This window comes from Pezoporus flaviventris, unplaced genomic scaffold (genome assembly GCF_033815535.1).
Source record: "Pezoporus flaviventris isolate CSIRO_AGI_PZ_B2104156 unplaced genomic scaffold, CSIRO_AGI_Pfla_v1 ptg000398l, whole genome shotgun sequence".
In the NCBI taxonomy this organism is placed as follows: Eukaryota; Metazoa; Chordata; class Aves; order Psittaciformes; family Psittacidae; genus Pezoporus; species Pezoporus flaviventris.
In genome coordinates, this window is record NW_026892945.1 from 112,609 (window position 1) to 181,446 (window position 68,838).

General features: G+C 59.3%; 4 protein-coding genes across 5 annotated transcripts in view; 1 reads left to right on the top strand and 3 right to left on the bottom strand.

The window, feature by feature from the left end:
- Positions 1-13,829: 13,829 nt before the first annotated feature.
- On the bottom strand, positions 13,830-24,032 carry PPP1R9B (protein phosphatase 1 regulatory subunit 9B). Its single transcript, XM_061443513.1, has 10 exons — positions 22,297-24,032; positions 18,459-18,591; positions 18,216-18,336; positions 17,983-18,087; positions 17,429-17,564; positions 17,147-17,299; positions 16,815-16,868; positions 15,875-16,104; positions 15,210-15,306; positions 13,830-14,038 (listed from the first exon to the last, which is right to left on the bottom strand). Exons 1-10 carry the CDS (start codon positions 23,563-23,565, stop codon positions 13,985-13,987), a joined length of 2,352 nt encoding a protein of 783 aa, XP_061299497.1. The 5' UTR covers positions 23,566-24,032; the 3' UTR covers positions 13,830-13,984.
- Positions 24,033-27,131: 3,099 nt separating this feature from the next.
- On the top strand, positions 27,132-31,054 carry SGCA (sarcoglycan alpha). Its single transcript, XM_061443509.1, has 9 exons — positions 27,132-27,189; positions 27,579-27,785; positions 29,011-29,153; positions 29,230-29,302; positions 29,380-29,578; positions 29,661-29,823; positions 29,898-30,103; positions 30,220-30,246; positions 30,723-31,054. Exons 1-9 carry the CDS (start codon positions 27,132-27,134, stop codon positions 30,904-30,906), a joined length of 1,260 nt encoding a protein of 419 aa, XP_061299493.1. The 3' UTR covers positions 30,907-31,054.
- Positions 31,055-32,677: 1,623 nt separating this feature from the next.
- Positions 32,678-49,280, bottom strand: COL1A1 (collagen type I alpha 1 chain). The gene is given in 52 exon segments (XM_061443496.1): positions 32,678-34,279; positions 34,360-34,602; positions 34,682-34,872; positions 35,422-35,704; positions 35,785-35,892; positions 36,011-36,064; positions 36,169-36,276; positions 36,383-36,436; positions 36,680-36,787; positions 36,874-36,927; positions 37,104-37,211; positions 37,319-37,426; positions 37,565-37,726; positions 37,878-37,931; positions 38,332-38,385; positions 38,474-38,581; positions 38,680-38,733; positions 38,834-38,887; positions 38,984-39,091; positions 39,418-39,525; positions 39,657-39,755; positions 39,856-39,900; positions 40,155-40,208; positions 40,328-40,381; positions 40,464-40,517; positions 40,784-40,837; positions 41,048-41,146; positions 41,234-41,287; positions 41,418-41,516; positions 41,660-41,713; positions 41,956-42,063; positions 42,161-42,214; positions 42,428-42,526; positions 42,603-42,647; positions 42,740-42,838; positions 43,153-43,206; positions 43,367-43,411; positions 43,519-43,572; positions 43,797-43,841; positions 43,941-43,994; positions 44,102-44,155; positions 44,302-44,355; positions 44,465-44,518; positions 44,704-44,757; positions 45,031-45,075; positions 46,323-46,391; positions 46,474-46,505; positions 46,508-46,565; positions 46,657-46,692; positions 46,783-46,817; positions 46,945-47,139; positions 49,094-49,280. Coding segments are annotated over 52 exon segments (4,359 nt in total). The 5' UTR covers positions 49,176-49,280; the 3' UTR covers positions 32,678-34,132.
- Positions 49,281-63,478: 14,198 nt separating this feature from the next.
- Positions 63,479-68,838, bottom strand: part of LOC133263648 (all-trans-retinol 13,14-reductase-like) — a 5,470-nt gene continuing 110 nt past the window's right edge. The window contains exons 1-11 of one of the 2 annotated variants that reach the window (XM_061443498.1): positions 68,131-68,838; positions 67,834-68,016; positions 67,161-67,390; positions 66,554-66,749; positions 65,704-65,901; positions 65,500-65,628; positions 65,257-65,395; positions 64,594-64,703; positions 64,317-64,483; positions 63,752-63,911; positions 63,479-63,667 (exon numbers count right to left, since the gene is read on the bottom strand). The exon at positions 68,131-68,838 is cut by the window's right edge and continues 110 nt beyond it. In XM_061443498.1, coding sequence (XP_061299482.1) covers positions 63,522-63,667; positions 63,752-63,911; positions 64,317-64,483; positions 64,594-64,703; positions 65,257-65,395; positions 65,500-65,628; positions 65,704-65,901; positions 66,554-66,749; positions 67,161-67,390; positions 67,834-68,016; positions 68,131-68,296 — 1,824 coding nt within the window. In that variant the 5' untranslated portion in view covers positions 68,297-68,838 and the 3' untranslated portion in view covers positions 63,479-63,521. The remainder of the gene's footprint in view (positions 63,668-63,751; positions 63,912-64,316; positions 64,484-64,593; positions 64,704-65,256; positions 65,396-65,499; positions 65,629-65,703; positions 65,902-66,553; positions 66,750-67,160; positions 67,391-67,833; positions 68,017-68,130) is intronic. The other variant, XM_061443499.1, reaches the window with a different exon arrangement.

Sequence of the window (68,838 nt, forward strand, 5' to 3'; positions counted from 1 at the left end):
TAAAAGATTTATATTCCGATTTTACGGTTGAGATATTGGCTTGTAGCTTTACCACTACTTTCCTTAAAGAGTATTTGGGGTCTAGCATCAATTTTTGTTCATTTGATTGCCTTAAAGTCCTGCAAATGAGAGGTTGTGATATTGAGTGCGCATTCTGAAGGGGAGAAGTGTATAGTGGAGAAGTGTGTAGGGGAGAAGGGAGTAGGTGTGCTATGTGTGGTGACTTCCACTTGCAGCCTAATTGTTAGTCTATCAAGTCCTTGTTTGCAGTTAAATGCTAGGGTATTTGGTTTGGTCACTGCAAAACTAAGTCTGCAGGTTTCCCTGTAAGAACAGTTAATTAAAATTTTATTTTTATGTGGTCTTATTCGGGATATTGTAAACTCAGGGGTAGAGTTTTTAGGACCCTTAAAGAAAAGTTTAGGATAGGATATGTTCCCATATCTTTGGGCACATATCAGAATTTGAGTGTTATTTTTACCAGATATTGTTGTGGGGTATTTCCCCCAGCAAGGTCTTACAGGTACCTCTTGAGTACAGGATCCAACTGTATGTTGTATACAAATTCCTCCTTCTATCTTTCCCTCAAGGGGAAAGTTCAGATTACATTTTTTAGAGGGTTGATCTTGTGGTATTTTAATGTTAATTTGCCTAGAGGCTCATCTCCATCTGTGGTTCTCTATTACATATCCTACACAAGAGGTTCCACTTAAACTTGAGAAGAAACTTCTTCTCAGTGAGGGTGACGGAACACTGGAACAGGCTGCCCAGGGAGGTTGTGGAGTCTCCTTCCCTGGAGACATTCAAAACCCGCCTGGACACATTCCTGTGTAACATTATCTAGGTGTTCCTGCTCCGGCAGGGGGATTGGACTAGATGATCTTTCGAGGTCCCTTCCAATCTCTAGCATACTGTGATACTGTGATACTGTGATACATAAGATAAAGTGCTCTTCCTGGATATTAAAAGAGTAGAGCACTTTGCACTCATGCAAGGTAAAGATAGGGTACAGTCTGGATTTTGGCTAGGTATCGCATAAAGATTTACCATAATAACTGGCCATTCAATTGATTTTGGTGAGAATCGGCATGCCAGAGTGACAGGTTGAGAACATCTCTTGGTAAATATCGATGTGAGCTGTCGTTTTTTCCCATTCTTCATAAGTGGTCGTTTGACTGTTTATGGTCAGGAGGGTATCTACTATTTTTGTGACCTCACCCTTGTCATCTGTATAATCAGTCCAATGTTTCCATTGTATGCAGTGGTCCAATCTAGTGAGTCATTGTATTCTCTATCAAAGCACTTTTTACATACCCTGGAAGTCTCCGCAGTTCTCCCAGTTACAAAGGTGAATACAGTCACCAGCATACACACACAGGAGTGGTTCCACTAAGCTCTGCTTTCCATGTCACAGTAGACTTTTCTGGAGCAAGGCTTTCTTTATCTTGGAGTAGTGCAGGCAAGTGGTTATCCTGCAGACTTTCACTGCAGTGTATGTTGTCGGTATGGTCTGGTACAGTCCTTCCCACTTTTCACCTGCTGGATACTCTGTGAATGATTTAATGTAAATCCTGGCTTAACATCATGTTAAGACCTCTTGACCGAGTGTCCATTACCTGTTTGTTAACTTTCAATAGTTGTTTACCTAATTCTGTAATGTAATCCCTCACATACCCTTCTGCCACCTGATTTAAATCTTCCCCTTGGTATTGTACAGTATCCTTCATCCATAAAGCATTTCAAAGGAGCTTAGTTTTTCTTTTAGTCACAGTTTAACCCTTATTCGCAACAAGGCTAGAAGTAATGCTTGACTCCAGTTTAAATTAGTTTTTTGACAAATCTTTGCTAATTGTTGTTTAATCAGATGATTCATTTTCTCTACCTGTCCACTAGCCTGTGATCATTAGGGGGTATGTAACTGCCAATCAATTTGTAATATCTGACTGATTGGCTGTGCAAATTGTGCACAAAAATGAGTACCTCTATCTGAAGATATGGTTGCTGGCTCTCCAAATCTGGGGATTATTTCATTAAGGAGCACCTTGGTTCCTTGTTGAGCCTTGTTGCTCCAGGTTGGAAAAGCTTCTGGCCAGCCATAAAAGGTATCTGTTAGTACTAAAAGGTATGTGTACCCCCTTTTATGGGTAATTCAGAGAAATCGATTTGCTACTGTTGTCCAGAGACACTGCCCTTCCCAACTGCCTCTAAATTGGGTTTACTAGTAGTCTGGGTGCTATCACGGAGACAGAGTTTGCGTTGTTTTGTTATTTGTGTTACTGTGATGTACAGGTTACATCCCACTATTTGTCTCCTTAACCTATTATATGAGGCATCTGCTTCCCAGTGTTCTTCTTTTGTTCTTCTTCAACTATTTTCCATAATATTCGCCCTGGCACTACTGTTTGTCCTTCAGGAAGAGCATGCACTTTATCTTGAAGTTGTGCCTTTAAATCCTGAGCTAGTTTTAAATCTTCTTTGAATAAGAAATTTCAGAATTAATACTTACTATCTTTCCATCTGCTATTATGGCCAATAGGTTTACCTTTCCTTCTTCTGCTGCTCTTTTTGCCTCTAAATCTGCCAGTTGGCTCCCTTTCTCCTGATCCGTGTCACCCCTTTGGTGTCCTCTGCGGTGCATCACTGCCACTTGATTTGGCAAACTTATACTTCAAGAAGCCTCAATATCTCCACAGAGTGCTTAATTTGTTTTCCGTGGGATGTCAAAAGCCTGCTCTCTTTCCACACAGCCCCATGGGAGTAAACTACTCCAAACGCATCTTTTGAGTCTGTCCAAATATTAATGTCTCTTCCATTGGCTAATTTTAGTGCTCCTGTTAAAGCAGTAATTTTGTCTTTTTATGCTGATGTTCCTGCTAGGAAGGGTCGGGCTTTCCTGGTTCTCTGAGTACTAGTTACAGCATCTCCTGCTTTCTGAAGTCCCTTTTTAAAAAAGCTGCATCTGCCATTGAACCAGGCTTCTGTCTCTGCAAGGGTTCTTCTTTTAAATCAGGCCGGCTTGAGGAAGTGGCTTCAATAGTTTCTAGGCAATCATGAGTTACCAGTTCCCCGATTGCTGCAGCATTGCTGAGAAAAGAGGCTGGGTTGACAGTATTAGTAGTGACTGTATCTATGTCATCTGGTTCTAGAAATGTCGCTTGGTACTTAAGGAACCGAGAGGGAGACAGCCAGTGCCCCCCTTTTTGTTCCAGTAGTGCAGATATGGGATGTGATACCAGGACAGTCATCTTTTGTCCCATAGTAAATTTTTGAGCTTCCTGGATATTTAGGATTACGGCTGCTACTGCCCGTAAGCATCCAGGCCATCCTTCACTTACTTCATCTAGTTGCTTTGAGAAGTAAGCTAGAGCCCTTTTATAGGGTCCTATATTTTGAGCTAGGACCCCGAGGGTTATGCTTGTCTCTCATGCGAAAATAACCAAAAGGGTTTGGTGACATGCGGCAGTCCGAGGGCTGGGGCCCTCATTAATTCCTTCTTTAGTTCGTTAAATGCCTGTTTCACTTCCCTAGTCCACTGTAATTCCCTCGTTTCTGTTTGCAGCAGTTGGTATAGGGGTTTTACTAATATACCATAATTCTAGATCTAGACACTAACACGTCATCCTGAGAAATGTTCGAAGTTCCTTAGGTGTCTTGGGCTGAGGAGTTTGGCAGATTGTTTCTTTGCTTTCTTGTCCTAATTTCCGCTGCCCCCCTGAGACCCCATACCCCAGGTAAGTGACTTCTTGCTTCATTATTTGTGCTTTCTGCTGATATACCTTTAAGAAAATTTAACAGGCTTACTGTCCATTACTCACAGCTGTTTAAGGTTTCGGTGGCTATCAACAGGTCATCCACATATTGGAGCAAAAGTCTTTCCCCTGCGGGTGCCATCCAGTTCTCAAGGTCTTTTGCCAGTTGGTTTCCAAATAATGTTGGGCTATTTTTGAAGCCTTGGGGTAACACAGTCCAGGTGAGTTGGGATTTCCGACCTGACTCTGGATTTTCCCATTCAAAAGTAAACAATTTTTGGCTCTCTGGCTCCAAGGGCAGGCAGAAGAAGGTATCTTTTAAGTCTAAAACAGGAAACAAAACAGGATTCTCTCTTAGTTTTGTTACCAAAACACTACAGGATAAAGGTCTTCCGTTATTTTATTGATGGCTCTTAGGTCTTGTACTAATGATAACTTTTTCTATCCAGTTTCCGGATTGGCAAAATAGGGGTGTTATACTCAGATTCACATGCTACTAAAAGGCCAAATTTGAGAAGGGAGTCTATTACAGGTTTAATTTCTTTCCTGTCTTCTAGTTTGAGGGGTATTGTTTGATTCTTACCAGTTGTGCTCCGGGCTTCAGCCTTACTTGGATCAGTTTGGCATGCTTTGCCTTACCTGGTATTCTGTCAGCCCACACTCCTGGATAGACTTGATCCAGGATGTCCAAGGGGACCTGCTTTGTTACCTGAGGCTGGATTACAGCTAAACTTAATATTTCAATTAATTGATCATCTCTAACTCCACCCACACCCCCACACCCCCACACCCCCCGCAGTGTTTGTGCAATGATTAATGCCTGAACATCAGTTCTGGCAGATCTAAGTCCTAGCTCCTTTTCAGTATCTGTGAGTGCACTCATGTCATAGATGTTGGGGATGGTGTCCTCATTGTCTGCCAGGCCTGCCATTGCTGCTGGTTGCTTGGGAGCAGCCACCCTACACGATGTTCTCAGACAAGTCAGGAAGCACACTGAGCAAAGCACTCCTATCATAGATGTTGGGGACAGTGTCCTCATTGTTCTCCACTACCACCGCTGGCTCCCTGGGGCAGCCACCCTCCACCATGGACTTGGACAGGTCATAGAGAGCATAGAGCAAGGCAGACAAACCATAGACTGCAGGGATGGTGCCCCCATTGTCTGCATGCCCTCTCACCACTGCTGGCTCTTTGCGGCAGCCACCTTCCAACACGTTCTCAGACGCATCCGGGAGAGCACTGAGCAAGGCACTCCTATCATGGGTGTTGGGGATGGTGTCCTCATTTTTCCCCAGCCCTGCCACTGCTGCTAGCTCCTTGGAGCAGCTGCCCTTCACCACGTTCTCAGACATATCAGGGAGAGCACTGAGCAAGGCACTCATATCATGGGTGTTGGGGATGCTGTTCTGACTGTTCTTCAGCACTGCCACAGCTGCTGTCTCCTGCGGTAGCCACCCTCCACCGTGTTCTCAGTCCTGTCAGGGAGAGCACTGAGCAAGGCAGACAAATCATAGACAGCAGGGATGGTGTACCCATTGTCTGCCAGCCCTGCCACCACTGTTGGCTCCTTGTGGCAGTCGCCCTGCACGGCTTTCTCAGTCCTGTCAGGGAGAGCACTGAGCAAGGCAGACAAATCACAGACCCCAGTGACGGTGTTCTCATTGTCTGCATGCCCTGCCACCACTGTTGGCTCCTTGTGGCAGCTGCCTTCCACCACATTCTCAGACACATCAGGGAGCACATAGAGCAAGGCATTCATATCATGGGTGTTGTGGATGGTGTCACTGTTCCACAGCCCTGACATCACTGCTGGCTTCTTGGAGCAGCTGCCTTCCACCACGTTCTCAGACACATCAGGGAGAGCACTGAGCAAGGCATTCGTATCATGGGTGTTTGGGACGCTGTTCCCATTGTTCCCCAGCCCTGCCACCGCTGCTGGCTCCTTGCGGGAGCCACCTTCCAGCGTGTTCTCAACCAGGTCAGGGAGCACATTGAGTAAGTCAGTGAAATCGTAAACATCAGGGACATTGTCCTCGCTGTTCTCCAGCGCCGCTGCTGCTGCTGGCTCCCTGGGGAGCTGCTGGACTTGGGCAGGCTCAGCAGAGACTGGCAGCCCCGGGACAGAGGGGAGCACACAGGCACGCACAGGAGGCGGCATGGCCGGAGCGCTGAAGCTCACTCTGGGCACCTCTGATGCCATGGACAGCTGGGGAGGGAGCCTCTCTATTGGGAGAAGCAGAGAGGTGCTGGGGGGAGAGCTTGGCAGGCTGGGGTTTACCTGTAGGGCAGGAGCACCAGGAGGAGCGGGAGCTGCTGCTGTACCTGCCACGGCAGTTGGTCAGTGCCGGTTGGGTAGGGGCCAACTGCCCCCTCCCTTGGGTTCTGCCCCAGTTCCACCAGTCCTGTCTGCTTCAGCAGCCTCGTGGGGCTCTGCTTTGTCAGACACAGCAGCTGTTCCTTGCAAGGCTTTCCTGCCTCGCTGTCCTAAACGAGGGTTTCCCACGCCCATGAGGGTTTCCCACCCCAGCTGTGGTTTTTGAGGAGGTGAATTTCAGGTCCAAGGGGAAGAGATGGGGCCGGCACCGCTGGCCCTGGGATGCTGATGTGTGTGTGTGATAAACACATAAATGTTTATGTTTGCTTTCACAAATCATAGGTGTGGTTATGTGCATATAACTGTGCAAGTTTACAGTAACAGAAACCAAACTCGCTAAGGACACAAGACTAGACAATAAGTTAAAAAGGTTCAGCTCTCTTGATCAAAACGGAGTCACATAGCAAAAGAATTTGTAAAGGTAAAAGAAAGGGGGGGAGGGGGGTGAAGCTTGATATAAGGTAAGCTGGTGCCTGGGAAACATAAAGTACTTTTTAGCTTAACTTTGGTTGTAGAAAGAGAACAATGTTTACATTGTAAGTCTGTGGAATGTAGTGGCCCCACTAAACATGAGTTAATTGTTTCACACTAGTCTTCTAAAGTAGTTTTAAAGAGCAATGTTTGTGTTGTAAATCTGTGGTGAGATAACAGGATTTAGTGGCCCCACTAAACATGAATGAGTTATTTCACACCATCCTTCTACTTATCAGTTAGTTTCAAGACAGAGCCTCCCAAGGCTCTGCTAGCTTGAGATACTCCTTGTCTGCCCATCCTGCAATAAATTTTGCAGGCAGGTCACGCTGTTTTAAATCTTTGCTAGTTATCAGAATAATTACAGATATAGCTGGTTGTGATTGCTGGGGGGTCCAACTGTGCCAGAGGTGAAAAGTACACCGTGAGGAATACTGCTTACTGCATCTTGAAGACCCCTACTCACAAGAGGAAGACTGGTTACTTCATGCTCAAGACCCCTGCCCACAATCACCACAGAGCAGTGCGCAGACACAAGAGGAGGAGACTTATGATAATAAATTCTTGAAGCTAGTTATAATATCTCTCGCCCATATGCGGGAATTATGAATATGAATGTAACTAATGTAAGTGAAAGTATATAAACCTGTAACAAATAGTAATCACTCGCACCTCTGGCTATGGTCGTGTGCCCAGCGCTGTTGCTTTTGCTGTATTGAATTTGTCCCTCAGTAAAACCTTGTTATCTCTTTTAGAAGAGTGAGTTCGCATTTCACAGCGGGCATGGGCCATTTGCATGTTGTGGTGGCAGTTTCTCAAGGCAGATGGGACACAGCCAACTGCCTAAGCCAGCGTCTCCCCAGAACCTGGGCCCCAGTGATCCTCACTGCAGGCTGCGGGGTGAGTTCACCTCTGGATATCAGGCCAGTAGGGTCTTCATGAAGGTTTCACACAACCCTGAGATAAAACTGCACAAGTATTGGGAAACAAAGAAAGAAGGAAATAAAGAAAAACAACAAAACAAACCAACAAAATCCCAGACACCAAAATGTAAGACAATGAAGAAATAAACAAAGCTTTTGTGCATCCTTTACAAAAAAATCTGAACTCATTTTAAGTTGGTGGCTAAGAAGGAGAAAAAGAACTGTTACAGCTGAACCCAGGGCAACTGTGCAGCAAGAATCGGCAAGCTTTCCAGGGATTTATTCCCAGCACGCTAAAATCCAGGTTCCGCTCTGAAATACATCCAGAAATACGTGTATTAGGAAAAAAAAAACAAAAACAAACCCCCCGCCTCAGGCCAGATGTGAGCTGGCTTTAAGAATCATGCTAAGTGTGGCTCCACCTCCCCCGAAGGAAGCCCAAGGGCTGAGGCTCTCCTTTCCCCTGCAGCACCCTTGGCTTTCAGCCCCACAGCAGAGCCCTTCTGCAGCCGCTTCTCAGCTCTCGTTGTTCGCTGGCAGCTTCCCGAGGCAGTTGTGCCTCTGCCGGAGCCAGAGCAACGGCCCAGCCCGTGCTGCGCTGTGTGGGGCGCTCCGATGGCACCATCGAGTGAGTGCAGGGCTCGGCAGCGCTGGCAGGAGCAGAGCTGTGGGGCCTGACCCTGCTCCCGGGGCAGACGCGGGTGAGCTCCAGCCCTTGGTGTTTCTGGGCAGGAACCTTCGGCTCCGGCTTCCCCTCGCCAAGACAGCGGGCGGCGCGGGGGGGGGGTGATGTCAGAGGCGGTGCCACGGAGGGGAGGGCGAGATGGAGCCGGGCAGGAGCGGGGCTGTGGCAGGGAGTGAGTGGGAAAGGTCGAGATGGAGCCGGGGGGAACGGGTCGGGAGCAGGGACGCAGCGTCAGGAAACATCACCAAATTCAGGTTCCTCTTCATGCTGCAATAACAACCACCGCATCTTCAGGACCTGCATATGCATCTTGTTTCAGTGCTAAGTAGTGCAGTTAGTAACTACTGCTTGTGTCATAGCTGTAAAAGATCCTTCATGCCTGAAACTTTGAATGGTGGCAGATGTGGACATATATGTAAGAGCTCTGAGTTTTTACAGCCATGTCTGTAACTGTCTTGTCTCAACTCTTCCCAAGATATAATAACCTGATCTAACAAGTCAGTGGTGTAATTTTTCCTCTGTATCATCAGAAAGATGTGTTGTCTGGGGCAATGTTGTAGCTTCAAGTGATGACTAAGAATATTCACCACCTCTTTAGATTAGGTTCATAATTGGGAGGATTTTGACTCCCACAGTTGACAGCAGCTTTTAGTTTTACTGTAAACTGACTTAGTACCTTTCTGGCCTAGTTTTAGTTGTCAGTAAAGTCATTCTTTCAGTTGTCTTCCTATTTTCTCAATAGCCTTAGCTATGTAAGGATCCGTGCCAGCAGCTGTGGCTATCAGCTGCTATGTTTCTAGTGACTTTGCTGCTGCAGACTGTAACCGGGGAAATACTGAAAACCTCTTGATAAACTTAATGGCATGATGTGATGTGGCTTTTTCTTCAGATGGCACCATGTCTTGAACGTCAGCATCTGCTGCCAGTGAATACACCCACTTGCACTGGACATGAGTCACCAATAGCTCCACAGCTGCAGCCCCAAACCAGCATCTGCGTACAGGTATTTGAGAATAAATCTAACAAAAGAGCAGTTTACCTCCTGGCATGCATGTTTCTAACAGGTGACTTAATTAAAAATAGGTTGATCCAGCTTGGGTTTCTCTAATTACATTCTGACAGCTTTAAGGGTTAGTAGGATGCAAACCACCTTCAATAGAAATAAGCATTAAAAGTAAACCACCTAAGCTCAGGAAGGCATCTTGACGAGCATAGGAGATAGCAGTGTGAAAGACAGGAACACATGCACTTGTGCTTGGTAGGGAGATACTCTGTGATTCTTTCATTTATGGTCTTAGTATTACTGAGCATTTTAAGTTTATTATGTATGTCCTCATTACTCCGCTTCCCTCAGTTGATTGTAAGTGCTTAGCACAGATGGGCTGGCAGGACTTGGGCAGTGGGGAGATGCCCAAAATGCCCAAGTGCAACATTAGTCAGTGATCCAAAAGTGCTGGTGGGCTTAACTAGACAAAATCTACCCTCCAGAATGTGCCCTACCCAAGGGTATGGGGACCCAAGTAGGGGCCGTCCTCAACCCCTCTGGTCAGGGAAAAAGGCTGTGAGAAGGAGCGAACTGATACTGCATGTCCACAGTTGTTAAATTATAGACACTGCCACAGATTGGGTGTTGAGGATGGCACAGAAGCATGGAATGGTTTGGGTTAGGAGGAACCTTAAAGCTCCTCCAGCTCCAACCCCTGCCACGGGCAGGGACACCTTCCACTAGAGCAGCTTGCTCCAAGCCCCTGTGTCCAACCTGGCCTTGAACACTGCCAGGGATGGGGCAGCCACAGCTTCTCTGGGCACCCTTTCCCAGTGTCCCACCAACCTCACAGGGAAGAGCTTCTTCCTGAGATCTCATCTCAGTCTCCCCTCTCTGTCAGGTTAAAGCCGTTTCCCCTTGTCCCATCCCCGCACGCCCTTGTTCTCCCCACAAGAAGTGAGGGGAGATCTCAGGATTTAAGGCAGCCACAGCGCTCTGCTGCCGGCTCAGCCAGAACAACTCGCACACCAAGTCCAAAGCAGCCATTCTGGGGAAGTCACTTGAGGTGTTCTTGGCAACTCCTAAAGTACCCCAAGATCACCATTGCCACCCATCTCGTTCCATGCTCCTGTGTCCACAGGCATCGCTGGCACCAAGACACCAGGACAGGAACCACCAGAGGAGCTGCTGTTGCCTCCTCCACTGGTAGCTTGTGTTACATGGGGCAGCTGTCATCTACCAGTGACTCTGGTGATAGGTTCCATGGGGTTCCATGGCCTTACACACGTGAACACAGGGAGTTCCAGAATCAGCCACCCCTGTGGTCCCCATGTCCCCATGTTCACTGTGATGGTTGGGTCCATGGGATGCTCTGGAGGTGCTCCAGGCATTCTCTGGGATTCTCTAGGGGTATCCCTGGGATGCTCTGTGGGTGTTGAGGATGCACTGGAGGTGCTTTAGGGGTCAAAGCAGCCCAAATCCCACCCAAATATGGCAAACTGGGGTTTTATTGGTTTTTTTTTTTTACTCCAATCTTGCCAAGAGCAGGGAGCATTTACTCAGTCCTGACCCTCACTAAATAGAATTTCCCTCCTTCTTATCAAATCTGTATTAAATCTCTGGTAAATCCAGGGAGAGCTGCCTCTCTGCATGCCTTGAATCAGCAATACACCCGCTGCCAGACGGCTATCATTCTGAGCAACCTGTGACAGTGTCTCACCACCCTCACAGGGAAGAACTTCCTCCTAAGGTCTCACCTCATTCACCCCCCTCTGTCAACTTAAAGCCGTTCCCAGTTGTCTGATCACTACATGCCTTTGTAAAGAATTTGCCTCCACCTTTCTTGTAAAAATCAATCAGATACTGGAAGGCAAACTCATTGTCTAAGTCATCATCTAAATTATCATTTACATCATCTTCAAATCATTGGGAATTCACAGTTGAATTAAAATTCAGTTATTGCTAAATCACTATTGCATTCCCATTTGATTTTAATTCAGTCCCTGATTAATTACCATTGGTCATTAATAAGGCCCTTTCAGTTATCCCCACAAGGATGACTTCTCTGAACCATTCCCCTGTGAAGCACAATGAGTCACAGCTCCCAGTCCATTTCCCTTCAGGTGTGCAGCAGCAGATCCAGCAAGTGCCCCCGTTCCCCACTGAGGGCCATGGCAGATGAGGCAGGGGGGCAGAGAGACCCCACAGCTGTCCCAGGGTGGCCTGGGAGGACGTGGGAGCTCCCCAGGAGAGGAGCTCTGTGCTGGAGCCAGCAGAGGTGTGCCTCGGGCAGCCACTGCAGAGTGGAGAGTGAAGGGTCCCCCAGGCCTGGGCAGGGCTGGGTCCAGGGACTGCCACCAGCTGGATGCTGGCACTGCTGGATCCAGCTTCTGATTCATGCTGCCAGCCGGGATTGAGACAATGCATTGCCGGTATCAATTGTGCCATCCCACTTGGCTGCCCTGGTCTGCGGTTCACATTGAAGTTCCAGCATGTCCTGTATGGCAGCGTTCACTGGCACCGTTGCGAAGCTCATCGAGTGCAGGCAAGGCTCAGCAGCAGCTTTACTGTCCTGTGCTGGCCCTTTGGCTGCGGGAGCAGGGACCGGGCACTCTTGCCTTGCCGCTGTGCTGCAGAATGGCCGGGAGAGGGCGCCAGAGAGGTTGCACGGAATTGGGTTTTAGGTGGGAAAGCGAGGAGCGAGAGCGATGGTGGCACCGCTGCGGAGCTCACCGTGCGCAGGATAGGCCCAGCACCAGCTTTCCCTCCTGGCTCTTCGGCTGTGGGAGCAGGGCCGGACGTTCGTGCTGTACTCACTGTGCTCCAGGACGCTCGCGAAGGAAGGAGGGAATTTAGGGCGGACGAGCTGGGGCTGGGGCTGTGCCCTGCCGCTCCCTGGTGGATGGCCCATCCCGGTCTTTGCGCATCCGTGTTCTGCCCCCCCGCCTCCTATTCATTTGCTCTCCTTGGGCGTCCTGATCCCCTCCTCCGCCTGGAGCAGGATCGCCGAAGGGGCCGGGATGGGCTCTGCTCGCGGCCCTGCCCGGCGGTACTGAACGGACAGCGCCGGCGGGTGCCCTGAGCTCGGCACGGGGGAGCGGGCGGGGCGCGCCGTCACTGCCAATGTCCGCAGCCCCTCCAGTCCTTCCCAGTCCGCTCAGTGCCCCCCATGCTTCCCAGTGCCCCCAGCGCCCCGAGTCACCCTCATCCTTCCCATTGTTCCCAGACCCCCCCACTGCTCCCACTCAACCCGTCCTTCCCCGTACTGCCGGTCCTTCCAGCGGTCTCCCAGATCTTCCCAGTGACCTCCCAGTTTTTACCGTGCTCTCCCCACCCCTCCCAGTGCTCCCCATGCACCCAGTCCTTCCCAGTGTCCCACATCCTTTCCGGTGTTCCCAGCGCTCCCAGCCCCCAGGCCCCCCCAATCCCTTCACTTGCCCAGTCTCCCCAGCTCCCCCTGCGGTCTTCGAGTTCTTCCCATTCCCCGCAGTGCCCCCCATCCTCCCCAGTGCTCCAAGTACCCGCAGACCGGTGCCCGGGGCCGTACCAAACGAGGGCCAGTGCCTCCATTGTACAGATATATATATATAGTATATACACGGTACACTGTGAGCTTAAATAACCCAGCACCCCTCCGGGGCTCTTCTCCCTCCTTAAATACTTCCCCCCCCCCCCCCCCCCCCCCAAGCGGCTCCAATCCAGTGGGACCCCCCCTCACCCCCCGCGTGCCTCCCTCCTCCCCTTCCCAGTATAACCAGCTCTGGCTCCCAGTTACCCCCACATCCAGTTACTGTCGGAGACTTGGGGGGGGGGGAGGACAACAGGGAGGGGGTCAAAATAGAAATAAAAAATAAAGGAGTTCCCCCCCGCTGGGCCGAGGGTCCGGGATCCCCCGACCCGGCTGGAGGTGACCGGTGGTGAGGGCATCCCAGCCCCGAGAAATACTGTGATTTATTGGGGGACAGGGGGGTATTTACAGTTGGGGGGGTGAGAGCATCGCCCCCACCCTGGAGGGGGACCCCCGTGTGTGTGGCCCCCCCCGCCCAAGGAAGGCGAAAGCCCTGGGCTTGGGGGGGGGGAAGCGGGTGCTGGGGGGCAGCCCCCCCAGCCATGCCCCCCTACAAGTGGGAGTTTGGGCCCCCCCCATGCCCACTGCAGGGGTTGGCAAAGGCTGAGAGGGTCCCTCCTGTCGGGGGAGGGGGGGGGGGGGCACTTGAAGCCCCCCCTCTGCACCCAAACATGGGGGGGGCATCCCACTGTGGGGCCGGGATCGAGGACACGAGAGGGACCCAAAGGCAACCGCTCCCCCCAAGTGCTTCAGGTGAGTCTCAAGAGGAGCTGGGGATGGGGGGCTTCCAGCATAGCCCCCCTTTGCTCTCCAATATAGCTCACATTTGGGGGGGGACGCATTTCTTCCACCCCCCCACCAGTGTCCAACCAGGTGCCAGCTCTGCGTCGGGGGGGAGGGGGAGGGGCGTCACGTCGAGGGGAGGGGGGGCGCCGGAGGGGGGGCCGTTCCCCCCCCCAATTGGTCCATCACGTTACCACGAGACTCACACTGGACACAGACACTAAGGTGGGGTGTGCCCCCCCCAATTTCCCTTCCCCCCCCCCCCCCGAGGTGCAGCTTGCCCCCCCCCCCCCCATGTCTGTGCCCCCAGGGGGAGGTAGGGGCACCAGGAGGCTTTGGCAGGGTCTCACCTCCTCCCGGGTGGGGAAGAGGTTTTGGGGCTGGGGGGAGGGACAGGCCTTGGGGGGGGAGGGACCCCCCCAGTATCACTGCGGTTTGAGGGTGACTTAAGTCGGGTTGGAATTTTTCAAAGTCTGCAGCTTGGCCTCCAGTTCGGAGATCTGAAAAACAGCAAAGGGACAGGTCTCAGCTGGGGGGGGGGGAGCACGGGAGGGGCACACAGGGACAGGGGACACGGGGACAAACGGGAATACACAGGGACAGGGGACACGGGGACACAGGGACAGGGATGCGAACATGTAGTGGGGGGAACAGGGCTGTGGGGCACAAGGTGAGAGGACATAAGGATGGGGATACAGGGATGGGAAGGGCAGGTCAAAGGGGGCAAAACATGAGGGTGCTGGGGTGGCGGGAGACACAGGGATGGGGGCACCAGGATAGGGGCACAGGGACAAGGGTTGGGGTAGTGGGGGACAGGGATAGGGGACACAGGGCTGGGCCATGGGGGCTGCAGGCAGCAAGGGGTGAGTCTCTGGAGGGTGTCAGGGGGACATTTTGGAGGTGACAGGAGGGGGGTACATGTGGGGGCTCTGGTGGGAACCGGGGGACCTCCCCGTGCTCCTCTGCACCCTGGTGCCCATGAGCCCCCCACCGCAACCCACGGCAGCGCTGCAGGATCCCGGGGGATCCAGTGATCCCTGCCTGCTGCAGGGGAGCAGCTGGCACGGAATCCAGGGCAATCTGTTGTGGGATCCAGCATGACCAGCATGGGATCCAGCTCGCAACAGATGATCCAGTGTGGCCCCATGCCTCATGCCCATCAACAGGAAACCACTGCAGGATCCCACGCAAGCAGCCTGGGATCCAGTGCCAAGAAAATCCCTTTTGATCCATTATGGGATGTCAGACCCTGAGGCAGGATCCACTGAGACCCAAACCCTCAGCAGATCCACTGCAATCCAGTGTGGGATCCAGTGCCAGGAGGAGGATCAGGCGTGCGCCAGCGCCTGAGCAGATCCACTGTGATCCAGAGCACAAATCCGGTGGGATCCCGGTGCCCAAAGCAGATCCACTGCGATCCGGCGTTGGGATCCCGCGGCCGGAGCTCAGTCCGGAGGGGAGCCAGCGCCTCACGCAGCTCCGCTACCACCCGGCGGCGGGATCCAGCAGCTTGGCGCGAGCCGGCGCCCGAGCAGATCTGCTGCAACCCATCCTGGGATCCAGCGGCGACGGGAAGCCATGGGAAGCCATGGGAAGCCATGGGCCGTGGCGGGAGCGGCGTGACGGCGGCAGGGCTCAGGGGCAGCCCGCGTCCCGGCGCCCGGTGCCCACCTTCTCCTGCAGTTTCTCCATCTCCTCCTTGTGCGCCAGCTCTGACTCCTCCAGCACCCGCCGCTGCGCCGTCTCCTTCTTGAGGAACTCGATCTCCCTGCAGGACCAGTGTGTGGGTGCATGTGTCCCCCCATCCCCTCCCAGCACTGGGGACACCCCATGGAGCTGGGGCAGGGTTTGGAGGGAGCGGGAAGGAGTTGGTGCCCAAGAGATGCTTCCACATCAAGGGGAAGGCCCCTGCCCAAGGGAACGTCCCCGCTCGGGGGGGGTTGAAGGGTACCCAGGAGGGATTTGGTGCCACATAGATGGGTTTCTGGCCAGAGGGGGAGGTCCCTGCCCAGGGGGCAGGGGATGTCCAGGAAGAAGCTGGTGCCCTGGCAAAAGTTTCATGCCCAACAGATGGTCTATGCCCAAGGACAATGGGTGCCCATGAAGGGGTCAGCGCCCCACAGGTGGGTCCGTGCCAACAGCATGATCCATGCCCATGGGATGGCTCATACACAATGGTCTGCCCAGGGGCAAGGGGTACCCGGGAAGGGGATGGTGCCACAGGGATCTCAGTGCCCATGGGGATGGATGTGTGCTCTCAGGATGGATCATGCCCATGGGGATGGAGGGGTGCCCAGGGAGACAAATGGGTGCCCAGAGCCTGACGCTGCCCTCACTTTTGCTGGTACTCCTTGATGAGCCTCTTGGCCTTGCTGTACTTGCGCTCCAGGGTCTGGTACTGTGCCTGAGTCTCCTTGAGGTGCTCGTCCACGGCCTGGCAGAGGTTCTGTGCTTCCATCCAGTACCCCTCCAGCTTCTCCATCCGCTCCTTGTTCTCCTCCACACTCTGCTCCAGCTGGGCCTTCTCGGCCCTCCAGCGTGCCTTCTCCTGCTCCAGGCTCTGCAGCTGAGGACAGCAGGGTCAGGACATGGCACAGCCAGGGACAGGCATGACGTGGCATGGAACAGCACGGCAGAGCCAGGGAATGGGCATGACACCGCACACCATGGCATGGTACAACACAGGCGAGGAGCAGGCATGACACGACAGAATCATAGAATCATAGAATGGTTTGGGTTGGAAGGAACCATAAAGCTCATCCAGTTCCAAACCCTGCCATGAGCAGAGACACCCTCCACTAGAGCAGCTTGCTCCAAGCCCCATCCAACTGGGCTTGAACACTGCCAGGGATAGGGCAGTCACAGCTTCTCTGGGCACCCTGTGCCAGTGCTTCAGCACCCTCACAGGGAAGAACTTTCTTATATCCAACCTAAATATCCCCTGTTTCAGTCTGAACCCATCATCCCTTGCCCTATCACTACAGTCCCTGATGAAGCATCCCCCTCTCCAGCATCTTTGCAGATCCCCTTCAGATACTGGAAGGATGATATGAGGTCTAAAATGTGACATGTGACATGACATGACATGACATGACACAGCATGGCACGGCACAGCACAGCATGGCATGGCCAGGAATAGGCACAGCATGGTGAGGGGTCTGGGGGTAGATGTGGGGGAGCTAGGAGTGGATGGGGGAGATAGAGATGGAGGAGCGGGGTCAGAGCAGAATGAGGGGGGGTCCTTCCTGCCCAAGGAGAGCCAGGGCACCCACTCACCTTCCTCTTCAGCTGCTGGATCTCAGCCTCAGTGACGGCGTGTTTGATCTGGAGCTGCGAAAGGAACCGGCCCTTCACACGTCCCCACAGTGGGCACAATGCCCCGGCACCCCCAGCAGCCCCTGGTACCCCTGTACCCCTGGCACTCCCAGCATCCCCCAGTACCAACAGCACCCCCTGGTACCCCTGTACCCCTGGCACTCCCAGCATCCCCCGGTAGCTCCAGCACCCCCTGGTACCTCTGTACCCCTGGGCACCCCCAGCACCCCCTGGCACCCCCTGGTACCCCTGTACCCCCCAGCACCCCCCGGCACACTGCAGCTCCTCTGCACCTCCTTGAACTTGTGCACCAGCTTTTCGGGGTCCATCTCCACAGGCGAGAGCGTGTCCTCATTCTCAGCCAGCTCGAACACCTCAATGGCCATCTCGCCGCTGGGGAACATGGGGCTCATCTCCTCCTCCTCATCCGTTGCGTACTCACCCGTCTGCGGAAGGCATGGGCCAGTGTTTGCTCATGGTGGTGGTCCCCAGCCTGGCACCCTCAGCCTGGGAAACTGAGGCACCGGGTGGGGAACCAGGTCCGTGCCCCCCTGGGTGGGTGCTGTCCCCCTCACCTCCTCGTCATCCTCAGTGTACTGGGTGTAGCGCTGCTCAATCATCTCCCTCTGCCATCGCTCCTGCTCCAGCGTCTGCTGGATCAGCTGCGCCACCTCGCTCTGCTCCCCCGGCTTCTCCCGTCCGATGAGGAACCTGCGCAGAATGTGGGGCTCAATGGAGATGGGGGGCTCAGTGGGGATGGAGGGTTCAGTGAGGGTGGGGGGCTGCCACCATGGGGGTCTGTAGTGGGGGACATGCCAGTGGCGCAGCCTGGAATGTCCCTGAGGGACAGTCAGTGCTCCTTGTGGAGATGCTATGGGTGGATGAGTTGGGGCCTGGGGGAGATCCTAGACTGATGTGAGAAGATTTTGGAGGGCACTAGGGTGGCACAGGGCAGGTAGTAGGCATGGGACTGGAGGGGATGGAGGTTATTTTGGGGCAGGGCAACAACCCAGCCTGGGGTTTGAGGTGCTCTGGGTACAGGCTATGGGGCAGGGTGCTGCAGGGGGCCCAGCATGGGCTGTGGGGGTTTCCTGCCCCCCCCTCCCAGGTCCCCAGTCCCAGGCCCTACCGGACACGGCCCTTGGTGTTCCTGAGGACAGAGGCAGCGAAGCTCTGCGTCACCCCAACCAGGCTGGTGCCATCCACCTCCACGATGAGATCGTTTACCTGAATCCTGGGGACACGGAGATTGTCACAGCAGGCCCAACCCTTGGCCACCTCTGCCTGCTCCCACACCAGCTCCTCCACCACCACCCAAGCCCATAGGGACCTGGGGTGGCTTTGGGCTGGGGAGCCCTTTACCTGCCGTCCCGGTGGGCAGCCCCCCCCTCCGTCACCGTCTTGACGAAGATGCCCAGCTTCTCCAGGCCCATGTCGGCCCCTGCGCCCATGCCGATGATGCTGATCCCCAGCCCTTCTGAGTCTGCAGAGACAGAGCCGTGTCCTGGCAGGGTGGCATCGGCCACCCAGCGCCAATGGAGCCACCCCCAGCCCATCCCCAAGCTGCCGCAGGGCCCTGGGGCGCAGGATGGGATGAGGACCCACCTTTCTCCAGCTCCACAGGGAAGAGGTCAAGTCGCTCCACCCTCTTCTCCAGCTCATACTCAGCTGATGCAGCCATGGGGTCAACATCTTCATTGCGGCGGTCGTAGTCTTCATTGGAGTAAGTGCTGAAGACCTGAGGGGTGCACGGAGCTGTTCAGTGAGGCGGCAGAATGGGATGGGACAACACGGCAGCCATCTACTCATGGCCAAGAGGGCATCCTGGGGCAGGGGAGCCCAGGACAGGGGTATGGGGACGTTACTGAGCCTATGAGACACTGGAGAATCCCTCCCCTCCCCAAGTCATGTCGGGGAGTTAGGGGGGATGGATGGATGGATGGATGGATGGATGGATGGATGGATGGATGGATGGAGGGATGGGTGCATGCATGGATGGATGGACAGATGGAGGGATGCGTGCATGGATGGACAGATGGAGGGATGGGTGCATGGATGGATGGATGGATGGATGGATGGATGGACAGATGGAGGGATGGGTGGATGGATGGATAGATGGATGGATGGACAGATGGAGGGATGGAGAGATGGATGGACAGACGGAGGGATGGATGGATGGATGGATGGATGGATGGATGGATGGATGGATGGATGGATGGAGGGAGGGATGGGTGGATGGATGGATAGATGGATGGATGGACAGATGGAGGGATGGAGAGATGGATGGACAGACGGAGGGATGGATGGATGGATGGATGGATGGATGGATGGATGGATGGACAGAGGGATGGTGTATGGATGGATGGATGGACAGAGGGATGGTGTACGGATGGATGGATGGACAGAGGGATGGTGGATGGATGGATGGATGGATGGATGGATGGATGGATGGATGGATGGATAAATGGATGGATGGAGGGAGGGAGGGAGGGACAGATGGAGAGAGGGATGGATGGATGGATGGATGGATGGATGGATGGATGGATGGATGGATAAATGGATGGAGGGAGGGAGGGATGGACGGATGGAGAGAGGGATGGATGGATGGATGGATGGATGGATGGATGGATAAATGGATAAATGGATGGATGGATGGATAAATGGATAAATGGATGGATGGAGGGAGGGAGGGAGGGAGGGAGGGACAGATGGAGAGAGGGATAGATGGATGGATGGATGGATGGATGGATGGATGGATGGATGGATGGATGGATGGATGGACGGAGGGATGGATGGATGGAGAGATGGATGGACAGACAGAGGGATGGGTGGATGGATGGATGGATGGATGGATGGATGGATGGATGGATGGATTTATGGATGGACGGATGGACAGAGGGATGGGTGCATTGACGGATGGACGGATGGATGGATGGATGGACGGACGGACGGGTGGATGGATGGATGGATGGATGGATGGATGGATGGATGGATGGATGGATAAATGGATGGATAAATGGATGGATAAATGGAGGGAGGGAGGGAGGGAGGGAGGGAGGGAGGGAGGGACAGATGGAGAGAGGGATGGATGGATGGATGGATGGATGGATGGATGGATGGATGGATGGATGGATGGATAAACGGATGGAGGGAGGGAGGGAGGGACAGATGGAGAGAGGGAGGGATGGATGGATGGATGGATGGATGGATGGATGGATGGATGGGATGGATGGATAAATGGATGGATGGATAAATGGATGGATGGATAAATGGATGGATGGATGGAGGGAGGAAGGGAGGGAGGGAGGGAGGGATGGACAGATGGAGAGAGGGATGGATGGATGGATGGATGGATGGATGGATGGATGGACGGGTTGTGCAAGGACTGGCTGCTCTCAGTCACACAGTTTGGGGCAGGCACACTGGGCCTGTTGCCCTCTTCTCCCCTCACCTGTCCCCACCTTCTCATGGCTCCAACTGCCCCATGGGACAGGGAAGGACCCTTTGGGGCAGCTTCATGTCTTCCCTGCCCCTCAGCCTTCCTGGGCACCTCCATGCAAGCCCGGAGCCCAGAAACCCAAACCTACCATCCTGCCCGAAGAGGTGAAACCCACCCTAAGCTGGGGGTTGCCTCATCCCCTGGGTCTCCACCTGGCAGCTCACATGGGGCTTGGGGCAGGCCCTGGTTCATCCCACGCTGGGTGCCCTCATGCTGGGCACTGGGGTGCTCCTGGCTGAGGTCAGACGTGCCACCAGGAGCCAGAGGCAGTGGGATGCCATATCCCTGCACCCCAGGAGGTGCCAGCACCCCTCTCCTGGAGCTGAGCCTGGCAGATGTCCCCGGAGGGGGGAACAGATTAGGGATCACATCACAGACTAAAGGCTTGAAACAAGGGCATTAGGAATAAGTGTCAAGGGACAAAGGTACTGAGACCCACCGGTGGGTAGGACCCACCCAGGTGGCACCCAGGGGTGCCATGGGACATGCCTCTATCCCCCCTCTCTACACATGGTGCTGCAGGGCTCACCCTGAAGTGCCCCCACCCTTGTCACCAGGTCCTGGGGATCTTGGGATGCACCAGGGGCCTGGAGTGGGTTCCAAGGGAGAAGCAGCCAGAGCCAGCAAATGCCCAGGGGAAGAGGCTGGTGGTGACTGCCCCCATCCCATGCTGGTGCTGCGGGGAGCCAGTGCTCCTGGCTCCGACCCCTCCTGTTTGGGTGGCTCAGCATCACCCATGCACTCGGGAGCTCAGACATGCGGGTCTCCTCCCCATCAGTACACATGGGACACCCACCATCACCCTGGGGTCCGAGATGGGTAAAAGCAAGAGGTTAAAGGCTGTGCTGGGGAGAGCAGAGCACCCCAAAAACCCTGTCTGCCCATCCATGGCAGGGGGCATCTTCTCAAGGCCTGCCTGGCTGGTTCCCACAGGAACAATTACCCCCCCGCCCCACAGTGTGCAACCACACAGCACATGGACACCACTGCGTCCTGCCCTGGGCATGGTGGTCCCTGTCCCCCTGTCCCCAGTGGGGCCACCCACCCGCTCTGACTCAGAGCCAGAATATAGGCCGGGCTCTAAAAATAACCCAGCTCCAGCACAAAGCGACCGCAGCTCCTCCGGCCTGGGGGGATTCCAGCAGGAGAGAACATCCCAAATAGCGGCACAGCCTCTTCTCCCCCCCTCCCCAACAGCCCTGCTGCTGGGGGAGCATCCCTGATGGAGCGACCAAACCAAGCTAGGGAAGGATGGGGGGGACGGGAAATGCTGCGTCCCACCCGGCCGTGCTGCCACTTCCCCTTCCTCCACTTCCCGGAACGCTGCTGGGTGCTGGCTGGGCCTATGGTGGGGAAAAGAACCCCCAACCCCTTGCCCCATCCCTGGGACCCCCAGTATGGGGGGAACCCCAGCACCAAGGGACCACTGGGGACCAACAGCAGAGGAGCCAGCACCCGCACCCAGACACATCAGGCATCCCACCCAAAACACGTGGTGGGGCTTGGACATAGCAGTGGGCTGGCTCTGGGTGCTCTGCATCGACCACCCCAGGGGGCCCAGGGCCGCCCCCACCCCTGTCACACCAGCCCCAGGGTGGCCCCTCTATGGCTGGCTGGGGGTCCTCAGGTCACACCAGGGCTCTTGGTTAGGTGGCCGGTTAGCCAGGCCTGGGTGGTGACCTTCCTTCCCCCAGCACCAAGTAGGATGCTGTGCCCCATGGCAGGGGGCTGGGGCACACAGACATCCCCACACCTCCCTATCCCCAGCATCACCTCCCTCAAAGGGATGGGGGTCATACATCCCAGTCTGGAGTACCCTCATCCTAAGGTACCCCCAACCTTGGGTGCTCCTTATCCTTGGGTGCCCCTCACCCTGGGGTACCCTGACCATGGGGTACCCCCTTATCCCCAGCTGCTGCCCCCCTCATCTCCAGGCGGTCTCACCTGGATGGGGGCCGTGCTGAACTGGATCTTGCGGTTGGGGACAGGCTCCTCTTCCTCAGACAGCCCTGGGATCTCCACACAACCCGACTCGGGCTCATAGAGCCCTTCGGCCTCCTCCTCCTCCTCCAGCCCGCTGCCCCCCGAGTCCTCCCCGAGCCCGCTGTAGGCACTTATGTCCACCAGGTCCGCCTCGGAGAAGTCCTCCTTCTTGGCCTCCTCGTAGACATCGCCTTCATCCGCCTGCTCTCCCTTGACACCCTCCTCACCCACGGCCACACCGGAGCCCCTGTCCAGCCGGGATGGGGTGGGCGCCAGGTCCTCGGACCCCTTGGCCAGCTGGGGCACGGGCACCGGCTCCAGCACCATTGGTGCCTCCTCCTCCTCGGCCTCACCGCTCTCCTCCACCTCCACCGGCTTGATCTTGCAGACCTCCTGCACCCGCGGGGTGGGCAGCTCCTTCTCCACTGGCCGGGCACTCTTCCCCACTGCCTTCTCCTCCTCCTGCAGCCGGGTGCGGGGCTGGGCAGCGTGGCCATCACCCACCCGAGCAGCCTCGGCGCCCGGCGGAAAGACCCGGGGCCGCTTGCCCATCACCTTGGCGCCGAGTGGTCCAACCACTCGCCCCTGCGCCTTGTGCAGGTTGTTCCGGAGGTCGGCCTTCTCAAAGACAGCACTGAGCTGGCTGACGGTGGGCGAGACGGCTTCGGTGTCCAGCTTGTCCAGGGACTCGGTGCTGCCATTGAACCGCACCACCACGTCCAGCTTACGGTCCTGGAAACCAGCTCGTTCCTTACGTAGCAAGAGCTTGGTGGTGGTAGCTTTCTCCTGCGGGCTCCTCTCAAAGATCTTGCGGGTCTCCTGCAGCTTGGAGAAGGGTTTGTCGGGTTTGGAGTCGAAGCGGCTGACCCTCTCGGAGACGCTGGTGCCCAGCTTGAGGAGGTTGCCCTGGTCCATGCTCTCGCTGAGGCTGCCAGCCCGGGGCAAGGACAGACAGACCGGCTTCTCCTTGGCCTTGGCCAGGTCGCAGGCGCCCTCGGGGCCAGGCGCTGTCCCCATCTGCAGGAACATGTTCTTGATGCGATGAACGTTGGAGCCATACTTCTTACCCCGGCTTTTCTTGCCATCTTCACCATCGGCCTCCTTTGTGGGCGCCACGGCCTGGATGGTGGCCTCGTAGGCATTCCGGTGCGGGGATGCGCTCCGGAGACCCCCGCCGCCCGGCGCTGCCCCGGACGGGGACCCCCCGCCGCCTGCCTCTGTCCTCAGCATGCCGGCACCGGGGCTGTGCCGCACATCGCCCGCCGCGGCACCACCGGAACCACCGCTGCCACCGGCACCGCCGGCGCCACCGGCACCAGCACCGCCGCCGCTCGCCGCGGCCCCTCGCCGGTTACAGCGCCATGGGGAGGGGGATGCGGCCCGGGGAGAGGGGGGGGCAGGCGCCGCCCGCAAACCTGCACCGGGCCGCGGGGGGCTGCGGGGCCCGGTCAGGCCATGTCCATTCCGGGGAGGGGGGGCCCGGCCCTGCTTCCTTCCTCCCTCCCTTCTCCGCCTCCTCTTCCCCTTTCTCTGTGCTGGTGATGGAGCCGCTGCCTGCGATCCGCCCGCCCCGCTGCCCGCAGAGCCCGCTGGGTCTTAGCGGCGCCCGCTCTTCCTCTTCCTCACCGCCGCCGCCTCGGCGCGGGCACGGGGACCCCCCCCCGCAACACCCCCCTCGTCTCCGCATGCCCTGCGGGCCCCTCCCGCTCCCGCAATGGGGTGCCCGCCCCGTGGCGCGTCCCCACACCCCCAGCAGCCCTGCTCATCCGGTGCTGACACCCCCAGCTCTGTCCCCACGTCCCCCCCCTGCTCTGTCCCCACGTTCTCCCATCTCTGTTCCCAAGTCCTCCCCATGTCTCCCCATCTCTGTCCTCATGTCTTCCCCGCAGGTCTGTCCCCAAGTCCCCCTATCTCTGTCCCCCACCATGCCTGTCTGCCCTTGCACCCTGCCAGTTTTGTCCCTGTGGCCCCCAGGCTGGTCCCTGTGGCCCCTCAGTCGCACCTCTCTACTCACTTTTGTACCCGCATCTCCCCCATATCCTCATCATTTTGTCCACATGTCCCCCCCTCCTATCCCTGTCTCGCCCCGTGTTTGTACCCACATCCCCCCAATCTGTCCCCATATCCCCCCGTCCTGTCCCTATATGCCCCCCATGTTTGTAACTACTTCCACCCCCATTCTATCCCTGTACCCACAGTTCCCCCACCCTGTTCCCCTCCCGTGTCCCCCCATTTTTCGGCACATCCCCTTGCTCCCACCCCACACCCAAAGGGTGCCTTGTGGTGTCCCCACAGGGCCCCCATTCACTTCCTGGCCCCATAAACCCATCCCTGGGGTGCAACACGTCCCCCCCAGGCACCTCCACGCAGGGGTGGCAGGAGGGGAAACTGCAGCGGGGAAGGGGAGGGCTCTGGGCCGGGGGGGGCGCGGTGCTGACCCCCCCAGCATCCCTGCACCTTTGATGGGGTGTCCGGGGCTGTTCGCTGCTTTCCAGCAGGCACGGGGGGGAGGGGGCAGAGTGGGGCCGTGCTGGGGGCCAGGATGCACGGGGGAGATGTGGGGGGCACCCCCAAGATGGGAACGCGCAGGCACCAGGACCCTGCACCCGCCCCACGGCACCCGGCGCAGCCTCACAGCCTCTGACGTGACGCGGCGTGACGTCACTAGTGCGACACCCCCCCTTCGACCACCCGCTGCTCCTGCCACGGCCCCCCAGCCTGGGCCCCCGCGCAGGGCCCGCGCTACACCCGCACACACGTGTGCATACACACACACATGTGCACACACACACATACATGTGCACACACACACATACATGTGCACACACATACATACATGTGCACACACACAAGTGCACACACATACATGTGCACACACACACATGTGCACACACACATGTGCACACACATACATGTGCACACACACACATACATGTGCACACACACACAAGTGCACACACATACATGTGCACACACACACATGTGCACACACACATGTGCACACACATACATGTGCACACACACACATACATGTGCACACACACACAAGTGCACACACATACATGTGCACACACACACATGTGCACACACACATGTGCACACACATACATGTGCACACACATACATACATGTGCACACACATACATACATGTGCACACACATACATGTGCACACACATACATGTGCACACACATACATACATGTGCACACACATACATGTGCACACACATACATACATGTGCACACACACACATGTGCACACACATACATGTGCACACACACATACATGTGCACACACATACATGTGCACACACATACATGTGCATACACACACATGTGCACATACACACATGCATGTGCACACACATATACACATGTGCACACACACATACATGTGCACACACATACATGTGCACACACACATACATGTGCACACACACATACACATGTGCACACACACACATACATGTGCACACACACATACATGTGCACACACATACATGTGCACACACGCACATGTGCACACATACATATGCGCACACACATACATGTACACGCACACACATGTGCACACACACATGTACACACACATGCATGTGCACACACACATACATGTGCACACACATACATATGCACACAAATACATGTACACGCACACACATGTGCACACACACACATGCACACACACATACATGCACACACATACATACATGTGCACACATATACATGTACACACACGTGCACACTCACATGCATGTGCACACACACATACATGTGCACACACACATACATGTGCACACACATACATGTACACACACAAACATGTGCACACCCACATACAAGCACACACACATACATGTACACACACATACACGTGCACACACGCATGCATGTGCACACACACATACATGTGCACCCACGCACATGCATGTGCACGCACACATACATGTACACGCACACACATGTGCACACACATATATGTGCACACACACATGTGCACCCACACACATACATGTGCACACACATACATGTACACACACGTGCACACACATGCATGTGCACACACACATACATGCACACACACATACATGTGCACACACATACATGTACACACACACATGCATGTGCACACACATACATGTGCACACACACATACATGTGCATACACACACATACATGTGCAGAGATACATGTTCACACACACATACAGGTGCACACACGCACATACATGTGCACACACACCTACATGTACACATACATGCATGTGCACACATACATGTACACACACATATGCAAATACACATACATATGCACACGCATGTGCACATGCATATACATGCGCACACACATACGTGTGTACGCACACACATACATGTGCACATACACACATGTGCACATACACATTCATGTGCACACACACATACATGTGCAGTCACACATACACGTGCACACACATGTATGTGCACACACATATACATGTGCGCACAGACGCATGTGAGCTCACACACGTGTGTGCACACGTGCTCCTGCCTCGCTGCCACACAGGGGCACACACGTGCTTCTGGTGTCCCACACCCCACTCTGCCCCATCCTGTGCCCCCACTGCCACCCCATTGCCCTCGAGTGGGGGTTCCAGGACACCCCCATCAGAGGACGCCCCACCAAGGCAACACGGGAGCCCCGTGGGGCATTGGTGGCCGTGGTGCGATGTCCCCCTCCGTTCTCCGGTGGGATCCCCCCATGGGCTCCCCCCTTCCAGGCCAGCCCTGCTGCCTCTGTCAGTCAGCCCTGGCTCCATGCCCAAGCGCTGGAACATGGAGGCCCCGGAGCTGCTCCTGGTCTGGGTGCTGGCAGGCAAGTGGCGGCCCCGTCACCCACGGGGGGACACGGCCGGGCTGGGGACACCCCAGTGGGGACCGGATGGGGGCCTCCCAAAGAGGGGAGGGGCTGGGGGTGACGCTCAGATGGGACAGAGCTCAATGGAGACATCGTGGCCCTGCTGCCAGATGGCTTTGGGACAAGGCAGGGGGAGGGGGGTGAGTGGGACTTCTCCGGGGGTCCGGGGCAAGTGGGGGCTGCTGTCCCCATCTCTGTCCTTGTCCTTGTCCCTTTCCCTGCCCCTGGCCCCATTCCCACCCCTTCCTAAATATAGCCCACCCGCCATCCCAAGGCACTCGGCTGCAGGGAACATTCCTGGCCCTGTCCTGTGTTCCCGGGGGGCTCTGGGCAATGGGGAAACTGAGGCAGGGAGGAGCCACGGTGCTCAGCCCTGGCTCTAGCCCTGTCCCTGGCCACAGCCGTGGTCCCAGGGGAGTCGCAGGGCACCCTCCCTGACCACCACGTCCTCTCTGACCACCGCCTCTCCGCCGAGACCGGAGCTGTCTTTGTCCATGATCTGAAGCGGGAGCTGTTCCTGGATGCCTTCCTCACCAGGAGCGAGGATGATGGTGGTGAGGGCCAGGAGAGTGTAGTCGGGATCAGGAGGGGTCCTGCAGAGCCTGTGGGGCTGGGACCATTAATGGGGAGCCCTGGCTAAGCCTGCTCCCCACCAGCCATGACACCAGCTGGGCCATCTCCATCTGTCCCTCCTTCTACACAGTCCTGTAAACCTCCACCCATCCCACACCCCATCCATTCCACCCTGCATCCATGCTATCCTCCATGCATACCACACCTCATTCATCCCAACCCCCATCCATTCCACCCCCCATCCATCCTATACTCCATCCATCCCACCCCCATCCATCTTATCCTCCATCCATCCCACCCTGTGTCCATGCTATCCTCTATCCATCCCATCCCCTATCCATCCCACCCCCCATCCATCCCACCCCTCATCCGTCCTACCCCATCCACCCCAGCCATATCCATCCCATCCCCCATGTACCACATCCCCCATCCATCCGACCCCCATCCATCCTATCCTCCATCCATCCTACCCTCCATCCACCCCATCCCCATCCATCCCATGCCCTACCCATCCCACCCCCCATGCACCCCATCCCCCATCCATCCCATCCCCCATCCATCCTATACTCCATCCATCCCACCCCCATCCATCTTATCCTCCATCCATCCCACCCTGCGTCCATGCTATCCTCTATCCATCGCATCCCCTATCCATCCCACCCCCCATCCATCCTACCCTCCATCCGCCCCAGCCATATCCATCCCATCCCCCATGTACCACATCCCCCATCCATCCCACCCGTCATCCATCCTACCCTCCATCCACCCCACCCCCTATCCATCCCACCCCCCATCCATCCCACCCCTCATGCACCCCATCCCCCATTCATCCCATCCCCCACCCATCCTATACTTCATCCATCCCACCCCACATCCATCTCACCCTGCATCCATGCTATCCTCTGTCCATCCCTTCATCCCACCCCATCCCTCCACCCGTCTGGGGCCTCCCAAGCATTGCCCCATCACACTGTTGAAGTCAACCAGGAGAAGCACACCTTTATCCCCCCATTTAGGCTCTGAGGGTCATCTCCATTGGGGTCATTCACCCCCAAAAGGGGAGCGGGACCTCCCCAGGGCCCAGCTGGTGCAGGGACCACTCCTGCTTCCTTGTGGGGACCAGTTGGATGGGGAAGGGCTTGTAGGGCTGTCGCACAGCCCTTGTGTGGCACATGAATCCCAGTGTCTGTGTCCTGGTACCCACAGCCACCCCCATCACCTTCCATGCTCACCTCCGGGACCACCCGGACCTTCCGCGGTGGCTGCGGTACATCCAGCGCAACCCCCGCCAGCCAGGATACCTCTATGGTTGCCCCACGGCCACCGAGGTCGGCACCCACACCATTGAGGTAGGTGTCCCCCCTCCTGGCCCTGTGCTGGGGAGAGCGGGGTTGGCATCTTTGGGGGTGTTCCCTGTGTTGGCAGGTCCTGGCGTACAACCGGCTCACCTACGAGACGGTGGCTCAGCGCCTCCTCATCACCGTCATCCGCGCTTCACGTAAGGGCTGCGCACCCCAAACCTCACTGGGATGCCCCTGCATGCAGTGTCCCCATGGGCGCCACTTGTCCCCGCAGGTGGGGAGCTGCCGTTCCAAGGTGAGTTCCTGGTGGGTAACAGGAACGTGGAGGAGCTGCTGCCCAAGGCCGCGCGGGACATCTTCCTGCAGGCCACGGCAGGCGTCTGGGAGCAGGATGATCTCCAAATCATCAACATCACCTCGGCCCTGGACCGCGGCAGCCGCGTCCCGCTGCCCATCGAGGGGCGCAAGGAGGGGTATGAGCAGCACTGAGGGTGCTCCCCAGCAGACCCCAGCCTCCATGTGTGGATCTGGGGGTGACCTGCAGCCGCCCCACAGGGTCTATGTGTCAGTGGGGTCCCACGGACCCTTCTCAGGGTGCCTGACATCGGCTGCCTCGGCACAGAGCCACTTCCTCTGCAGCCTGGGCCAGCAGCCCCTCGCCTCCTGCTACGACACCTTCGCCCCCCACTTCTCCATCTGCTGGTGCAACCTCACCCTGGTGAGACCCATGTGCCCCCCCCCCGCACGACAGCACCCATATTGACGCCACCAGTAACCATCACCCCACTGCAGCTGCAGGTCTGGCCCAGCCCCACAGAGCCAGTGCCCATGTGGGGTTCCGGGGTGCTGGAGGAGGGTGGGGATTTCCAGCCCCCCACCGAGGTGCCCCCCCAGGACCTGCTGCCCGGGTTCCTGGTGACGCTGCTGGTGCCACTGGCAGTAGCTGCGCTGCTCTGCCTGCTCCTGGGACACCTCATGTGCTGCCGCAGGGAGGGAGTGTGAGTCAGGGGGGTCCCCACACCCAGGTGCCCACCCCTCGGCCATGGTGGCACCAGGACAGCCTGGAGGGCTGAGAGCCCTTCTCACCACTGTTACATTTTCCTCTGTTTTGTAGGCAAAAACGGGATTTGGAGACATCTGAGTAAGTCCCTGCACCCAGGATGAGGGGCTGGGGGAGCTGGGGGGGCTTTGTCATGGCCAAGCATGAGGAAGGCCAGCAGGACTAGGAACAGGGATGGGAACAGTTATCTCTCTGGTGGAGCATAAAGGTGTCCCCATTCCAAAGGGTACCTCCGAGGCCCCCTCCTCGCCTCCCCAATTGTCGGTGTCCCCAATAACCCCCCACAGACACGGGCTGGAGCACAAGAGCTGTTTTACTTCTCCAGTAGCCTTGCAGGACTCAACAGCACTGAGGGGGACCCCGCAGATGGAGGGGCAGACCTTGATGATGAGGGATCAATCACAGTGATAGAGTGCAGACCCCAAGGCTGGGTGGCCATACGCCACTGATGGGGAGCAAACAGCTCGTAATGGGGTGACCGACCCCACCAAGCCCCTTCCCCAGAAGGCTGTGGGTGGGAAGGAGGGGGTGCAGCACCACTTGTCCTTCCCCCACAGTGTCCAGCTGTTCCACCACGCCACGATCCACGGTGACACGCAGGAGCTGAGGCACATGGCCGGCAGCAGGGACGTCCCACGGCCCCTTTCCACCCTTCCCATGTTCAATGTCCGCACGGGACAGCGCATCAACCCCCTGCCTAGAGGTGCGGATGGAGCCCGTGTCCCGCTCCTCCCGCAGTGATGCTGGGGTGAGGAGACACAACCTCAGGGACAGGGATGGATGAAGGGGTGTCAGGGTACTTTTGTGGGGACCTCGCAGTTGTCATCTCCCTGGGGGTGTCCCCGCTGTGGGGTGGGTTTCAGCTGATAAAGTGGCCATTGAGAGATGCATGTGGCTTTTCTGCTTTATTTTTGGCTGTTTGCTGGGGGGGGGGGGGAGGGTGAAGAGGGAGGTTTTGGGGTGCAGCCTGCTGCGGGGCTCCGCTGGTTGCAACCAGCATTGAGTTGGCCAGTTCTTTACCCCAGCCAGCCCCAGGTGATGTGGGGCTGGGGCCCTGGTCTACCCTCCCTGTTGGTGCAGTTTCTGCACTCCTCTGCCGCCGTTTCCAGCTGCTTCACTCTATCCGGGTGCCCTCCTCCCACCCTGCTTCATTCATGACCCCCCAAGCCGTGCGGAGGGAAAAGGGCTCGTGGAAAGTAGGTATGGGGATAGGGACAGGGACAAGAGGGGGAACGCAGTCCCAGGGACACACAATGGCACCCACAGCACCCCAGTGTCTCCCGGCTCACCTGGGTCCTTGTTCCCTGCAGGATGGTGCCTGGAGCTTGCCCTCTTCCACCGCGCAGACCCAGACATCCCACTCAGCACCCCCAAACCCCTCCCCGGCCTCCCGGAGTTCCCCCCAGCCCAGCCCCTCACCTCCAAAGAAAGAGCATCTTTCAGAGAGGCCCCCCCCCCCCAACACGGGGCAGGCGCCAGGGTGGGGGTTAAGAAAACAGGGGGTGGGCCCAGGGAGGAACAAGAGGAGCCATTGATGGGCTGGGGCAGGCGAGGAGAAAGGAGCCATTGAGGTCTTGTCCTGCTGCCTGCGCAGCCCCATGCCCCCCGTGGGGGTAACCTGGGGGAGCCGAGGGTGGCACCTGGGGGCACAAGCATGAGCTGCTGGTGCTGCCCGGCTGCCCTTGCACCAGGGAGTGTAAGCAGTGTGAGCTGGGGTGGATGGTGCTGGCATGGGGGGGACCTGCAGTGGGTGCAAGGGGCTTGCACTGTGGCACCCGTGCACCATGGCACCCATTCACTGTAGCACCCATGCCATGGCACCCATGCACCATGGCACCCATATACCATGGCATCCATGCACCATGGCACCCATATACCATGGCATCCATGCACCATTGCACCCATGCACCATGGCACCCGTACACCATGGCATCCAAGCACCATTGCACCCATGCACCATGGCATCCAAGCACCATTGCACCCATGCACCATGGCACCCGTATACCATGGCATCCATGCACCATGGCACCCATGCACCATGGTACCCGTATACCATGGCATCCATGCACCATGGCTCCCATTCACTGTAGCACCCATACACTGTAGCACCCATGTACCATGGCATTCATGCACTGTGGCACCTCCAGCCACCCTCCATGTCCCCCTTTGTTCCCCCATGTCTCCCCCCATTCGGGGAGGGGACAACCCCAAAGTTCCCTCCCCCCCAGATCCAGCCCAACCGTCCTTTCGGGAGGGGGGGATGGGGGGGGGGGGGGGTGGATTCCCCCTTCCTTCCTCTCCCCCGCCCCAGGGCAGCGGGGGCTGAGCGAGGAGGAGGAGGAGGCCGGGGGCCGTGGTGAGGTGGGAGGACGGTGGGGCGGGAGCACAGAAGCGCAGGAGCGCAGGAGCAGAGCGGGAGCAGCCGGGACGGAGGACGAGGGGCTCCCAAGCCCATGCACCCCCCCCAGGATCCCCACGGCGACCCCCGAGAGCGAAGAGCAGAGCAGGTTGGTCGGATCATTTCACTTGCTTTATTTCAGCAGTCAAAAAGAGAAAAATAATAGATAATTAAAAAAAAAAGAGAACAATTTCAAATTATTATACATTATACAAACACGGTACAGAGCCGGGAGATCCCCGAGCATCCGCCGGGAAATGAGCCGGCAAATGGGTTGGGTTCGTGCCCCATAGGGGATGCAGAGATGGATGGGTGTGTGGATGGATGCAGGGATGGATGGATGGATGAAGGGATGGGGAAAAAGCTGCTGGAAGATGAGAGCAGAGCTGAAGGTCCACATGCTTAACCTGGAAAGTGCAGTTTTCCTTATTCTCTTTCAAGGCTTTGAACTGCGCTGGCTCTACTTTGCGTTTGCTCCGGGATTTGCTTGTGGGATGGGATGGGGGTTGAATAGCACCTTTAGAAAACTCACCAGTGGAGCTGGACAGCAAAGAAAGGGGGGAAAGAATCAAACAGAGGGAAATGAAGATAAATCAAGGTGAGTCTTTGGAGGCGGTAGCACCAGGCGGCCCCAGGCTCGGGTGTTTCGGGACTGGAATGAAAGAGAATTAACCAAAAACCAGGCTAAAAATCCTGGGGGTAAGAAACCTCAATGACTCCTGAGAGACCTTGAATGGGGGGAAATGAACATCAACGAGCAATAGAGCAACAAAACAAGGGGAAAAGTGGGAACATTAGACGGAAAATTTAGCACCTTTGCTCTGAACCTGGCAGGAAAGTCCCGGCACAGCTGAAAGAAAAAAACCAAACGAAGCTAAAACTACATGAATATGAAACAAAAATACCCCCAAAATGCGACAAATCTTTAACCCCAGTGAGGTAGCCTTCCGGAAAAGGAGGGTGCAGAGCGAGGTTTCGGGTCTGCGGCGCTGGGGCAGCGGCTGCTCCCCTGGAGTGCTTGGGAATGGGCTGTTGTGGCTGCCTGAATGGGAAGAAAAGAAAGCAAACAGAAAGAAAAGGACCCAAAAACAAAAGAACCAAACCAAAGGGAAGGGGGAGAGGGGCAACCCCCAAACCCAAGCAGCGAATCAGAACCAAGGGTTGAGCATCTTCCTTGCAGCGAAAACATGAACAGGCTGATGAGATGCGAGAAGCAAAGAGGGTTTGGGGGGGAATGAGGGGTTCGGAGATCCCAGTGCTCCAGGTGAGGCTCGGCTGGGTGAGTTGAACCCAACTCCGGGGAGGGGGCAAGCAAAGCGAACCCACGTCCTGGTGATTTGGTTTGAAAAGTCATTTATTTTTTATTCTTTTTTGAGGGGTTTAATGCTTTTTAGGGTTTTTTTTTTTTAGGTTTTTCTGGTATAGTTTTAGAGACGCTGGATAGAAACCGACACAAATTCGAGTCCATGTGAAATTTTCTCCTTTTTTTGGCTGTTTTTTTTTTTTTGTCTGTTTTTATTATTATTATCATTATTATTACTCTCTCCTGTCACATGTGGGGCGTCCGGTTTACAAGAAGCAGACTGGGCCAATGTCGATGCCGAATTCCTGGTCTGGAGCGCCAACGTCCATGGGAGCCAAATCAATGATGGGCAGGCGAGAGGTCTTTGTTGTCTTGTATTCGATGACTGTCTTTCCCCAGGCGCCAGTGTGACTCTGTGGGGAGCTCAAGATCAGCCCTGTGCCCACCACACGTCGCCACCACCACCACCGGGACCATCCCCGGCCCCACTCACCGTGCAGCCGTCCTCAGTGACACCATAGGTGAAGCGGCTGTTGCCTTCAGCCCTGATCTCAATCTCGTTGGCGCCTTGGAGGAGAAGAGCCTTCTTCAGGTTGCCGGTGTCCTGGTCCATGTAGGCAACGCTGTTTTTGCAGTGGTAGGTGATGTTCTGGGAGGCCTCGGTGGCCATCAGGCGGAGGAAGGTCAGCTGAATGGCGACGTCGGCGGGGTTGGAGCCCTCACCACCATACTCGAACTGCCGGAGAAGAGGCATTAGGCACCACAGAGCTGGTTGTCCATCCCGGTTGTCCCCCCCTCATCATCCCCATGCTAACCTGGAAGCCGTCACTCATTGTCTCGCCAAACCAGATGTGCTTCTTCTCCTTGGGGTTCTTGCTGAGATACCAGTTCTTCTGGGCAATGGTGGCCTGGGTTGGGTAGACGCACGTCTCGCCTGTCTCCATGTTACAGTAGACCTTGATGGCATCCAGGTTGCAACCTTGGTTGGGGTCAATCCAGTATTCGCCTGTGGGGTAGAGGGAGGACGGTGAAGGAGTGGGAAGCGAGGCAGGTGGCGAGGATGGATAGAGGATGGAGATGAAGGCCAGCCATAAGGGATGGAGGATAGAGGTGAGGAGTAGCCATGGAGGATGGAGGTGAGGAGCAGGGGGAGGGTCAGAGGATGGAGGAATAGGTGAGGGGTAGTTGTGAGAGATGGAGGATGAAGGGATGGCAGGTGGAGGTGAGGAGCAATCATGAGAGATGGAGGAGGGAGGTGAGGAGCAGGTAGGAGGGATCTGGGGGTGGAGCATGAGGTTGAGCAACACCCATGAGGAAGAGGAAGGAGGTGGGGAACAGCCATAAGCAATGGAGAGTGAAGGGATGGAGGATGGAGGTGAGAAGTAGCCACAAGAGGTAGAGGATGGAGGTGAGAGCAGCCATGAGAGATAGGATAGAGGAATGAAGCTGAGGCTCAACCAGAGGTGATGGAATAAGGATGGAAGTGAGGAGTACGCAGACAGGACAGAGGGATGGAAGTGTGAGCACCTCAGAGGGCACCAGCAGGGACACTGACCGCTCTTCCAGTCACCGTGGCACATCTTGAGATCACGGCAGGTACGGGCAGGGTTCTTGCGGGTGCCCTCAGGGCTGCGGATGTTCTCGATCTGTTGGCTCAGGCTCTTGAGGGTGGTGTCGACCTCCAGGTCCCGGTCACGCATCACGTTAGCATCATCAGCTCTGTAGTAGCGCCCACCATCATGAGCCTTCTCCTGGGGCGGCTGGGGCAGGAAGCTGAAGTCAAAGCCGCCGCTGGGGGGGCCGGGAGGACCAGGGGGGCCAGGAGGGCCAGGGGGACCCTACAAGAGGAGGATAATGGTGAGAAGGAGATGAAGGCTGGCAGCTTCGGGCAGGCAGCAGCACAGGGGCCAATACATACGACAGGGCCAACGTCGCCAGTGCGACCACGGGGGCCAGGGGGACCGATGGGACCGGGCAGCCCGTTGAGACCGTCTTTGCCTGCAGCACCAGCAGAGCCAGGAGGACCCTGTGGGAGAAAAGGGGTGAGCATGGCCATCATCCCCATCAGGATCCTGGTAACAGGGGGGACCTTCTCCCTGGGATGCTCCAGTAGAGACTGGAGACTGACTCAGCTGAGGACTTACTCTTGGACCAGCGGGACCAGAAGCACCAGAAGGACCTTGTTCACCAGGAGAGCCCTGTGCAAAGCAAGGAACAAGAAGGGATGTCGTGAGAATCTTGCTTTGGTTCCAGGATGTGTGGCAGCACCCAGTGCCACCGTCACCCACTCCAGAGCACTTACAGGAGGACCAGGTGGGCCCTGGAGACCAGAGAAGCCTCTATGACCTTTCATGCCTCTGTCACCCTGTTCACCAGTTTCACCTTTGTCACCACGGGGACCTTGTGGACCCTGGAGGAGGAGGAAGATGTGTTGAGCAAGGTCCAGGACACCTACTGCCCCTGTGCACACAGGGACACAGAAGCACCAAGGAGGATGGAGGCAAACACCAACTTACAGCAGGACCACGAGCACCAGCAGGACCAGGGGGCCCAGCAGGACCTTGAGGACCCTGGAACAGGAGAGAAGGGGGCAGGTTAGAGCACCCTCCACCTTCTGCTGCCAGCACCACCCCAGGCAGGGTGGTGTTACACTGCATTCCCAGGAAGTTCCCTCCAGCACCGGGAGCAGATCCCAGGGCCAGACCTGAGCCTGCAGTGGGTCTGCAGAGTCAGCCCTTGCTCTAGAGCCCGAGCCTGGGGTGACCCCTGGGCTGGGAGCGGGCGAGGGGGGCGCAGGGCAGAGCATCACTTACGGTCTCACCGCGATCTCCGCTCTTCCCAGCAGGACCAACGGGGCCAGGGGCACCGGGGGCACCGGGAGCACCAGGGGGGCCAGCAGGGCCGGTCTCACCACGGTCACCCTGTGAGGAGGATGAGGAGGAAGAAGAAGAGAGGTCAGTGTAAGCCAGCACAGCCCCATCACCCATTCCTATGGCTGCCCACTCACCTTGGGACCAGCAGCACCATCACGACCAGGGGCACCTTCAGCACCGGGAGCACCCTACAGAGGAGCAGAGATCCCTCATGAGGGCAGGACAGGGCTAACAGGGGCCTGAGTGTCACTATGCTCACTAGTGCCATGAGCTGGCAAGTCCTCAGTGAGCGCAGCAAGCCCAATGCTGATGGGGGGGCGTGTCCATGCCCCCCCAACACCGATGGTTGCCCACAGTCTCTCACCTCACGTCCAGCTTCACCGGGGGGCCCAGCCAGGCCGGGGGGGCCCATGGGGCCAGGAGGACCGCGCTCACCAGGAGAGCCAGAGGGACCTTGTTTGCCAGGTTCACCCTGCAGAGGGGAGAGGAGGGGCCAGGGTCAGACACCGTCAAGCATCTTCCATGGGTTGGTATGATCCTGGGGAGCTTCCAGCATCAGGGAGCCCCCCAGGTACTCACTGAGGGGCCAGGCAGCCCAGGGAAGCCTCTCTCGCCTCTCTGTCCGGGTAGACCAACGACACCACGCTGACCAGCGATACCTTGGGGTCCGGGGGTGCCAGGAGCGCCCTGGGGAGGGCAAACAGCACCTCAGGGTGCTGCAGCTGCAGGGGGCACCCTCCCGATGGAAGGCCATTGCCAAGGGGTTGATGCCCTCGTGGGATGGGTGATGCCCGCATCCCTGGCTCTGCGTCAGGGGTGACTTACGATGGGTCCATCAGCACCGGGGGAGCCCTTCTCGCCAGGAGGCCCGGGGGGGCCGGCAGGGCCAGGCTCACCGGGGCGGCCAGCGGGGCCGGTTTCACCGCGGGGTCCTTTGCCACCTTCCTTCCCGCTGGGGCCGGGGGGGCCGGGGAGGCCGATGTTCCCCTGGGCAGAGGCGGGGACACAGAAGCGATGCCGTCAGATCCAGCTGAAGCACAGCCAGGGGTGCCCCAGCACCAACTGTGACATGGCAGGGATGGGTGCCCAGCACCAGCACCCTCCCGGCACCCACTTCTCACCCCACCGGGGTACTCACAGAGGGGCCGGGGGGACCAACTCTTCCAGCAGCACCAGGAAAACCAGTAGCACCCTGGAAGGGGGAAAAGATGGAGTTAGGAGGGTCCTGGTCCAGGCATCGCCTGACCCACCAGGAGAGCAGCGCCAGGGGACACCACAGGGAGCCCTGGAGCTGGTGGCCAGGAGGGAAGCGGCCATCCAGGGGGACCTTGGGCTGATTTGGTGCGGGGGGTATAAAGGGAAACTCCCGCCTTCCCCTCTGCTCCATCCCTCTGGGGATGAAGCCACCCTAGGTCAATGCTGTCCCCCCATAGGGGTTTGGGGTGCAGGGAAGTGCTGAAGTTCCCCTCTGCCTCACACGTTGGGGGTGTGGAGCAAGGCACGGGGGGGGGGGGGGGGGTTAAACCACCTCAGGGGTGTTTGTGCCTGGAGGAGCTCCCCAAAACAGCCCATCCCCCAAGACTGATACTTACAGGGGGTCCAGCGCTACCGCGAGCACCTTTGGGACCAGGAGCACCAACAGCACCCTGTGGAGGAGGAGGAAGAGGAGGAGAGGGGTGAGATGTGCTGTGGGGCTGCACCCCTATGGGGTTTGGGGTGGGGGGAGTTACTTACGGCAGGGCCAGGAGCACCAGTGGGGCCAGCAGGGCCGGGGGGACCGGCATCACCCTTGGCTCCAGCATCACCAGTTTCACCTTTAGCACCAGGCTGGCCATCGGCACCCTGTGGGAGCAGGGAAGGGTGAGCCAGGGGAGCTCAGCATCACCCCGGTGGGGCAGGATCAGGCCCCCGGGGAAGAGGGGAATGAGGACATCACTTACAGGGGGGCCAGCAAATCCAGCAGGACCGGGAGGGCCGGGCTCGCCACGGTCACCCTGCAAGGGACAGCGAGTCAGAGGCGTGACACCGAGAAAGAGACAGGCACCTACGGCCACCAACGGGTGGGCACCACGGCTGGGGCAGGGGGACACTTACGGGAGCACCACGGGCACCAGTGGGACCAGCAGGACCCGGGGGACCGGCTTCACCCTGGAAAAGGGGAGGAAAACCAGAACAAGGATGTCAGGGCTGTGTCAAGGAGGTGGCAGGGACCAGGACACGTCCGTCCCTGTGCAGTGGCCCTACCTTGTCACCGGGAGCACCAGCAGGGCCGGGAGGGCCGATGGGACCGGTCAGACCTCGGAGACCGTCTTTACCAGGAGCGCCATCAGCACCTTTGGGACCGGGGTCACCCTGGTAGAGGAAGATGATGGCAGGTTAAGCACAGCAGCACTGTGGCACCCTGGACCTTCATCCTCCCTGCAGGAGGCTGGGAGCATCCCCCTCCTCCCAGGGAAGAGCTGGGCTCAGCAGGGGGCTGTCCCCAAGGACCACGCTTTGGTGGGGACATTGGTAGCACTGAGCATCCTCTCTGCAGGGTGCTAATCCCACGAGCCCCGGCTTTGGGGAGTGTAACACACACACACACACACACACACACACACGATGAGGGGGAAGCAGAGTTGGTCGGGAGCAAGGCATGGAAGTGGGAGACAGCAGGATTTGGGGGCAAAACGTACTCTGTCACCCTTGGCACCTGGCAGGCCAGCAGCACCACGCTCTCCGGGCATACCCTGCAGACCGGGGGGCCCTTGGTTCCCGGGGGCACCAGGAGCACCAGCATCACCCTGGGATGGAGAGATAGGAAATGGGTGTTAGCGACAGCCTGGCCTCAACACCAGCCCCAGCAAAGGGGGCAAAGCCAAACCCCCACCCCCCCTTTACATCTGCACCCTGAGAGTCAGGACCTCACTCCTACCTTAGCACCATCGTTACCGGGAGCACCGTTAGCACCACGAGGACCTTGGGGACCAGGGGGGCCTTGGACACCACGTTCTCCAGGGAATCCTCTCTCGCCCTGGAGGGGGGAAGCAGGAGAGGGGCCAAGGCCATGAGGGGCATGGTGGGTGCTGGAGGGTGCCACGACCCGGCTGGGCAGTGAGTGGGATTCAACCTACCCTGGCACCGGCGGGACCGGGGGCACCAGCATCTCCGGGGACACCCTGTGAGGGAGGAACAGGGTCAGGGTCAGGATGGGAACTGGGGACCCCCGGATGCCCCCAGGGGTGGGGAGGGTCCTGCAGTCCTGGGGGCATAGCATGGGGCTGAGGTCCCCGCTGCTCCCAGGGACCTCCGGAGGCTGCATGGAGCACATGGCTTCAGGGTGCCCTGGGGGCACCCCTCAGCAGCCCCCAGCTCTGTGGTGGGGAGGGCACAGGGGCGGTCCCGTGCCATGGCCATGCTCAGCCACACTCACCTGCTCACCAGGCTTGCCAGCCTCACCAGGGGGGCCAGCGGGGCCCGGCAGACCCTGGGGGGAAGAAGAGCAATGAGGTACTACAGAAGTGGTGACCACAGGGGACAAGGAAAGGGGCATCACTCCCACCATGGATGGCTGGTGCCTGCGCAAGGGATGGGAACACCTCTCACCTGGAAGCCAGGAGCACCAGCAGGACCTTGTTCACCTCTTTCTCCAGCAGGACCCTATGTGGGACAGGACAAGCATAAGGGGGGTGCTCGGTCAGCTCCAGTGGCCAAGGGTGGCCAAGGGCTCATTGATACTCACGGTAGGGCCAGGAGGACCTTGGGCACCAGCTTCACCGTCTTTGCCAGCAGCACCCTGTGGAAGTGGAAGAGGAGGGAGATCAGAGCATGACCCCAATGGGACTCTGCACCCCCAGGAGCCAGGCATGGGGCTGGATGTGGCCATTGTATCCCCTGAGGGCCAGGAACAGCCCTGCTGAGCCACATCACCTCCCACCCTGACTCATGGCCTCCTTCATCCCTGGAGCCTTCCCAGACCCATCCCGACCCCCCCCCCCCCCCCCCATCAGGGGGAAGCTCCCAGGCAAGCTCTCACTGGGCTGAGCTCTGGTGCATACGTACCACAGCGCCGGGGGGGCCGGGAGCTCCCCTCTCACCGGGTTTGCCAGGCTCACCCTGGAAGGAAAAGAGCAGGAGGAAATCCATGATGGAGCCACCATGGCAAAGGACAGGAGCCTGCAGGCTCGGGCAGGATGGAGGCCATCCCCGAGGGGGACACATCCCCAGAGCCACCCCACCACCAGGTGATGGCAGTGGGATCCATCATGGACCAGAGCTCCTGCATCCATGAGGACGCATCACCTCCAGCAGCTCCCATTCACTCACCGCAGCACCTTTGGGACCAGGGAAACCCATCACACCAGCTTGACCTCTGGCTCCAGGGGGGCCGGGGGGACCAGGGCGCCCATCTTGACCAGCGGGACCCTGTTATGGGGGGGAGTGAGCGAGCCCCCTGTTAGCAGAGTCCAGGGTGAGCCAAGGCAGGAGCGGGGCACAAGGGGAACAACTTACAGGGGGTCCAGTCTTGCCATCAGGACCGGGGCTCCCAGGGCTTCCAGTCAGACCCTGCAGGACAGTGCGAGCTTCATGAGGAGCTCAGGAATTCCAAGGGATGCTTCAGCGGATGTGAGCATCCCGGAAATCGGCTTCTCTGCCGGCATGGAGAGCACAGACAGCGGTGCCCGGCAGCACTCACCTTGGCACCGGGCAGGCCGGGCTCCCCAGGGCGTCCAGCTTCACCGGGAGATCCTTTGGGGCCAATGGGGCCGGGGGAGCCGCGCTCGCCGGGGGGACCCTGGGGACAGGTGGGAGAGGGGACAGGGTTACCCCATCAGGGGTGGGAACGGCATTAGGCCGCTGCATGGGGACAGGTGAGAGGTACCCAGTGTCCCCACTGAGGACGTTCTCACCCAGACAGGAGGAGATGTGGGCACCTACCTTGGGGCCAGCGATGCCATCACCACCAGGGAAACCACGGCTGCCAGGAGCACCCTGCGAGGGACACAGAGGGGTCAGTGTGGAGACAGGGGGTGACCTCGGGGGTGCAGGGGAGGGATGCAGGGATGTGGGATCAGATGTCCTGTGCTGGAAGAGGCTGGGGATGTCCCCACGCGTGTGTCTGTCCCAAAGCACCGACAAGACTCAGCTGCTGGACATCAGGAGATGGGAGGAGGATGAGGATGGGGATGGGGACAGGGACCTGGTGGCCATGGGACAGGGCTGTTCCTACTCACACGTTCACCGGCGGGGCCGGGAAGCCCAGCGGGGCCGGGCTCACCACGAGCTCCTCTCTTGCCTTCCTCACCAGCTGGGCCAGGGGGACCTTGGACACCAGCAGGGCCCTGGGGAAGAAGGGGAAGGGATGAGCACCCAGTGCAGGGAGCCAGGAGGGGCTGAAACCCCCAGGGGAAGGGGGGGGGGGGGAGGGGTGTCACTTACTGGTTCGCCTTTGGCACCAGTGTCTCCCTTGCTGCCTGGAGCACCTGGTTCACCCTGGAGGAGGAGAAGAGGGAAAAACCGTTTAACCCCAGATTGAAGAGCAAAGGGAGCCCTGAGCCACATTCTACTCTGCATCTGTCCGCCCCAGCGCCATCCTGCACTCAAGCATCCTGCACCAAAGCAGGCACCTCTGGGTTGGGCAGCAGCTCGGTGGAGCAGGGATCAGCCCACGGCAGGAAGCGGATGGAGGTGTCCGGGGATACTCACGCTGTTACCCTTGGGGCCGGGGGCACCGCTGGGACCCTGGGGTCCAGAGGGGCCGCGTGCACCAGGGAAGCCGGGAGCGCCCGCAATGCCCGGAGCACCCTGGAAGAGGCACATGGTGGTGAGGGAGCAGCTCAGCCCCTCCGCTGGGAGCCGGGTCGGGGCAATGGACACTCACGATTGCGCCCTTGGCACCAGGTTGACCATCAGCACCAGGGTTGCCCTGTGGAGAGAAGGAGGAGGAGGAGAAGGAGGGTTACACTGGGGTTGGCAGGACATGAGGCAAAGGACAGGGAGCTGTTGGATGTGACTCACAGCAGGACCAGCAGCGCCAGCAGGGCCGGGAGGACCGGGCTCACCACGGACACCTTGGGGACCTTCACTGCCACGAGCACCCTGGGGACCAGTTTCACCCTGGGGAGGAAGAGAAGGGAGGAAGAAGCATGAGCACAAGGGCTACCATGAGATCCTGACATGGCTGAGTTCCCCCTCATCATCTCCTTTCCAATAGAGGCAAAGCCAGGAGAGGTGTCCATGGGGCTTGGCTGGGGACATCTCCATCCAGTGGCCCAGGCAGCCCGCAGCACTTTGGGCTTTCTTGGTTTTGGGCCACATGAGGAGCTCATGTGGTGCTTGATCCTTTTCCCCATCCCTTCACTCCCAGTTTCCACCAGTTCTTCCCAGCCCAGGAGATGCCACTTGGGAGGAGATGCTCAGACAGGTCCTACCTTAGCACCAGCAGCACCGGGGAAGCCAGGGGGACCAGCAGGGCCAGTTGGACCCTAGACAGGAGAGAAGGCAGGAGTCAGAGCAGGGATTCCACCTCCACAGCTGGTTTTCCAGGCAGGAGAGGTCTGGCTCTAGCCACGGCAGAGCTGGAATGGGATCTCCCTCTGGAGCAGCCAGAGCCACTTCCGCTGCTGGGCTCAGGGGGTTACTTACGGGAGGACCGGCAGCACCGGGAGCACCATCGTTACCACGAGCACCCTGTGGCAGAGGAGGCCCCGTTAGTGATGCCCAGTGGTAGGAGCAGTGCCCACGCCCCCCCCCCCCCCATGCATGGGGGGAGCTCAGCCCTGCCCCAGGATACTCACAGCAGGGCCAGAGGGACCAGGACGGCCTCTCTCACCGGGAAGACCACGAGGACCCTGTGGAGGGGAGAGGACACATTTGGTGACCAGGGGAGATGCTTTCCCCTTTGCAGGCCTCCTCCCATCCCTGCATCTCCTGGTCCTGCCTGCAGGGTTAAAACCCCTCCCACCCCATTCTCTGGGTATCCCTGGGGAAGCATCCCTGTGGATGAGCTGGATCCCCATCACATCTTGCCCTCAATCCCCTCCCCACCACAGCCCCCATGGTCCGCAGCACTCACCATCTGCCCAGGGGCTCCGTTCTCTCCTGGACTGCCAGGCTCACCCTAGGAGAAAGGACAACATTGAAGGACCTGCTCCAGAGGGAGGGAGCAGGAATGGCTTTGTACCGGGATGACAAGGGTGATGCTGCCGCCGCTCCTTACCTTGGGGCCAGCAGGACCAGGCTCACCCTTAGCACCATCCAGACCACTGAAGCCCTGAGCAGCAGGAGAGAGAAGAGTGGGGGGGTCAGGAGGGGCACCCCAGTGAGGTCGGGCTCCCCGTCCCCCAAACCCTGCAGACAAGGGAGGGAGGAAGGACTCACTCTGTGACCCTTCATGCCCGGCAGACCGGCAGTTCCTGGGAGACCACGTGCGCCCTAGAGGAAAGGGGACACTGTGATGGAGGTACCTAAGGTGGGGTGTCCCGCACCCTGCCACCCGTGTCCCCAAGGGGAACGGGCAGTTGGTGTCACATCTTTGCACCTCGCCATGGTGGGGTGTCCCCATGGGGAGGGCATCTCACCTGTGGGCCGGGGGGACCGCGCTCTCCGGGGCGCCCGGGCTTCCCAGCTTCACCCTAAGCACAAGGACACTGGGTCGGTGGCACATCCCCTGCCCACCTGAGGGGGGCTGGAAGGGCCACCAGGCCCAAACGAGGTGGGGGACACCATTCACAGGCCACTTACATCATCTCCGTTCTTGCCAGGAGGGCCAGCGGGACCACGGGGACCCATGGGACCCTAGGAGAGACGTGGGGTAGGGGTGAGGGTGCTGAGTTTGATGGCAGGCCCCTGTCACCCTGTCCCATTCCCAAGGCTGTGATGCCCTGGAGCAGGAGCAGCATGGCCTTGGCCAGGGCTGGGAATAGGAAGCCTCATCCCCATCCCTGCAGGATGAGGTTGGAGGAGGAGGTGGCAGGACTCACAGAAGCACCGGGCTCTCCAGGTTCACCGGGGGGACCTTGGAAACCTTGAGGACCCTGCGGGCCAGTGGGAGAAAAAGGGGGGGGGGGGGGAAGGAAAAATGGGTTAGAAAATGAGAAGATTGGGCCTGAAGACCCCAATGGCAATGGCACTGTGTGCGTGTGTGTGTGCATGTGTGGTTGTCCCTGCAGCATGTCCCCACAGGTTTCCATAGCAATTGAGAATGGTCAGATGCCCCGTCCCACCCTTGTCCCATCCTATCCCACCCAAAGGGGCCCCTGGGGCTACTCATCCCCAAAACAAGAGGGGAGGAGGAGGAAGATACTCACAGGAGCACCAGGAGGGCCGGGGAGACCGCGGGGGCCAGCAGGACCCTGGGAAGGAGAATGGAAAGTGGTGCTAAGTGGCTGCATGTCACCTTGGCCCCATCCCTGTCCCCATTGCCACTCTGCTGGTGTCTCCACTGACCCCATCACCACCCTACCACCATCCCATCCCCATCCCTGTCACTACCCCCATCCCTGTTCCCATTGCCATCCCATCCTTATCCTCATTGCCACCTCATCACCACCCCACCCCTGTCCCCATCACCACCCCCATCCCTGTTCCCATTGCCACTCTATTGCTGTCCCCATTGAACCCCATCATCTCCCCTCCATCCAATCCCTGTCCCCATCACCACCCCCATCCCTGTTCCCATTGCCACTCTATTGCTGTCCCCATTGAACCCCATCATCTCCCCTCCATCCAATCCCTGTCCCCGTCACCACCCCCATCCCTGTTCCCATTGCCACTCTATTGCTGTCCCCATTGAACCCCATCATCTCCCCACCATCCCATCCCATCCCTGTCCCCATCACCACCCCCATCCCTGTTCCCACTGGCATCCCATCCCTATCCTTATTGCCACCTCATCACCACCCCACCCCTGTCCCCATCACCACCCCCATCCCTGTTCCCATTGCCACTCTATTGCTGTCCCCATTGAACCCCATCATCCCCCCCACCATCCCATCCCTGTCCCCATCACCACCCCCATACCTGCTCCCATCGTCATCCCAGACCTATCCTCATTGCCGCCCTATCCTTGTCTCCATCATCGCTCATTCCTTCTCCCCTTTACTATCCATTCTGTATCCCCATTGCCATCCCATTCCTGTCTCCATTGCCACACACCCCATTACCATCCATCCCTGTTGCCAGCCCTGTACCCATCATCAGCCATCCCCAGTCCCCATCACCACCCCATTGCTGTCCCCAGTGAACCCCATCCCTGTCCCCATTGCCACCCCATTCCTGTTCCCATTGCCACCCCACCCCTGTCCCCATCACCAACCATTCCCTGTTCTCATTGCCGTCCCATCCCTATCCCTATTGTCAACCCATCACCACCCCATCCTTGTCCCCTTCACCAACTGTGTACTATTCCCACTGCCACCCCATCCCTGTCCCCATCCCTGTCCCCATCACCTCCAGGACCAACATCCCTCCCCATGCCTCTCACTTTCCACCACTGAGTATCCTCAGCACCACCAGCACAAGCAGCGCTTGAGGCACCTCACCCTTTTCACAGCCCCCTTATGCCCCCCCCTGTGCCCCCCAGGCACCTCCGAGTGCTCACCATGGGGCCAGGCACAGCCATGCCTCCGGCTTTCTCGTCGTAGCCATAAGACATTTGAGGAGCGAAGTTCTGCAGGCGGGAGGGGGGAGGTGAGCAGGGCACAGGCACCCCCTCGGGGGCTTCACCCCAGGGGGACCCCCCCCATACTCACTCCGCCGAGGCCTGGAGGGCCGGGGGGCCGGGGGGCCCCGGTAGGCCGGGCTGTCCGGGGATGCCATCTCTGCCAGGGGGGCCGGGGAGTCCCTGTGCAGGGGAGAAGAGAAGAGAAGAGAAGGGTGAGCCCAGCAGGACAGGGGTCCTGGCAGCGCGGAGGGGTCTGTGGGGTGATACCCACCCTGTCTCCTTTGGGGCCGGTGTCTCCCTTAGGACCCTGGTGAGGAGAGATGAAGCCTTGGTTAGCAAAGGGGCTCGCAAACAACCGGGGGTGCCGCGGGGTTTGGGGGCGACGAGGAGCCCTTACCTCTACTCCAGCGCTTTCTGGGTAGACAGGGGAGGCTGTGGGAGAAAGGAGGGGGGTTTGGAGGATCCCGCTGTGACCCCCCCGCAGCCCAGACACCACGGGGATGGGCACTGAGCCAAGGGGACCACGCCGCCGGGGGTTCGGGGGGGAACGGGGCGGTACCGTCGGTGTCGGGACAGATGGGGCAGCATTCTCCAAAGGGGATCTCAGCGTTGGGGCAGTCGGAGGTGTCCTCACAGATCACCTCGTCGCAGAGGATGTTGCCGCTGTCGCAGACGCAAATCTGGCAGGGTTCTGGTTTCCACACATCTTTGTCGTTGTATGTTAGACCATCCTGTATGCAGTTTCCAGTTTGGACTGCAGAGAGCAGGGGGAGATGTGAGGGAGGGGGGCACGGCCCCACACACAGCTCTGCTCTTCCTCACCCTCCCCTCCATCCCCCTCGCCTCGCTCCTGCAGCTTCTCTCCCTTCATCTGGTTCTCATCATCCCATCTCGGTGACACAGGAAAAGCACCACAATAAACTCTTCCCACATACGCTGGAATTTAAACAAACCCTTCCAGCCAGCTCCAGCTTCCTTACCCCGCCAAGGCAAATACCCCCACGGCGGGCAGGGGGTCAGCGCTGGGGTCCCCTTGTCCACAGGGGACAGGGATGGGATGGGAATGGGACGGGATGAGAGGGATCGAGTGGGTTGGCCCCAATGTCTGGGCTGAAATTAGATCCAGGCGGCTGCGGGATAGGGCTGGCTCAGGCCGGATGGGCTGGGGAAGAAGAGCGCAGAGACTGGAAGCAGACGTTGGGGCAGCGAGCCAGAGCCATAGGGCTGCCCCATGGCGGAGAAGGGGCCTGGAGATGGGGTGGGGTGGTGGCCCTGCCAGTGGGCCCCGGCTTGGTGAGAGCAAAAGGAGGCGAAAATCAAACTGGGAACTGCAAAACACCCGTTGCAAAAGGCAAAGGGAAAAGCGGCTCTCGCAAAGAGGGGAAAGGGAAAAGGCTGAACACCCGCTGCAAGAGGCCAAAGGCAGGAGGGGAACTGCAGAACGGCCATTGGAAACTGTAAATGGTAACTGCAAACTGCAGAATGACCACTGCAGACTGCAGAACGGCCACTGGAACCTGCAGAATGGCCACTGGAAACTGTAAATGGTAACTGCAAACTGCAGAATGACCACTGCAGACTGCAGAACGGCCACTGGAACCTGCAGAATGGCCACTGGAACCTGCAGAACGGCCACTGGAACCTGCAGAACGGCCACTGGAAACTGTAAATGGTAACTGCAAACTGCAGAATGACCACTGCAGACTGCAGAACGGCCACTGGAACCTGCAGAATGGCCACTGGAACCTGCAGAATGGCCACTGGAAACTGTAAATGGTAACTGGAAACTGCAGAACGGCCCTTGCAAACAGCAGAAAGGGCATTGGAAACTGCAGAATGGCCATTGGAAACCGTAAATGGTAACTGGAAACCGCAGAATGACCACTGCAAACTGCAAATGGCCACTGCAAACTGCAGAGTGGCCAATGCAAATGGCAACTGGAAACTGCAAATAGCTATTGGAAACTGCAGAATAGCAACTGCAAACTGCAGAGTGGCCGCTGCAAACTGCAGACCGCAGATGTTCAAGTGCAAAATGTCCCAAAAAAAGTAAAAAAAAAAAATCAAAAAAGGCACAAAATCTCCCCGCGGTGCCGAGCTGGGTCGGACCCGCGGGTGCTCCCGGCCCGGCTTCGTCCCTGCGCCCCGTGCCCATGGTGCAGGGGGCAGCCGCGGTGAGGCGCAGCGGGGCAGTCCGGTCCCGCCGGGCCAGCCCGGGACGTTTCGCGTATGAATCATCCAGGACTTGTCTAATTCTTTCCTGATGGGTTTTGCAGCTCCCGGGGCAGGGCCCACCCCCCGCTCCCCCCTGCTCCCCCCCTCGCCTCTTCCCCCTAGCTCCCGCGCTCTTTCCCCCCTTTCCCTCCCTCCTCCTCCTCCTCCCCTTTTTCCCCAGCTCCCTCCTTCCCTCCGGCTCCTCTCCACCCTTCCCTCCCGCCCCGCTCTTGGCAGGGCGCCCCGGCTCTCAGCGTCAGCTCAGGCACCCCCTGAACCCCTTCACCCCCGAGTCCTCCCGATCCTCCTTTTCCTCTCGTCTTTCCCCCTCCCTGGTTTGGGGTGCGTTTTCTGCTTCGGATGCCAACCACCCCTTGACCCGTCCCCAGGCCATGGCAGCCGGACCAAGCGTTGACGATGCCACCCAACCTCATCCCACCACCACCTCGCATCCCAACAGTGCTGAGGACCGTCGCGGATGCCGAACTACTTACTGTCTTCTTCTCCTTGCCCGCGGGTGAGTAGTACAGTCGCTGCTATCAACAGCAGTAACCGAGAATCCACAAAGCTGAACATGTCTAAATATTAGACATGTAGACTCTTTGGGGTCTCTTTGTTCTTAGGTTGGGGTCATACGGGGCCGATCCAACTCTGGAGCTCCAAATCCAGACCCCAGCAGAAACTTCCTACTGCCCTAGCCCACTCCTTCGTCTCCCCTTATATACGATGTGCCGGCGGGGAGAGGAGGGACCCATCGCAACCAGGGAATTTTGGACAGCCCCTCGGCCAATCAGCGGCACCCAGCGAGTCGGGGGGCACCCCTCAGCCCTTCCCCCCCTCCCCCAGTCTGTCTGTCCGTCCATCCATCCTTGCACACGCATGCACAACTATGCACACGCGTGGTTGTGGGGTGGGTGGGAAGGGGGTGCTAGGATGAGTTTGGGGGGGGGATCCCCATCCTGAGGTGTTGGGGGGGTGGATATGGCCACGCAGGGAGGGGACAGGCAACGTGACATGTGGCACCTGGGGCACCTCAGTGCCATGGGATACTGGGGCCTCAGGGGACTGCAAACACCCCCCATCCGTCACCCACTTCCCCCCCCCCGGGGCTCCCCATCATTCACCCTCCTACCCTAGCACAGTGCAAAGGACAAGGACATGAGCACCAGGACCCTGGAGTACCTCTTGGGCCACAATCCCCATGTGGGACCCCCCAACCTTCAGACACCCCAAAACACCCCAAAGGAACACTCTTTTTCAGTCTCTTTTCTCTTTCTATCCATCTTTTCCCCTTTCTCCTCCCCAGCCCTCTCCCTCCTCTCCATCCCGCTCCCCTCTCCCCCCTCCTGGCACACTTCCACAGCCGTTTCCACATTTGAAGGAGCCACGTTGGTTGGAAAAAGCAAAAGCTCCTTGACAATAATCCACAATCGACCATGCAATTTGAGAGGCTGTAATTACACGCCAAAAAATATACGTATTTACCAGGGCTGGGGCATGGGGGTAGAGGAAAGAGCCCTGCAAAGGGGATGTGGCACCTGGGCAACGGGGGGACACCTACATAAGGGGTGATTTTTAGGGGAATAAAGTGAGAAATGGGGCTGGGGTCTTGATGCGAGAGGGAGCAAAGAGCTGGGTCTGGCTCGTGCACCTCTGTTTGTCCCCCGAGCACTGTGGTGCACAGGGCACTGGGAGCACTGGGCTCAACACAGAGGGGAAACCCCTCCCAAGCAGGGTTTTTTCATTAATATATTTATTATTTATCATCTTTAATAGTTATAAACCACTGCAATTGAACAACGAAATAAAGGCGGGGGGGGGGGGGGGGGGGGGAGGAATTGCATTGAAATAGCAAAAATCCACCCAAAACTTGCTCCAAACCCCCCCAACCCCCAGTGACTTCCCCAGCTCTTTCCTTCCAGCTGCAACTCAATGCAGAGAGGAGAAGCAGCAAACCTACCCAAGGAGCAGTTCTGTGCGCACACACAGACACGCATGCACACGCATGCAGACAGGGACACGCGTGCGCGCGCCGGGAGCAGCTGGCCCTGTATCCATGCATCCGAGACACGTTGCAGTGAGAAGCCTCCTCCAATCCTGCCTCGGCGACTCGCAAGCCCTTGGCCGGGCTCCGGCCTGAAGATGTGTCTTTAATTTTTGCAGCATGACAGAAAAGAAAAGAATGTCATTGGGGTTTTTATAATGTTTTTTTAAGTTTTTATATGCATGGAGAGGGAGGGAGAGAGGGAAAAGGGGGGGGAGACGGGATGGGACGGGATGGGATGGAACGGGACAATGCCACCTCATCAGCCCCCCAGCCACCCGCCCCAGGAATGCAGGAGGGTTCTGTGCAGGGTTGGGGGCTGGGAGGGAAAAGGGAAGAAATCCCGCTCGACAAAAAAAAAGGAAAATAGAATAATGAGGGTAATAATAAAATGCAAAGAGCCTGGAAAAGCCGTTAGGATGCAAGGAAGCGGAATGGGAGACGCCAAGCGTAGGCCTGCTCCGGCTCCTGTGCACAGGGTTGTGGGATGGGGATGCTGTGAGGTGCTGGGACCTGCACCCACCTTCTGGGACCATCTCTGGTACCTCGGGGACAAGGGGCTGTCACACGCAGCCACCCCCAGCCTTCGAAGGGATCCGAGACTCTTTCCCAAACAACCCAAACTGGTTTTACTGGTGCAAACTGGACCTGCAGCTGGTGGGGTTGGACACCCCAAAAAGCTGGTGGTCACCCCAAAAAGTCCATTGCCATGGCAAAAATTCAGTGCTCACATCAAAAATGTTTTGGATGCTCTAAAAAGCTGGTGAGCGCACACAGGGCTGCAGTTGCCCCATGGATGCGGGGTGACGGTGGGGTGGGGGGGGTTTGCCCACCCCCTTTGGGTAGGGTACTGACACCCAGCGCCGATGGGGCCGGGGTTGGGGGGGGGGGGGGTCTGGGGTTGGTTTGCCTGGAGCAGACGTCGGCATCTGGTGTGAGTTAATGCAGACACATGGATCCCATTAACTCACTTTTTTCTCCCCCCTCCTTTCCCCACTCGGCAGCCCCAGGAGCTGGCCCCGCACCGTGTCCATCTCCCCCATCCCGTCATCCCGCCCCTTGTCCCGCACCCATCCCACCGGTCCCCACCATGTCCCACCCAATGGCAGTGGGTGACAGTGAGGTGGTGACACACAGGTGCTCGACACCGTCAGGGAGATTTGACACCATTGAGGTCCCCACTTGAGGAACTCACACACGCTCCCAAAGGACCCACAGCACCAGCCCTATGAAGCCCTTTGGGGGGGGTATTTCCCCCCCACACTGCCTTGATCCCCACCTCACTCCCCATAGGGACATGCTGGGGGACTCGGTGCCTCAGTTTCCCCGTCCCAGCCCGCCCGCAGCCCGCAGCCCGGCTCCGCCCGGGCTATTCCTGCCCTCGGCACCCTCAATTGTGGCGGGCAGGGCAAAACCCGGTAATCACGGGCCGCGACTCCCGGCTATTTCCAGCCGCTCCAACCGGGACAGGCAAACGGCTCCAATCGGGCTGCCAGCGCCACGCCGCTGCCCGGCGCGGGTGCCGCTGCCGGGGGGGGCGCAATGGGGCCACCTCCTGTCCCCAGCAGGGTGGCCGGGGACCCCGACTTGAACGGGGGACATGGAAGTGACAACTGCAGCAAGGGGGTCCCTCTGCTGCGATGGGACCAGCGAGGAGGGGGTTTGGGCTTTGCCCCCTTCCCAGGGCTGGGAACCTCACCCCAACCCTCTGCACCCCACATCGTGGGACTGAGTCCCTCCTGGGGGGCTCATCCCACCCATCTGCACCCCACAAAGAAGGGGAGCTGAGGAGCAACCCGGGGGTCGTCACTGGGGTTTTTTTGGGGGGCCGGGAGCCCCAGCCCAGCCCAGGCCCCACTGTCTGGGCTCAGGGAGCTGGGATGGAAACTCTGAGGGCCGAGTCCACGCCGAACATTTTCCGTTGCAGTTCCTGACTCGCTCCTATTTTCCCTCCTCCTCCCCCCCCCCCCTTCCCTTTTTTCCTCCTTTTCAGTTTCATTGAAGAATTTGCTGCTCCCCCCCAGCACCCTCCACCGGGGCATCCTGGGGATGGGGCAATGCTCCCAGCGCCATCCCAGTTGGACCATGGGATGGGGAAGGATGCAGAGCTCCCCTCAGTCTCTCCACAGCCCCCAGGACTTTGGATCCCCTCACCCTCGTCATTCCACTCCCAGGAAAAGCATCTCTGGGGGATGGGGATGGGGTACTGGATGGGGATGAGAGTGGGAATGAGGATACGATGGGGATGAGGATGGGGATGTGATGGGATTGGAATGGGGATGGGAATAAGAAAGGGGATGGGGGTGGGATGAGAATGAGGAAGGGGATGGGGATGTGATGGGGATGGGGACATGGGGGCTCCCGGGCTGTTGCCGGTGCTGCAGCCTGGCTGGGATTCCTCCCGGCAGAGCGCCGGGTGACCTCATCCGCCACGGGCTGGCCGGGAGCCCAGGGCCTGGCGGGGACCATGGCTCCGGTGCCACGTGGCCAGGGATGGGGCTCCCAGCACAGCCTCGCACCCTCCACTGCCCCGGGCAGTGGGACCCCGGCTGTGGGGGGCACCCTGGAGATCCAGGTCTCCCCTGTCAGGGAGCTGGGTGCTGGATGGGGCGGTCGGGTTAGGGTTGTTGGGTGATGGTTGGAGTTGTTAGGTTGGAGGTTGAGATTGTTGGGGGTGGCTTGGGTTGTTGGGGGTGGCTTGGGTTGTTGGGGGTGGTTGGGGTTGTTGGGTTGTTGGGGATGGTTGGGGTTGTTGGGTGGTGGTTGGGGTTGTTGGATAGTGATTGAGGTTGTTGGGTTGTTGGGGGTGGTTGGGGTTGTTGGGTTGTTGGGGCTGGTTGGCGTCACTGTGTTGTCAGGTTGAGGTTGGTGGTTTGCTGATGTTGGGTTGGGGTATTTGGGTTGTTGGGTTGGGGCTGCTGGGTGGGTAGTTGGGGTGTTTGGGTTGGTGGTGGTTGTGTTGGGGTTGACGTTGTTGGATGGTTGGGCTGGGGGGGTCTTGGGCTGCAGTTTATCACATTGGGAATGATTTGATTCAGATTTGGGGGCTGGGGTCCTCCAGACACAGGCAGCAGTGGGGGTGTGGATGGTGCAGGATGGACAGATGGGCAGACGAGGTGTGGATGAGGTGGATGCCCCCTGGGAGGTGCAGGGACACCAGTGCTCCAAAGCCCCACATCCATGGGGGTTCCCCAACCTCCATGCCTACCCAGGCCCACCACTTGCTCCAGAGAGTTGCTGGGTCCATGGGGAAGGGGATCCCCAAAGCTGGGTGTCCCACGGTCTGTGGGGCTAGGAGGTGTGGCTCACTTGTGGGGCAGGATTCATCCACCCCAAACAAGGCAGAGCTGGGTGGGGCCGGGCAGGGGAGCTGGGTCTGTGCCCCCCAGCCCCGCCCTCCCCAGCCCGGCCCCTCCATCTCCACCGCCCCCGATAAGGGGTCCCTCCAGCTGGAACCAGGCTCAAGCAGCAGCGATGCTCCAGCCCAGCCTCAGTTCTTCCTCCTCCTCCTCCTCCCCCAGCCACTTCCCAGCCCCACGTCAGCACCTTCCTCCCGGCTCCCCCCACCCCAGTTCATCCCAGTTCCCTGCCCAGGGGATCAGCATGGACAAGGGGGGGTTAACTCTTCCCTTGCAGCCTGCTGCTCTCCACCGGGACCCCTCGTCCCTTCCGTGTCCCACAACCCCATGGGGACTCATCACCACTTCCGTGTCCCCTATCTCCCCAATGTTCCTCCACCACCCCCCATGGTCCCCCCCATCCCCATGGGGTTCCCTCCATCTCTTCCATGTCCTACATACCCATGGGGTTCTCCATCCTCAGAGGATGTCCTCCCCATCCCCATGGTGTATCTGCATTACCATAGGGTCCCACATCCCCACCGTGTCCCCGCATTACCATGGTGTCCCCCATTCCCATGGGGGTCTCCCCCATCCCTTCCATGTCCCCCATCTCCACGGCATCCCCCATCCATCCATCCATCCATCCATCCATCCATCCATCCATCCATCCATCCCTGCCACGTCCCGTCCCAGCCGCTTTGGCAGCAGGATCCAGCCATCGTGGAAATATAGAGGGGGGTGGTTGGGAAAGAAGGGGGGGGGGGGATGGGAGAGGGGAAGGGCGGGACATGTGCGGAGGGGGCGGGACCCTTCAACAAAAGGATTTAAAAGGGATGAAACTGGGGCAAAGCCAAAAAAAGTCATTTCTTCCCCCCCCCCGAAAAGCCCCATTCCGGTCCCTGCCCCAGCACAGCGTGAGCCGTGGGGAAACTGAGGCACGCACGGGGTCCCCATGGGCACCCCCTTGGTGCTCACAGAGCCCCCTGCGAGGGGCAGCAGCGGGGTCCCCCCGGCCCCGTCCATGCCCCGCTGCCGGGAGCAGCCCCCTCCCTGCGGGCCCGGGCCCGCTGCGGCCGCGGGCGGTGCCTCCCGTCGGGGGGAGGGCGCGGCCCCCCCATCCCGGGCCAGGCGATGCCCTTGGCTCCCGGCGCCGCGGACACGTCCCAGCGCAGCCTCCACGTCGGCAGCGGTGCCGGGCCAGGGCCGCGGAGGGAGTGGGGGTGCGGGAGGGACCCCCTCGATGTGCGTGGTCTTCCCCAGCCTGCCCAGCCCGGGCGGGCTGCGGGAGCTGCGCAGCGCTGGGGGGGCAGGGGAAAGGGTGGGATACGGTGCCGTGAACAGCAATGGGGACACACCATGGGCAGCCGGGGGTTGGTGCTGCACTACGGGGTGGAGAGGGCCTGAGGCAAAGAGGGAATGAGAGGTGACACCAAGGGGGGCTTTTGGCCTTTAGGGTGTGATGACGCCCCGCTAAGTGTCCCTCTTGGACATGACACAGCTACCCCTCACTGCAGCCACCTGTCTGCCCCCCCCATCCATCCATCCATCCGTCTGTCCATCCATCCATCCATCCATGCACTCATCCACCCACCCATCCACTCTACCACTTTACATTCCTTTATTGTCTCCACCACTTCCTCCCTCCCTCCTTTTCCATGCCCTCAAATCCTCCTTCCCTCTCCCTGCTCCATCCATCCCCTCTCCTCCATCGTCTCCGCCCACCCCCCCTCCCCACATCTAGCTCCCCCACACTCACAGGTCCCCCAGGACCCCGTCACCCTGCCCACAGCAGCACCCTGGGATGCTTCCCACTGGAGCAGCTCCCAGCTCCCAGCCCCAGGGAGCTGCCAGGAGCTGGCTGGTCTGAGCTCCCTGAGCATTACTACCCTGGCTGCACAGCCAGGCCGTTGGGGATTCTCTTATGTCTAATACAGGCTTGAGCACCCGCCAGCCGCCAGCCCTATGACCCTAAACCTGGTCTCCTGTGGGCCACAGAGCATGTTCGACTGGGAATCTCGGTGTTTTTCCAGGCACAGGCGACAGGCAGCTGGAGCCAGGCCCCAAAGGAGTGGGACGGAGATGGGCTGTGAGGCTGCATGTACAAGCCCTGCACACATGCATCTGTGTGTGCAACACATGCACCTATAACCCATGTGTGTGCAACATGCAACCCTGTGCATGCAAGCCCTGCATGGGTGCATCTGTGAGTGCAATGCAGGCACCTATAACCCATGGGTGTGTAACACGTGTGCAACCCCTGCTCATGCTCTTGTGTGTGCTGGGCAGCACCAGCTGGGTTCACATGCCTGTGCCATGCCTGTGCCATGCATTGCCTGCTCAAGGCTGCACACACACAAGACCCACATGGGCCACCCCTTTGCCACCCCCCTCCACTCTTCCACGTCCCCGCAGCCAGGCCGGTTCCCGATGGAACACCAGTGCTGCCGTTGCCGGTGCCGCTGCTGGTGCTGCCGGTGCCGGTGCCGGTGCTGGTGCCGCTGCCGGTGCCGCTGCTGGTGCTGCCGATGCCGGTGCTGCCGGTGCTGCCGGTGCCGGTGCCGTTGCCGGTGCTGGTGCCGCGGCTGTGAAGCTGCACCGCATCCGGCTCCAGCCCGGCCGGACGGGGCCAAACTCCTGCCGCCCACGGAGCCGGCGGAGCGCTCGGCGCTCGCTCTGGCCGCGGCCAGGCCGTGCCGGAGGGAAGCCGGAGCGGGGAAGGGCTGGAGAAAAGAAACCAGGTCAGGCCCGAGCCGCCAGCGTCACCCTGGCACGCAGCGGCGGCTCCTTCGAGGAAGCAGGCGAGGATCCGGCCCCGGTGACGTCCCCTCCGGCTGAGCCCGCTCCTGGCCCCTGCTCCTGCGCTCGAGGAACCGGCCCGGCCCCGCAGCCCCGGCGGGGATTGCACTGCCCAGGGCCCACAGCCTGAGGATGAGGAGGGAGCTGCGAACATCGAGCCTGTGACAACGGGGAGCAGAAGGGTTCGGCTCATCCACCGCCTGCGCCGGCTCTGCGCTGCTCCTTCCACGGGCACTGTGCCAGCCATGGGCACCACTCCATCTCCGGGTGCTGCTCTATCCATGGGTGCTGCTCCATCTATGAGCACCACCCCCTCCATGAGCACTGCTCCATCCATGGGCACTGCACCATCCCTGGGTGCTGCTCCATCCCTGGGTGCTGCTCCATCCATGGGTGCTGCTCCATCCATGGGTGCTGCTCCATACATGGGTGCTGCTCCATACATGGGTGCTGCTCCATCTATGGGCACCACTGCCTCCATGGGCACTGTGCCATCCCTGGGTGCTGCTCCACCAGTGGGCTCTGCTCCATCCTTGGGTGCTGCTCCATCAATGGGTGCTGCTCTGTCTGTGTGCACCACTCCCTCCATGGGCACTGCTCCATCCATGGGCACTGCTCCATCCATGGGCACTGCACCATCCATCGGCACTGCTCCATCCATGGGCACTGCACCATCCATCGGCACTGCACCATCCCTGGGTGCTGCTCCGTCCACAGGTGCTGATCCATACATGGGTGCTGCTCCATCCATGGGTACTGTGCCCTCCCTGGGTGCTATTCCATTCATGGGTGCTGCTTCCACACCCAAACTGCCCTCCCACCCCCAGGCCATGCTCGCATCATGGGTCATGGCTCCGTTCTTGGGTACCATCTCCAGGTGATGCTCCCATCTGGAGCCACACTCCCATCCCAGGTACTGCTCCCATCCCTGCTACCCATCCCATTCCTTCATCCCACTCCCACCTTCAGCTGCTGCTGGACGACAATCCTGCTCCCATCCCTTCCTCTACAAAGGCACTGTCCCACTTTTCATGATGTGAACGCAGATCCCAGGGGGTCTCTGCCCTTCTCCCGCACTCCCTCCTCTCCCCTCCTCCCGGCTGCTTTCAAACACAAACAGGCTCAGTGGAAAATGTGACTGGCTCCGGAGCTGCAGATAACTGAGGCCAACTGGAAGAGCTTGGGCTTGGCTGCGGCCCCAGCTGAGCCACGGCAGCCGGGGGGGACGCGGCGGGGGGACAGCTCGGGACTCCCTCACACCTCCTGTGCCTGGCCCTGGCCACAGCCACGTCCCTGCTGGGACATACACAGTGGAGGAGGCTGCTGAGGGAATGGTGGGACCCTGCCCTAGCCCTGCTCTGTGATGGGATGGAGGTGCCCTGGGGCGGTGGTGCATGAGAAGAATGGAGATGCCCAGGAGAGATGCCCATGGGCAGCATGAAGATGCCCGGACAAGCCCATTCATTTGTTTCTCATTAGCAGTGGTGCATGGGCAGGATGGAGATGTGGGGATGGTGCTGGATTGGCCGGATGGAAATGGCCAGGGTTGGTGCTGGATAAACTGGACGAAGACATCTTGGGATGGCGCTGGATGGGAAGGATGAAGATGACCTGGGGTGAGCAGGATGAAGGTGACCTGGGGCAGTGGAACAAAGACAGCATGGAACTTCCTGGGATGGTGGCTAGATGGGCAGGACAAGGATTCCCAGGGATGATGGCTGGATGTACAGGATGGATATGCCTGGGGACTGTGGCGTGTGGCAAGGATGGAGGTGCCCAGGGGCAGCAGTGCATAAGCAGAATGGGGATACCCAGGATAGTGCTGGATGAGCAGGATGGGGATGCCCAGGGATGGTGCTGGGTGGGCAGGATAGAGATGCCCAAGAATAATGCTGGATGTGCAGGATGGGGATGCCCAGGTTGATGCTGGATGTGCAGGATGGGGATGCCCAGGATGGTGCTGGGTGGGCAGGATGGGGATGCCCAGGAATAGTGCTGGATGGGCAGGATGGGGATGCCTGGGGATGGTACAGGATGGGCAGGATGGGGATGCCTGGGGATGGTGCTGAATGATCAGGATGGGGTTGCCTGGGGTTGGTGCAGGATGGGCAAGCTGGGGATGCCCCGGAACGCCGCCGGCGGTGTGTGGGCGGTGACAGCAGCGGCCGGAGAATCCCGTTTGTTTCTCATTAGCGGCTCTTGGAAGAAGCTGTGGAAAAACTGGCTCCAAGCAGGGGAGCCAGAGCGGGATCGGCCGGGCCGAGGGAAGGGAGAGGGGCCGCGGCGGGGCAGGAGGCGCGGGGCTAGAGAGGGGCAGGAGCGGGGCAGGGCACGGGGCAAGGGATGTAGGCACACACGGTCCCCTCGGCGGCATCCCTGTCCCCAGGGAGCAGCGGCCGGGAGGGGATAGGGACACCCGGCTGCGCACACCCGGCTGCACAGAGGCATCTCAGCCCCCAGCCTCGCACCCTGACGGGGAAACTGAGGCACACCGCAGGTGCCCCGCTTGTGCCACCACCGGGGTTTGGTGGGGACAGCAGCGTGTCCCACCCTGGCGTGGCCGTGCTGGGGTGGCACCAGTGCCCGGCTGCCCCATGTGTCTCCCCCAGCGCCATCCTGGGCTGGGAACCGGGCAGTGATGGGATGGGGTCACCTGGGGACAGGGCCCGATGGAACTGGTGGCGCTGTGGTAGCCCTGCCTGCCCATACAAGCACACAGGGACATCCATGGGGCTGGGAAGGCTCCATGTGCTGGGGGATGCATGTGCATGTGTGTACGTGTGTGTGTACGTGTGTGTGTACATGTGTGTGTGCGTGTGTGTACATGTGTGTGTACGTGTGCGTGTACATGTGTGTGTACGTGTGTGTACATGTGTGTGTACATGTGTGTGTACGTGTGTGTGTACGTGTGTGTACGTGTGTGTGTACGTGTGTGTACATGTGTGTGTACATGTGTGTGTATGTGTGTGTACATGTGTGTCTACATGTGTGTGTACATGTGTGCGTACATGTGTGTGTACATGTGTGTGTACGTGTGTGTACATGAGTGTGTACGTGTGTGTACATGTGTGTCTACATGTGTGTGTACATGTGTGCGTACATGTGTGTGTACATGTGTGTGTACGTGTGTGTACATGAGTGTGTACGTGTGTGTACATGTGTGTACATGTGTGTACGTGTGTGTGTACGTGTGTGTACATGTGTGTGTGTACATGTGTGTGTACATGTGTGTGTACATGTGTGTATGTGTGTGTACATGTGTGTCTACATGTGTGTGTACATGTGTGCGTACATGTGTGTGTACATGTGTGTGTACGTGTGTGTACATTTGTGTGTATGTGTGTGTACATTTGTGTCTACATGTGTGTGTACATGTGTGCGTACATGTGTGTGTACATGTGTGTGTACGTGTGTGTACATGTGTGTACGTGTGTGTACATGTGTGTCTACATGTGTGTGTACATGTGTGCAGCATGTGCACCCTGGGGTTGGGTGCTCACGTGTCCGGCCGTGTTTGGCCGGCGGCACCCACCTGCCTTCAGGGCTATTTCTGCCTCCAGCCCGGATTTAATCCCACCCTGTAATTAGGAGCCAAAATAAAACCCCGGCACCGTCCTGCCCCATGGCCACGGCTTCTGTGCCCACAGCCGCGGCTGACACCCGGCACACTCAGTGCGCAGGGAGGGGTGGGATGCAGGAGGGGGTGTCCCCATGCGGGACCTGCCGGGGGCACAGGAGGTCGTGTGGAGGCAAATCCCTCCCTAAGCCCTTGAGCCAATTATGCCCCTGGAGCCTCTCGTGGCCCGTGCCCGGGAAGCAGGAACCCCTCAGGGGGATGACCCAGGTCAAAGCACCCGCAGCCCCCTGCACCCTGCGCCCAAACCGCCCCCTTGGGTGTCCCCACCCAAGGTCCCCTCTGCCACTGCCGCCCGCCCCTGTGCAGCTCCTGTGCTCACCGCGATACTGGGGGCACGGTGCGGGCACCCCCCTGCACAGGGCTCAGGGCGCTGATCGGCTTTGGGGAGCTTACGGCCCTGAGCCGGCTCCTCCTCACACCTGCGGGATCGGCATGAGCCGGATCCTTCGGTCTCGCCGCCGGCTCGGCTCTGGCACAACCTGTGTGAGGATGGGTGTCCCCTGTGCACCCCCTGTGCACCCCCTGTGCATCCTTTACATGCCCCAGGCGCACCCAATGCTCACCCCATGCGCAGCGCCGGGCAGCCCCTGTGCCACCTTTTACAGCCTGGGAGCCACCTGAGCACCCCATGTCACTCCTGCACCCTATAAACCCCATGGGCTCCTTGTGTCAGTCTGGGCACCCCATGCGCCAGCCTCTGCACCCCATGAACCTCCCCAGGCACCCCTTGTTATGCTGCTTCCCCACACACCGAGTGTGTGCTGCACATACGTGTGCACACACACATGGATACCGCACATACACAGACATGGGGGATATGGGGTCGGGGGGACAGGGGGACACGGGAACACTGGAGATATGGGGACACAGGGACACAAGTCATGCTGGCTGCCACATCAGCAGCATGGGGAAGGGCCCCATCCCACAGCTGGGAGCCAGATGTGGTGGGGAAAGACAGAGGTGTGGGCGAACCCAAGGTGTCCCCAGGCGGGGGGAATGGGGGGGGGGGGCACACAGGGACACGGAGCTGAGCAGGCCCCCCCAAGCTTCCCGGGATGGGGAAGGAGGAGGGAGGGATGAGGGACACCCCGAGAAGGGCCATGGGTGCAGCAGGCCTGGGGGCAGATGCCAGGTCCCCATCCGCAGGGGAGGACACCAGGAGCACCCAGTCCCTGGGGACCCCATTGCACCCCCTCAGTGTGGGACACCCCCTACCTTTGCAGCACTGGAGGACAGAGTCCCCCTCCCACCACAGGGTGCCAGCCCTATGGCCCCAGAGCGCTCCAGCACAGGGTCCCCCCCGAGCCCCCACCCAGGGCAAAGTGCACAGTGGGGCATGAAGGGTGCAAAGGGCACCCGGTGTTGGGTGCTGGGCACAGGGAGTGGGGTGCCCCTGGGCACCGGGGTCCGGAGTCCAGCTCTGGTAATGAGGGTGCCAGGCAGCCTGAGTTCCTTGGGGGGGGCCGGGGGCACCCCATAATGGTGCCTGGGTGGGGGGGATCCTCCATTCCCCAGCACATGCCTCTCGGTGTCCCCAGGACCATGTTCTTCATCATCATCGTCATCACCCTCATGGCCATCGTCTTCCTCATCGTGCTCTTCTACGTCTGCTGCAAGCTGTGCCGAGCCCCCGCGCCCCCCCCGCCCCACGGGGACCGCCGCGGCCCCGCGCCCCCCCCGCTGGCTCCGCTGCCCGCGCTGCCCGCGCTGCCTGCGGGGATCGACCCCCCCCATACAGCGAGGTGGGGCCCGCGGGCAGCGGGTACTGAGGGTTATGGGGCAGTGGGGTTATGGGGCGGTGGGTGCTGATGGTACAGTGTGATGGGTGCTGGGGACTATGGGGTGATGGGGGCTATGGTGTGATGGGTGCTGTGAGTGTGGGGTGATGGGTGCTGGGGACTATGGGGTGATGGGGCTATGGGGTGCTGGGTGATATGGGTGCGGGGTGATGGGTGCTGGGAGCTATGGGGTGATGGGTGCTGGGAGCTATGGGGTGATGGGTGCTGTGGGTGTGGGGTGATGGGTGCTGTGGGTGTGGGGTGATGGGTGCTGGGAGCTATGGGATGATGGGTGCTGTGGGTGTGGGGTGATGGGTGCTGGGAGCTATGGGGTGATGGGTGCTGTGGGTGTGGGGTGATGGGTGCTGGGAGCTATGGGATGATGGGTGCTGTGGGTGTGGGGTGATGGGTGCTGGGAGCTATGGGGTGATGGGTGCTGGGAGCTATGGGGTGATGGGTGCTGGGGGTGTGGGGTGATGTGGCTCATCAGAGCATGAGGGACTATGGATGCCACATGCCCCCCCCACTGACCCCCTCAGGTGACAGCAAAGCCCTTCCTGTACCCCTCACTGCAGGGGCTGTGCCCTGAGTGTGGCCGTGGCCCTGGGGCTCAGCCCCCCCAGACCAGCTTCTAGGGGTCATCCCCCTGAGGACAGCGTTGCCCTTCCCGGGGGGCACAGACCCCGGCTCCTGATCACTCGGATGCCCCCCTGTGATGCTCAGGTCAATGCTCCCCCAGACTCCTGGGCCCACACCACCATCCCGCCCCCCCACCCCTGGGTTCTTGAGGACCAGGGGGGGATGTGGGGCCATGGAGTTCTCTATTTATTGTGTTTAAAGTGCCAAACTCTCTGCTGCGCTGGTTCCTGGGATGGGAGGGTCGGAGGGGACCAGGGTACAAGGGAGAAGGTTCTGGGGGGGTGGTGCTTGTGGGTGCAGCCTGGACATTGCGAGTGGGGCCCTGACACCCTGCCCCTGTCCCTATCTCTGTTCCCATCCCCTTCCCCTTCTTCATCCCCATCCCCATTCCATCTATTTCACCCCCATCCTGACCCCTATCCCTATGTCCCTATCCATTCCCATCCCCATCCCAACCCATCCTCACCCCTATCTCTACCTCCATCCCATCTCATCCCCATCCCCATTCTACTTCATCCCCACCCCTATTCCTATGTCCGTATCTATTCCCATCCCCACCTCCATCTCCACCCCATCTCATCCCAACCCCTATCTCCACGTCCATCCCACCTCATCCCTGTCCCCATCCCAGGAGCCAAGCCCAGCCCAGCAGGACACAGGGGCTCCCTGAGCCCGGCGCTGTCCCTGTCACGCCGTTTGCCGGCCCTGGCGCCTCTTGATCCTCCTCTTGAGGAGCAGCAGGTCCACGTAGAGCAGGCGGCCCAGGACGGCAGAGGCACAGATGAGCCCCCCGTGCAGGGCCCCTGCCAGCCCACAGCTGAACACGTCCTGCCCTGGAGACAGCGTCACAGGACACGGCCACCACCATGGGAGGGCCTCCCCCATGCAGGGGGGACGGGGGGATGCAGGTCCCTTACCTGTCAGGTAGAGGTTCTTCACGGGTGTCTCGGCTCTCATGGCGGCCACCACAGCCGGGCTGAAGCGGGCGACGTCATGCTCGGCCCCATACATCTCCCCACGGGGAGCCGCCAGGTAGTGCTGGTTGGTGAGTGGGGACGCTGCCTCCACGAACTCCACCTGCAGGGGCACAATGTGGGGCTCAGGGTACAATGGGGGGCTTAGGGCACAGGGGACGCAGGGCCCTTCCCACCAAACAGCAGGTCCCACCACAACAGCTCCAAGCCTGCCTGGTGGGTGCAAAGTTGCTGGGGGGGCTGGGCTGCACCATGGCTCTGGGGGGTCCCCACTGGGCACCCGTTCTGTTGGGTGGATCCCCATTGGGTACCCCAAGCCCAAAGGGTACCCCAACCCCACCAAGCACATACCATAGGGCACCGCATCCCATACGGCACACAATCCCGACTCTACACTCACACCCATGGGGCATCCCATCACAAGGCACCCCAGCCCTACAGGACGCCCCATCCCTGCAGCCCCCCTTGGTCCCCACGGGGGTGCCAGGGGATGCAGCGGGGCTGTCACCTTGTCGCGGAGGTGAGGGAAGCGCTGCAGCGCCCGCTCCAGCAGCCGCTGGGCGATGCTCATCTTGTACTGCTGGTACTGGGCGCCGCGGTGCTTGGCGCGGGTTCCGGCCCACTCCTCGAACCACTCGTACCGTGCCATGGTCAGGATGGTCATGCAGGACCGGCCTGCGGGGGGGACACCGGTGACAACCCCACCAGTGCCCATGTCAGCCTGGGACGTGGTACTGGTGGTGGTGCCCGCCCCATAGTCCTGGCTGGGGGACCCCACCCCGTACCTGGGTGCCGCTGTTCATAGGTGGGGTCCTTGGCAGCAGGGAAGGTGATGAACATCATGGCCAGGTTCTCGGGGACGTCGTCACGACTCAGAGCAGCGTACTGGGTCATCCTGTGGGCAGAGCGGGCAGCGCTGTGCACCCACCGCCCCCCATGCACCCAGCGTGCACCCAACCTGCCATACACCCAACCCAACCACCCAAACACCACCACACACCCGGCCTGTCCACCCTGCACCCACCAACGTACAACCAATCCACCCACCATGCACCCAGCGCACCATATACCCAACCCAGCTGCTCCCACCAATGTGCAACCAATCCACCCAGTATGCACCCAACCTGCCACAGACCCAACCCAAACACCGTGCACCCACCACCATACAACCAATCTACCCACAATGCACCCAACCCAACCACCCTGCACCCACCATGCACCCAACGCAACCAACATACACCCAATGACCATGCACCCAATCCACTACTGCGCATCCAGCACGCACCCAACCCCTGTACCTCCAACCTGTCCACCATGCTCCCCATCACTGTACAACCGATCCGCCCACTGTATACCCGACCACCCTGCACCCAACCACTGTACATCCCACCCAGCCCCTGGCTGCCCCCCCTCCCCATGCCCACTCCAGGGTGCTGGGGGGCCCGTACATGGTATCCAGTTCATTGTGGGGGTAGATCCAGAAGTTGGTGGGGGGCAGGCGCAGCTCGGCCGCACTGCCCCGCAGCCCCACAAACACCAGGAAGGAGCCCATGCCGTGCCGCACCATGGCCAGGCGGGAGCTCACCTCTGCGGGGACACAGTGGTGGCACCCCGGCTGCGAGGGGACGCCGGGAGCGCCGGGGACATGGGGGTTGATGAGCAGGGACACGGGGATGCTGGGGATCCAGCACCTGGGTGGCTGCGGAGCAGGGGGGGCAGCAGCTTGCCGAAGGTGTTGAAGATGCCAGCGTCAGAGATGACGATGGGGGCGAAGATCTCCACCTCCTCCTCCTCGCTGGGCCCCTTCTGCACCGCCACCCCTAGGGCCGGGAGGGGTCAGGGGAGCGCAGGACCCATCGTGCCCTCATGGTTGGGGGGGGCGGGTTGGGGCTCACCCATGGCGGCGCCGTCGGGGGACACGAGGATGCGGGTGACGGGGGCACGCACGAGCACGGCCCCCCCAGCACGCTCGATGAGGGGCACGGCGTGAAAAGCGACCTCGCTGGCCCCTCCCCGTGGGTACCAGGCGCCGCGCTGGTAGTGGTGAACCATGAGCACGTTCACCAGGAAGCTGGAGTCCTGCGGGGCCGTGCCTGCAGACATCACGATACAGCCCCCGCATTGCAATACAGCCCCCTACATTGCGACACAGCCCCACCTACTGTGATGCAGGCCCCCCATTATGATACAGCCCTCCCCTATCATGATACAGCCCTCCCCTATCATGATACAGCCCTCCCCTATCATGATACAGTCCTCACCTATCATGACATGGCCTCCCCTGTCACAATACAGCCATCCCTTATCATGATACAGCCATCCCCTATTGTGATACAGCCATCCCCTATAGTGACATAGCCCTTCCCTACTGTGATACAGCCCTTCCCTATCGTGATACAGTCCTCCCCTATCATGACATGGCCTCCCCATATCATGACACAGCCTGCCCCACTGCAACACAGCCGTCCCCACTGCAACAGAGCCCTTCCCTATCATGCTGGTGCCATCCCCTGGCATGACATGGCCCTCCCTTACGACTTGGCCCTCCTCTATCAACGATGCAACACCCCCTATTGCAATACATCCCTGCTCCATCATCATAGTGCCCTTCCTATCCTGACGACCTCCTCCCCATCACAACCTCCTCCCTATCACGAGGCCTCCTCTCTATTGCAACAGCCCCTCCCTTATCCCAATGGCCCCTCCTATCGTGACAATGCTCTCCCTATCGTGATGGCCGCTGACCATAGAAGAAGTAGCAGAGCAGGGCGCGCAGGTCACGGTTGTCTGTCAGCCGCGCCACGGCCTCGCTGTGGCTGGTGGCCGCCATGCGGAACACGGGTGAGATGCAGTAGATGAGGCCAGTGCGGACCAGGAGCGCGGCCAAGCACCGCGGCACCATCTTCAGCACCGCCAGCAGCGCCACGTGCCGCGAGGCCACCTGCACCGGGACAGCCCGCGCCCAGCACCCAGCGCCACCCGGGTCACCACCGTGCTGCCACCGCGGCCGCAGCGCTCCCAAAGCCCCTTCCACGCTGTGACCATCACCAGTGTCCGCAGTGTTGCTGATACCCCTTCACCACCACGACCATCATTTTGTCCCCAGTTTGACTACGCCTGTGTCCCCACCATCCCTGTCGGTTCTGTCCCGTACCGTCACTATCACCCATGTCTCCACCACCCCATCACTTTATCCCTTCCATGCCCATCACCCTTGTCCCCAGCACTCTCACTGCCCCTTCCGCACCATGCCCAGCCGTCACCCTCCTCTCTACCACATCCTCCCCATCACCATCCCCGCACCCACATCCCAAGCTGACCATTCCCAGCCCCACACCCCAGATCCCCCCACCTTGGAGAGCCTCATGAACTCCCTGATGGCCGCCTTCTCCTCTGGGAACTGCTCCTCCAGCGCGGCGGCAAAGGCGGTTTTGCCAGCACGGAGCTGGTAACACCGTGGGCCCAGGGTCACCTCATCATAGGGGTCGGGCAGGCGCTGCCAGCAGAGCTGCCCATCCGTGAGCTGGTCCAGCGCCACGCGCAGCATGCTGCCTGCGTGCATCTGCCCCACATAGTGGATGCCTGTGGGGACATCAGGGACATGGGGATGTGGGGACATGCAGCCAGAGCCGCCGTGCTGCATGCAGAGTGTGTGCATGCGTGTTGCATGCAGACATGTTGCACACACAGACATGTTGCCTGCACACATAGAATGATAGCATCAACCAGGCTGGAAAAGACCTTTAAGATCATCAAGGCCAACCTTTACCCCGGTAAAGTGCCAAAGCCACCAATAAGCCATGGGCACACACTGCCTGCTCACCCGCGCACGCTATCTACACACAGACACACACTGCCTGCACACAGACACACGCTACCTGTGCACACTGAGTCTGCCTGCACGCACCGACACACACTGCACAGATGGGCACACGCTGGCAGTGAGCGCTGGGTGGTGGCACCCGGGGGTCAGGGGTACTGGGGTCTTTGATAACGGGGTTTGGGGGCACCGGGGGGATCCTCACCTACATCGAACTCGCAGCCCCGCTCCTGGAAGCTGTGGCAGCACCCACCGGCCTGGTCATGCTGCTCCAGCACCAGCACCCTCTTGCCCACCTTGGCCAAGGTGCCCGCGGCTGCCAGGCCCCCGATGCCACTGCCGATGACCACAGCATCCAGCACCGGTGGCACCCGCCGGGTGCTGAACCCTGCACACATGGACACACGGAAACACACATGAACACACGGACAGACACATGGACACATGAACGCACGGACAGATGGACACACAGACACACAGGCAGCGTGTGCCCAGCACTCACCCTGCTTCAGCACCTTGTCCCGGGCGCCCTGGTCGGTCACCAGCGGCCGGGGGGGTTCCAGGGGGGGCTGTGAGAAGGGGTTGCCAGAGGGGGCCAGCAGCCGATGGGCCACCAGCACCAGCCCCAGAGCACCCAGTGCCAGCAGCAGCAGCAGCGTGAGCCACATCCTGCACCCACCGCGGCACCAGCCCCGAGGTGACACCGAGTCACCGGCAGCGCGTGGCGGGGGCACGGAGGTTTATAGACACGATTACGACACGCGACCTCAGAGCACCGCGGCTTAAAGCCACAGGAGCTTATGGACGTAGCTCCCTATGGCCAGGGGAACCCATGGTCATGGTACCCTACAGCCACACCATCCTACGGCCGGTGCAGTCTATGGCCACTGCACCTATGGTCATGGTACCCTACGGCTGTGGTACCCCATGGGTGCAACACCCTATCACCATGGTGGTCTACAGCTACGGCATTTCTCATGCACAGATGAGGGTCCCATGGACACGTGCCCCTCATTTATACCTTGGTGTTGGTGCCAGGCCCCAAGGGGGCACAGTGTGGGCACATGTATGTATATACACATACATGTATGTATGCACACACATGGGTGTGTGGTGCTGCTGCACACACATGTGAGAGGTGGAGAGGTGTGTGGTGGTGGTGGACACGCCTGTGCACAGTCACACGTGTGCAAGGGAGCATGAGTACACT

Coding starts and splice junctions, on each gene's coding strand:
- PPP1R9B (XM_061443513.1), bottom strand. CDS start 23,565: ATGCTGAGGACAGAGGCAGGCGGCGGGGGGTCCCCGTCCGGGGCAGCG. Junction 18,337..18,458: donor CCCTGTGGAGCTGGAGAAAG/GTGGGTCCTCAT, acceptor CTGTCTCTGCAG/ACTCAGAAGGGCTGGGGATC. Junction 18,088..18,215: donor GCTGCCCACCGGGACGGCAG/GTAAAGGGCTCC, acceptor CCGTGTCCCCAG/GATTCAGGTAAACGATCTCA.
- SGCA (XM_061443509.1), top strand. CDS start 27,132: ATGCCCAAGCGCTGGAACATGGAGGCCCCGGAGCTGCTCCTGGTCTGG. Junction 29,154..29,229: donor TCGGCACCCACACCATTGAG/GTAGGTGTCCCC, acceptor CTGTGTTGGCAG/GTCCTGGCGTACAACCGGCT. Junction 30,247..30,722: donor CGGGATTTGGAGACATCTGA/GTAAGTCCCTGC, acceptor CTTCCCCCACAG/TGTCCAGCTGTTCCACCACG.